This window comes from Chiloscyllium punctatum, chromosome 10 (genome assembly GCF_047496795.1).
Source record: "Chiloscyllium punctatum isolate Juve2018m chromosome 10, sChiPun1.3, whole genome shotgun sequence".
Taxonomy (NCBI): Eukaryota; Metazoa; Chordata; class Chondrichthyes; order Orectolobiformes; family Hemiscylliidae; genus Chiloscyllium; species Chiloscyllium punctatum.
The window spans coordinates 53,378,919-53,451,007 of record NC_092748.1 but is presented as its reverse complement, the minus strand read 5'-3'; the positions used below and the strand labels follow the sequence as shown (position 1 = coordinate 53,451,007).

Sequence of the window (72,089 nt, the reverse complement as noted above, 5' to 3'; positions counted from 1 at the left end):
GATTTGTACAAGCCAATAAACTCTGGGATTATGTTACCGCACTTTCTCCACCTAATCTGTTAATACGTGCAGTTTGAATTTTTATTTTTAAGCAGCATGAAATTCTATACTATCTTGGGGCCTTTGTCTTTCTCTGCATTGATATCATTATACTGCAGCTATTATGACAATTAAAAGGAAGTACATGAATTCGATGTTCAATGTATAATTAGAAAACATCTGAAACAATTCTATACGAGAGTCTGCATTCCCAATGTCAACCTGAAGTATAAATATTGAAAGCCAATGCAATACAGGAAGCTATGCAACCAGGTTCTCTCAGCTTGAGGCTCAGGACCATTGTAAATCCTAGACATCATGTTCCTTCCTCCACACTGACTTGCAGCTGATGCATGCAGTGATGATAGCTGCAGGAAACTGTTGGGACAGAATCGGAAATCATGGAGAACAAAAAACAATGAATGCGAGGACCAGCAAGTTGGACCTAATCACATTCTAGAGGAGAGGCTGCTGTCAGAGGGGTCTCAGAAGAACCTATTGACACAGTCTTGCTTTATATCAGAGTTTACTACCAACTGCAGGAGTATGCTGATTCACAGTTCTCAATGTTATATTGATACTGTGCCTTGAAAGACAGAATTGAAACTCAACATTTAACTATTTAAGAGGACCTTTGCTACCAGCGGAATGCAACCCATGATATGGATGTTTCTTTCCACTTATCAGCCCAATCCTGGATGTTATCCCAAATTTGTCACATGTGAACACGGACTGCTTTAGAACCTGGGGTAAGCTCTGTAGGAATACATTGGAAAGTGTCCAGCATCCATTTTAAACATTCACATCTGAAAGAAGTATTAAAATTGAGGCTTCCTTTGCCAGTTCCTAGGGGTAGCCTGTGGTGTGGTGGTACTTTTGGAATTTTTTTTAAATTCTGGACTTATAAGCCTAATTATGACCATAAAACCATTATTGATTGTCATAAAAATGCATTTGTTTCACTAAGTTGTCTGAAAAAGTTAAGAAAGAACGACAGACCACCTGATATTAACCCAGGCATTGGAAGCAACAGCAAACTCAACCCTGTACATTTTCAGGGCTATGACCAAAACTGAAAGAGCTTTTTCACAGATTAGCCAAACACAGTCATGCTCTTAGAATAGTACCTTACAGAAAATGCACCAGGAAATATCATTACCACCTCAGGTACGTCCTGTCCCAATGGCAGCCCACACTCAGCAGAGGTGTGAGAGGCAATTCTCAAGAGGGAGTTGCTCTGTAAGCAGTCAATATAGACTCTGGGCCCCATGATATCTCACAGCATCAGGTCAAATATGGGCAAGGAAACTTACCACCTCTCTTCCCACATTTCCTCCCCCACCCCCCAAACCAGCAGTGATGAATCAGTGCTCCTCCATGTTGAACAAAACTGAGGGTAGCAAGAGTGCAGAACATACTCGGGTGGGGAACTTCAATGTCCATCGTCAAGACTGGCTCAACAGCAGCAGCTCTACTGACTAAATTGGTCAAGTCCTACAGGCTATAGCTGCTGGATTAGGTCAGAGGGAGGTGGTAAGAGAAGAGGGAAAAACATACTTAACCTCATCGTCTTCAATCTGCCTACTACAGATGCATCTGTCCATGACAGTATTGGTAGGAGTGACCAACCTCACAGTCCTTGTGAGAATGAAATTCCATCATCAACTTGAGCATACCCTTCATCTTGTATAGCACAACCACTGTACTAAATGGTATAGGTTTGATATAGATCCAGCAACTCAAGGTGTCCATACAAGAGGCACTGAGGGCCATCAGCCGCTGAACTGCAAACACAATTTGTAACCTTGTCTCTGATTATCATCAAGCCTCATTCAATGGACAGTGCAGACGGGATTGCCAGAAGTAGCACCAGGCATGCCAAAAAATGAGACATGAACCTGTGAAGCTACCAAACAAAACTACTTGCATGCCAAACAACATAAACAGCAAGTGATAGACAGAAATAAGTGATCCCACAACCAATGGATCAGATCTAAGCTCTGCAGTCCTGTCTCATTCAGTCATGAATGGTGGTGGATGATTGAACAACTCAGTGTAAGAGCCTCCACAAGTATCCCCATCCTGAATGATGGAAGAGCTCAACACATCAGTGTAAAAGATAAGGCTGAAGCATTCCCAATAATCTTCAGCCAGATGTTCAGAGTGGATGATGTATCTTACTCTCCTCCAGGTTCCCAGCATCACAGATGCCAGTTGTCAGCCAAACTGATTCATTCTACATGATGTGAAGAACTGGCTGGAGGTACTGGTTACCACAAAGGCTTTGGGCCCTGACAACATTCTGGCAATACTTTGAAAATACGTGTTTCAGAACTTGTCATGACACTTGCCTAACTGTTCCGGTGGAGTGACCATATTGGCATTTTCTCACAATTATTGAAAAATGACCACGTATGTCTTATACACAAAACACAGGAGAAATCCAACCTGACCAATTCCTGCCCCACCAATCTATACTCGGTAATCAGTAAAGTGATAGAAGGGCTCATCAAGTAGCATTTGCTTAACAACAACCTGCTCACTGACACTCAATTGCGTTCCACCAAGGCCACTCAGCTAATGAGCTCATTACAGATTTTGTTTGCATGTCTAGATCTTTAATCAATAAAGGAATGAAGGGTTATGGGGAAAAATCAGGAGAGTGGTGTTGAGGGCTATCAGTTCAACCATGATCTCATTGAATGGCATAGCAGGCTCAATGGGCTGATTGGCTTGCTCCTGCTTCTATGTTTTCTCACCTTTAGCAGGGACATTAGCTGATGATTCCACAATGCTCAGGCCCAGGTGCAATCCCTCAAGTACTGAATTGGTCCAATTCCAAATGCAGCAAGACCTGGACGATATCTAGGCATGGGCTGACAAGTGGCACAGAATATTATCCCCTGGAAATTCAATAGCTATACTTTACTGGATTTCCCACTATCATGTCCTGGAGGTTAGCACTGACCAGAAACTGAACTGGATGAGCCATACAAATACTGTCACTACAAGAGCAGATCAGAGGCTAGAAATCCTACAGAAAGTAACTCATCTCCTGTCCACCATCTGCAGAGCAGAAGTGAAGACTGTGATGGAATACTCTGCACATGCCTGGATAAGTTCAGCTCCAACCACACTCTAGAACCTTGACTCTTTTTAGGACATAGCGGCCAGCTTGACTGGCACCAATTTGACAAATGTTCACTCCCCCTTCCACTGTGCTCAGTAGCATCCATGTATGCCATCTACAAGATACATTGTAGTAATTCACCAAGGCTCCTTTGGCAGCAGCTTCCAAAACCACAACCACCATCATCTCGAAGGACAAGAGCAGGAGCTCCATGGAAACAGCACTCCTTACAGGTTCTGTTCCAAGAAATGAAGCACATAAAGGCATTTAACATCTCAGAGCTTTGGGGAAACATATTAAAGCCTGAGACTGGGTAAGAAGTCAGTTGGATGGTAAAAAAATAGCAGAAGGTATTTAAAGAGGCAATAATGAATTGGCATAAAGTATTAAAATTGACACCCCAATGCTCAGTGACAGGGTCATTCGGTCTAATTAATAACAATTACTTGGCTGCAAATTGGTCAATTTTTTAGGTCGGATCAAACTAGAAAAAAATAATGGATTAAAATGGAGCAACCCTCGAATTTATCGAAGGTGTCATAGATGACACGCTAAAACATTGTCAAATGTTTCATAATTCAAAATATAAGGTTTGGTCAAAAAAATAGGCAATGTGAGTGATGATGAAATAGTTCACTAAAAGGTTTACAGATACTCAGCACTGCCTCATACCCACCTTTCATAGCTTGTAAACATTGCTAATCATATTAGATTGCATGGCATTCACTGAAACATAACCATCTTGCAGGATCAGGTGGCATATGTTTGGCAGAATTCTTAATGCACCAAGCATTTTGTTTTGCATTTCTAACAACATTGTTCTATAGGGACGGCCTTTCCCAAGGCTAAAACCAGCAGTAAAGCTGAAAGCAACAATCTGAACAACTAATTGTCTTTTTCACATCCCACTTCCCTCTCAATCCATTCCAACCTTTAACAAGTCAAGACCCAAAAATTGCATTTGCCAGGATTATTTTCACAGCCATTGTCAATATAGTCCTTGCCTGGGTTTGCAGCTACAGTTCTGGTAGAAGGTGGTAAAATTTTGTTAGGATGTCCATGTTGAAGCACAGATATCTCATGCATTGTTCTTCATTGAGATTCAGCTTATTTTCATGAAAATCCTGGAAAGACACAGATTCCTCTTGAATTCCCTTTTCCCCTTCTGACACATTGCTTTTTCAGCAACTTGACCTTCTCCAAACTCCCCCTGTTCATTCTCCAGATCTTGTCTATTCCAAGAGGAGCATCTAATAGTGCAGCCATATCTGTGAGGAAACTGATATGTACCAAAAAGGTTTGAACTCAACAAAAATATGTTTAATACTTGTCACAGTACTCCCTGTCAAATATAGCACTAAAAACAATTATAGGAAACCTCAGCTGTTTGTAGAATCATAACCACAGCCAGAAGAAGTCAACAACTAATATATAAGCAATTGAGGATCCCTTTCAATAGTTATGCTGGGATGGTCTAACCGTCTGTGGGAGGTTAACATAACTGTAGCAACAGAGTGTCAGAACTGTGATCAGGTCAGTACTGCACAGTTTGATGTTATTGCATTGTTAACTTGTGGTAAACACGCACTGCATGCTTGAATGCTTCCACCAAAATGGCATCCAGTGTAATTCTGCCCAAGGTGTGCTCACAAGCACTAGGGACCCTGGTGGCACCCAGAAAAGATGCTGATGAACTCAATTTCTCTACCTCAATACATCCAGCCAGATCAACATAAATGATAAACTTCATAGTCAAAAATGTTATTTATATATAGTATTGAAAATAATTTGGTGCCAGTTACAGTTTCACATTTGATGGGAACCTTTGTACATGCAAGATTCTCTTGGTGTTCATGTCACATTACATCAAATTTAAATTCATAACTTCACACCACAGTCTCACAGTAGTTGGTGCACCTTGAAAGTTATGTTGATTGATAAAATAACTGAAGTATAACTGATCATTAAAGTATTGTACAATGCAGAATAATCTATTCATTACTGATGCAAGGGGTCATAACTTTTCATCCCTGCTTATTCATTTTCAGTTTCATTGCACAATGCAATAGTTTGCTTTCACAGGCTTTTGTTGACTTCATTCTCATCATTCGTCTCCTTGCCTTTTCTGTCATATAATTGTTCTGTGGAGGGTAGTAGAGAGACCAAATAGATCAGATTATTAAGATGAACTGCCAGTGAGAATCTGTACACTTGGCAATAAACCAGAGCTCGAAATGGAAAGGAAAAAAACAGATGGATTCCAAGGAAGTCGATAGAGGGAGAAATCCAATGTCATTTTCCTCAGATGATCCTGATTTTAAAGATAGTTTGGTGCAATCCTTTGGGGTTAGGAGACGTGCTATGTTATGTGAGGGAATAGGGAGAAATTCTGTCTTTTGTGCAGGGTTTATCACTGGTTAATTATCCCCCTCAGTAATATGTTGTTGAAAATTGTCGATAAGAAGGAGACAGTTCATTGTTTCAAATGAGCCTCAGCTCATTTGGTGCATTTTATGTTATTAGCTTCATATGCCTTAAATGCGTACTCCCTGCTGTTCTATCTCCACATCCAAGTACTCATTGAATGAGGAACTGCTTGACTACTGTTATATAATTACTGCTCAGCAAACCAAGTTTCCCTTTCCAATATACAGGCGTTTGGAAGAGAATTAGTTATGTTGGTGATTTGACTTTCTTTTGTTGTACTGTAGGTTTCTGCAATATCACAATCAACTCTGTAGAATCAGTTTTCACAATTATTCAAGTTTATGCAATTCTGTCATGCCAATACATGTGTAAGTAGTAAGGTTTATGTCACTTGCACAATTTTGACTCTCACAATTGGCACTGATATAGCATCATTAATGCAGGAGGAAAACAAGGGCAGCACGGTGGCTCAGTGGTTAGCACTGCTGCCTCACAGCGCCAGGGACTCAGGCTCGATTCCAGCCTTGGGCAACTGTCTGTGTGGAGTTTGCACGCTTTCCTTGTGTCTGCGTGGGTTTCCTCCAGGTGCTCCGGTTTCCTCCCACAATCCAAAGATGTACAGGTCAGGTGAATTGGCCATGCTAAATTGCCCATAGTGTTCAGAGGTATGTAGGTTGGGTGCATTAGTCAGGGGTAAATGTTGAGTTATGGAGTAAGAAAACGGGTTTGGGTGGGATACTCTTCAGAGGGTCGGTGTGGACTTGTTGGCCCGAAGGGCCTGTTTCCACATTGAAGGAATCCTATGATTCTATGAAAATCCCAGGCAATACCACAGCTGAGCCAGAATTGGAAGAATCAGACAGTGTGGCTAATAGCTCCTAAACAGGTGGGCTTTAAGGAAAATTCAAATAGAGAAGAAATAAGTAGGAAGGAAGAGTGTTTCACAGTGAGTAGGAGACTGGATGACTAAAGAATACTGAAGACAAAGGGAGGGAATGGCTAATGTGCAGGTAATCAGAATTAGGAGAGAAGATAATGTTGCTATGGCCAAAGGGTTGAAAGGAAAAGAAAAGAACAGGATGATGGCTTGATAGGATTTAAAAATGAAGCAGAGAACTCTCAATCAATGCCGTGAAAAAAACAGCAAGGATCTGTAGATAGGTTGAGTAAAATGTTGTGCATGTATCAGAATTTTGGATTTTGTATTGGATTTAGCATGAGAAGACAGGGACAGCTGGATCTAAAGGTGACAAAGAAATTAATAATGATTTCAACACTGTGAGCATGAGATGGGGCAGAGATGAGCAATGTTTCACAAGTGAAAGTGAATAATATTAGTTAGTTCAATATAGAGTCTTAAAGCTCAGCTCTGGATCAAGCGGGATACTGAACCTATCCATCATTGATAAAGCTTGAGTGCGATCCCATGAGCAGCAAGTGCTTGGCGGGTTATTGACTTGCCCTGAGGCAAGTATGGACTTAACAGTATGGTTTTAGACTAATCATTATTGAACTGCAAGACATTCTGACTCATCAATAACATCTTAAGTACTATCCAACAAAAACATGGATGGGAGGCTGTGAATACCACAACCGAGGTCAATTTCTTTTTTTGAAACTTATTTTCTTAATCAATTTGTTCAAAGACATTATGACACATACATGGAACATGAACCTGGCTCTATTGGTTAAGGGAGAGGATCACTACCACTGCGCCACAAGTAGGCCCTCAGTTTCTTTAATATTATGCTGACTAAACACTGACACTGTGGTTAATTGAGCATTAGTAATAATGCTTTGTGACATCCTGACACATATTTCCCCAGTAAATTGCTGGATTGAACTGCCTCTGAGAGCTTAACGGTGGAATGGCAAGTCGACCACTGTCTTTTCTAATGAGGCTTCACTTTTTTTAACTGTCTTCATTGATTCTTTATTTCACAGAGTTTGGTAATGTCTGCAAATGTGGTGCTTCTTCCTCCTGTGCCATGATACGGTTAAGGGATAAATCCACTGGACAGCCCATATTTGCGACTCAGTAGGTCTGAGTGTTTCGGGGTGGAGTGAAGTCAGGGAGCTATGGAAATGAAGGTGGTTGTAGCAGCCAATAAGAGTACATGAACTGGTATGTAACCATATTCATGGTGAAAAAAATAAGAGGAAATTCCAGGCTTAGGTGTTTATAGATTGCCAAGACAGATTAATGAATTGTTTATTGTTTACAGTCTTTAGGGAAAGCAATTTCCTTTAGCATATTAATCATCTTTTGTCTACACACTTTTTTATGGTAGACTTGTGTAAGTACATTTTGTAAAATATCCAACATGTAACTTTTTTTCAAACCTTTCCGCAAAAGAACAGTCAAGATGCCAAACGTGAGAGCTTGTCTTTAATCCAGATATAATAAAAGGGGAAGGAAAGATTGAAGGAAGTGTTGTGATTTTTTTTCCAGGGTTGGGCTGGATTGGCCGCAGGCCCGTCGAAAGCGTCAGTTCCATAAATGCTGACTGAAGACACTATGGGACACATGCAGGTCTCCACCTTAATAATATCAGTAGGGTGGCTCAGGATATGAGCAAAGTCTCAGAATGTCGGGTTTCCATGAGACCCATAAAAAAAATTTCCTCACACATATGAAACCTTTATTAGTTGGTGTTTTTAAAATGGAAGAGTGACGGAGTTCATAAAGCATTCCCCATAACTTTTCGTAAACATTAGAAATACTAGTTTGGATAAAGCTGCAGAAACTTCTTTGCTTTCTCAACCATGTTAGGTCTTGCTAACATTTTATAAAAATGTACAGCATCAGGGTCATTTATCAATAAACACACCATTCTAAAGTAGTTCAGCAATTTAGCTTATGGCTGCCTGCCACTGCAATGGAATCTATTACCTTGTTTATAGCTACTTTTATGCTCTGCCTAGTGGGGTGCAAGAGCAGTCAGCTGCTGGTGGGCCTCTTATAGCCGTTGGCAACCCCAAACTCAATTTTCTAGATTTGTTGAAGCAAACTGCTGGTGTATGGTTTATGTGAATCGAGTAAGTTTACTCTGGGGATGCTACTAGCTGTGTGAGATCCACTTATTTGGAACCAGCTCCTCGGGAACGCACTAAGCAGCTCGTTATGCAGGGTGCATCCCACAGGAGCCAAACCACAATAAAATATTGCTGCTTGTCAAGCTTGTGTGCACAATGTTGTTTTTACGTCATCACTCAGAACTTCATTTGTGGCAAATATTGTGTTTGGGTCAGCAACAATAGGTTCATTGCTGAGGAAAAGTAAATGTTGATTTTAAAGCTAGAACCAGTGCTGTTTCCAAAGTTAGACACAGCCTATCACTGTAATTTGAGTCTTGGAATTTGCTGTGGTAACAGAGATACCTAATCCAGTAGAGTGTTAACAAAGTCAGGTACAAGGTGGTAATTTCACCTAACTTAATGTGGTCTATATCTAGTCAGAGGATTAAGAAAAATTAAATGTATGCACTTGCTTTGATCTTTCTTGAGATCAAGTTACTGATTGTGAGCTTTTTCATTTCAACAAAACAGTAACAAAATAGTTACTTTCATGTTGAACATTGATGCACACAAATGTTTGATGTTAACTTCATTATTCATAGCTAAATGTGTTAATGTTACAATTCAGTGATACATCCTGCGCCAGAGGCTTATTTTAATGGAGTGCACTCACTCAATTAATGGCAATGCTAAGGAGACAATCAAATATCAAAGATATTCCAGACTTTTTTTTTGCTAACCTTTTAATACAGCTGGTTACAAAATGTTATACATTCCCAATGGACATCCCAGAATAGGATTCCTTACACCAGTAAAATACAGTGAAACAAATTCATTAGACTCTTGAAAATAAAAAGGACGAATGTAACTCAATATGATGTGAATGCTTTGACATTTTGCCCAGAAAGATCATGAAAGCACGCTCAGGTTATTTTGCCTCATTTGAGAAATTATACAACTGTTGTATTAAAATGTAACTGAACATGACTACAGCTTTGCCTGCAGCACCATTTGGGTCCCTGGTACTTTTCTTTTGCAGTAGATTGAAATATTTACTTACATTTTTGTACATAAGAGAAACTATCCTGACAGATAGTGGCTGATTAAAATACTTCTGAATTAACAATATTGTTTTAACGGGGAATAGAATATTCTGAAAGTGCTGAAAACTTTTTTCCAACCACAATCTTGCCAATTACACATAATTTTCAGGAGTTTTTGCCTAAAATTGTTGGGGGTCGTGCAGGGCATTATTGCCAGGGGTACCATGGGACAGGGTCTGACCCATGCAGAGTGAGGAGTGGGAAGAATGGCAAAATGCAGGCTGGGGCAGGGTATCAACACATCCTTCTCAAATCACTGTAGCTATTGTTTCCACTGCTGTGTCAAGAGAAGTGACTGATCAATGAAAATGGTATCTGAAAATCGCCATAGTGGCTGCCTTGCAGGTCTTGAAAGAGACCAATAGAAGATAAATACTGGGTCTTCCAGAAGGAAAGGAAGCCAATTGGGAGGTCATGTTACGGCTGTACAGGACATTGGTTAGGCTACTGTTGGAATATTCCGTGCAATTCTGGTCTCCTTCCCATCGGAAAGATGTTTTAAAACTTGAAAGGGTTCAGAAAAGATTTGCAAGGATGTTGCCAGAGTTGGAGGATTTTAGCTATAGGGAGAGATTGAATAGGCTAGGGCTGTTTTCCCTGGAGCATCGGAGGCTGAGGGGTGGCCTTATAGAGGCTTATAAAATCATGAGGGGCATAGATAGGATAAATAGAAAAAGTTTGTTTCCTGGGCGGGGAGTCCAGAACTAGAAGGCATAGGTTCAGGATAAGAGAGGAAAGATATAAAAGAGACCTAAGAGGCAACCTTTTCACTGAGAGGGTGGTACGTGTATGGAATGAGCTGCCAGAGGAAGAGGTGGAGACTATTACAATTGCAACATTTAAAAAGCATCTGGATGGGTATATGAATAGTAAGAGTTCGGAGGGATATTGGCCAGGTGCTGACAGGTGAGACGGGATTGGGTTGGAATATCTGGTCGGTATGGATGAGTTCGACCGAAGTGTCTGTTTCTGTGCTGTACATCTCTATGACTCTATGACTCTATATCCTTGAGTATTACTGTTGTTCCTAGGACCAACCACGTTCAGTACTATACAGATATAAAAGAGTCAGTGTCTGACATTTTATTTGTTTAAAGGAATGTCAGCGTTGATTGAAGGGCCAGCATTTATTGCCTTCACTAATAGCCTTGAAGAAGGTGATAGTGATCTTCCTTCCTGAATCACTGCAGTCCTTGGGATATACGAACACTCACTGTCAGAAAGAGCGGTCCAGGATTTTGACCCAGTGACAGTGAAGGAATGGTGACTTAGTTGCAAGTCAGGATGATGTGTGACATGAAGGGAGTGTTCCCATGTACCTGCTGTCCTTGTTCTTCTGGGTGCAACACTCTGCACCATGATCCAACCTAATTATAGAAGGTATTGTGAAGGACAGAACCATCACCAACCACACACACACAGAAGTTGACCTCACAATGTCTACAAACATATTATTGTCATTTAATGTTAATAAGCTACTATAATTAACTGTTAAAAGAATTAAGGTTGAATTGGAAGAAAAGGGAAGATTAAATGATGACTTACAATAAATAGAATTTTAAATCATGTTAAAAATTTTACAACTGTGCACATTTCTTGTCTGGGAAACCTTACTTCCTGTTGATATATTTTTGTTAAATTTTGTGTCACCTATTATAAATGCTATGAACCTGAATTTCCTTCATTGTTCTCATACTTGCACAATTTGTTTTAACCAAACCCTATGCACGGTTATTGTGCCACATGAAAATTTAATCTATATCTTAAATACAAAAATTTTACATATAATAAATCCTTTAGGACTGATTTGTGTAATGCATGAATGTTTCTTCAGTTTTTGCTACTTCTCACTTAGTGTAATTTAGACATACAAAAATGTAGCCTAATAGCTCCCCCTAGCCTTTCCAACAAGTAGAAGTGATCGTGACATTGGTATTGAATTGAAGAAGATAACAGTTCATTTACTGATTACAGGCTTCTAAGGAACTTTTCTTTTAAACCAATTCCTTCATATTTTTTAGTCACTGACACTTGAACTTTATTTTACAAGAAACAATTTTCAAATCAACATAATCTCCCCCATATCAAAACTCTTACACTGGACAAGGGAGGCCATTCCTTGTGAGCATAGGCTGAGTCAGAATGCATAGCAGATCATACAAGTCACCCAGTACCATTTTTCTTGACATTCAATCAACAATGTCTTTCTTAGGAGGTGTATATTCAACAGCTGTATAACACCTGAATGCCAGTTGGGAATTATACCAATGTTGACCCAAAAAGGTGGAAACTCACACCAGTATCACTACTGCACTGTCTGTGGCAGCTAAGTGGCAATAGCCCCCAACATTTGTGTCTCCAGATCTTTCCAGCTACTATAGGACCAGTTTTCTGAAGATTTATCTGCCCCAGTGATCATCCAAAAGAAACAGACCATGAGAGATTGCAAGATTAACCATCAAATCAGAAGATCTATAAGTGTGCAAATAGGACCAGCCATTTGCTTGAGCAAGGTGACTTTTGGTTGAATTTTTTTTTAAGTGGCAGGGTTATAGTGGAGCAGTGAAAACTATTTGACCAATAACAAAGTGCTGACGTTTCATTCTGCATCAAGTCTAAACTGCCTGCAGTTGAGATCAAGTTGAAAATTTGTGAATAATTTTGGACAGTGATATTCATTTAGTTCAAATTTCTGAAAGAGTGATCATAAAGATAAATCTCGACAAAGTGACAGAAAAAATGCCTCTGTGCTGACTGCAGAATGCAATGAATGATTTCAACAATTGTTGTTGATGTAGAAGGTCTATATTAAAACTGTTGTGATGCAGTTAATAGAAATTTTACAATAATTAGTCATAGAAACATAACTATTGAAATAACTGATTTTAACAAAGACTAAAGGGAAACCTGTATGTTTTAATAGTTTCAAAACTCATTCAAAGGCTAATGATATTTCAGAAAGATAACATTCTGAAACTTCAAAGCCTAAAGTGGACTCAAGCAGAACAAGAGTATAATATTTATCAGAAATTCAGCTGACATACGTTCGGAACTAGTGGCATATGTAATAACAACAGGAGTTGTTTTACCATTAGCAGTCTATCCATTGTATTAACTGATACGTTGACAATGCATGGGTTCTCTTTAACCCCATTTAAGGGGGCCAAATTAAGCTGAACACTCCATCAGCTTCAAATCAATTCTTCTGACAGTTCACTGGAGAGCATGGCCTCCTTAAATCAATTCTTATCTGCATAGAAAAGCTCCTCACCCGTGGAATTTAACCTTAAAAGATCTATCAGAGCATTAATTCTAATAAATGAAAATGAAGAAAAGGTTAGCACAGACCTTTCATTTCATAATCATAATGAAATTCATAGTCTTGTCATCTTAGATGGAACCTATTGAGCCTATCTGGTTGGACTTATATATTAAAGTTATTTAATCTCATTTCTCTTCCTATTGTCTTTAATATTTTTCATCTCTATATATCCCAATATCATAGTTGACTCAGTTCTAATATTCACTTGTGCTATGACATTCCATATTCCAATAACTCTGCATAAAAAGATTATTCTAACCTCCCCTTTGTGCTTATCCTAAGTTTATATTTGCTTGTCACTGATTCACTGGAGAATGGATGTAATCTTTCAGTATTTGCCATATCAAATCTTTTCAAGATATATATATTTATCAGATCTCCCTCAATACAGTTTGTGCTGCCTGTCATGTTCAATCAAATGAATAACAGCCGTTTACCTAAAGACATTCTACATGGAGAACTGACCACTATCTGGAGGGCATGTAGACCTCCAATACAAAGACATCTGCAAGTAATTTATGGAATTAGCAGCCATTGACATTGACATCAGGGAGACAGACACTGATGGCTGTGACTTTTGGAGGCTGACTACTTGGAAGGACATTTCAAGAGATGAGCAGAGCTGAAAAACTCAGCTGACTGAGAAGAGCACTTAGAGGAAACTTGGGCTAGTGAATTGTGCAACTTCTCAAATGGCTGTCTTCCTTTGCAGCAAATGCAGCAAACACTTGCATTCTACGATGGATTCCTGAGCCAAATCAGACAATCCTTAACAGGGTTAACCACCATGGCACAAACCAACTTCTTGCAAGACAGAAGGCTCTCACTAGCATTCATTAAATATTTCCCTACATTTTTAGAATCTCTCAGGATAATTGCATTCCCTGATGTTGACTTATTAAATTGAAAATGCTCTTTAAATGTGATTCCAATCTATTTTGAGGGTGCATTCACCCAACATATCATCAGTGCAAAAGACATCAATGCTTCAAAAAATGCATATATTGACATTCATGCCCTTATTTCAACGTTTAGTGCTGCTCACCCACTAACATTATTGAGAATGGGGCAAGAGAAACCCTCAGGAATTTCAATTCCTTTTTGGATAATGAAGTATTGCAAATGGTATCCTAACCAAAATCTTCATGCTCATTTCCTTTATTTTCTATCCAATGCCATATCTATTTATAGATTTCCATGTCCTTTTGTCCAGTTCATAATACTATAAATTAGGGTACATTGCCATCCATGTCCTTATTGCAAATTTCACTGTTACACATTTTAACTACGTTGAACATCATTTGCCATACATCTGTATATGTCAATAATTTTTTAATATTCTCCTTCAATCTTTGTATTTTTCCCCACAGTCGACTTTGCCTCTAATTTGGTACTGTTGATGAACTTTGATATTCTGTCATAAAGCAAATCGGAATCATTTATTAGTATAGAGCAAGAGAGGTTGCAACATTGATGCTGAGATATAAAGAAGTCTTAGTTATTACAACCACGTTAATAGAACAGAAAAGTGCACAGATCTGCTACAACCCAGTAGCATTTTAAATTCATAATCATAATTACTTTATTCAAGCAAGTCACTGTATTGAACTTTAATTTCTGATCATGAGTCTCAGTTGATTTAGCGAATTTGTTAATATCTTTGTATTTCTCAGTTGGTTTCAACATAGGCAGAACAATTAATTATATCAAGTGTATACTTGATTTTTGTGGATGAGTTTATTGTCAACAAAAGGACAATTAGGGTATGGAACTTTGCATTTTCTGTTTTAATCATCAGCCAATAAAACTCAACAACTAAAGTCTGCCAAAAAGCATTTGATGATTAGGTTAATGGCATAATTCCATGATTTGTAACACACTTGAACCTCTCAGTCATTTCCTATCAGAAATGTCATTAACTAGTTTATGGATTAATTTTCAGAATTCATGGACAAGTAGTGAATAATCTCCTGTATTGTCATGTTGGAGCACAGGAAGAGGAGTAGACCACTAACCCCTCCCACCTGTTTACAATATTCAGTTAGATCTTGGCTCAGATAGAGTTTAACACCATCAATCCATATAATTCCATAAAACTTAGTACCATTGCCGAATAAAAATCCATCAATAGTAGTTGCAAAATTTTGAATTGATGTTGCTACAATAATGTTTTAGGGATAGAGAGTTCCAGATTTCTGCTACACTTTACGTGAAACTGATATCATTTGTTCAAATGTTAAAAGCTGAGTGACAGCACATATGGATTAGGATGAGGAAAGCTGATGACCATAGACTGGATTTTCTGCTCTATCATCTGTGATTTGCAGTTATTTGTTACATGTTTGCTTCCACATCTATCCACTTATTTCTTGTCACTAAAGGTGTCAAAGGGTATGGGGAGAGATCAGAAGCATGGTGTTGAGATGGAGGACCAAACATAATCATGTTAAATAACAGAGCTGGCTCAATGGGTCAAATGGCCTAATCCTGCACTGATTATTTGAAATTTACAATGCAATTTTCTGCTCAGCAGCAGAGGGGACTGAATCATCCAATTAGCCTCAGAAATTACACTTTAGCTGTTTAGTAAACTGAAACTGAGCCCCCTGACCTGGATAGGTAAGCGAGGTAGTAATCCAGACTTTGTCATTAGAAAGTACAAAACACGTAGAGTGATTGCAATGAGATTAGAATATGAGTTCCCTGATTGGGGCTGTTAACCTAGTTTAATCAGGGATCCTGACTGACAGGTAAGAACAGGAGTGTCAGACATCTTGTTCACCGTGAGAGCTGGGTCTAAGGGAGCTGGATCAGTGTCAAGGACTCTCTATATGTAATGGGATACTGGCCTCTGTGAAGTTATTTCAATAGGTATCTTTTTATCAAGTGGGAGATGGCCTTAATAAATCATAAAGGAAATTCTTTTGAGGTTGGTTGGTGCAGGACTTACTTTTACTCATACCCCTGGGAATGGCAAATGTTGAAGACTGAAGTGTTTCAATTCTGATGTAGTTAAATACCACTTCAACCAGAAGCTTAATTTAGATAGTACTGTGCTCGTGCAGATTTCATGTTATGGCTTCTTGATACTTCACAAGCACAAGAAATTTGAAACTTTCATAAACTCCTCAAATCTCAAAGTTCTTGGAGATTAACAACAAATCTTTATTCCTGTCATATCCTAGTCAAGTTAGTATCAAAACGCGCAGAACTAATAAAAAGCCAACATTTATTTAGCCTTTGACTAACACAACTATGATAGATGATTTAGACCACCACATTGCTGTTTGTGGTACTTACTGTGTGCATTTTAGCTGTTTACTGTTCTCACACTACCATGCCACTGTATCACAAACTTAGTGCCATTGGCTGTGAAGTGTTTGAGGTTGACCTTAGATTATTAAAGGTGTTCTGTAAATGTAAGTTTCTTCTGTCTTTCAAGTAATGGGAAAACAGTTTTCTGATGGTATATTTAAAGAAAAATTCATTGGGAGGGATTTAGAAAAAAGATTTCTGAAGTTTTTTGTAGCTTAAAGAACAACATAATGACTGAAGACTTTTCCACCAACAACAGCAGAAAAAGAGGCAGAAGTAGCTAGCAAAAAATAATTCACAAAGCATCGAGTGAGGCACAGATTGGAAGAAGTTGAAGAGTTGTAAATAGTGAAATCCGTAAAATAACTTGTAAGTTATAACAATAGTTTGGAATTAATAACTGGGGAACATGCACAAATGAAAGTGAGTGAGGGCAGGAGTGGGAGGTGATCAGAAATTAGCACAGAAGGGAGTAGAGGTTTGGACATGTTGTATAGGATGATAGTTAGGATACCACCGAGAAGATCTACGAAAAAGGCAAAGGTGGTGCCAGCAGATTAGTAATATTGTCACTGGATGGCTAATTCATACCTGGGGACCTGGAAGGTGAGTTCAATAAATCTTCACATTAAAAACTGGTCAATATAACCATTGTAGAGTCATTAAAAAAAAATCTCATTCAGTAATGCCCTTTGTGGAAGGAAATCTATCATCCTAACTTAGTCTCACAAATACCAGATTACAACAATGTAGCTCACTCTTAATGCCTTCTGAAATGGTCCAGCAAGACAGCCAGTTATATTAAACCACCACAAAACCTAAAGAAAGGAATGAAATTTGATGGACCACCTGGCATCAACCTAGGAACCAGAATTGGCAGTGGCAATCCCAACTCTGTTGACCCTGCAAAGTGCTTCTTACTAACGCGGGGGGGAGTTTGTGCCAAAACTGAGAGAATTGTTCCAGAGACTAGACAAGCAAATGCCTGGCATGAACCATGAAATCATACCCTAGAGACACTAGATTTACAGAGCTGTATTATTCCTGTTCTTGCTGACAGGACAGACTTACCAGTGACATAGAGTCAGGAGTGAGTTGTCTTGGGAGTCTTCAGCCTTGACTCCAGACCCCAAAATGGCTTGGTATCCCCCTGCTGAGGTGAGTTTACCTTCAGAGAAGTATTTTATCTGATGCAGCAACTTTTGTGCTATCCCCAATAACAAATTAAACTAGATGCGGATATCATGATATTGAAGAATCCAACTGAAGTTTAATACAGCAACCTGTTATGCATAAACAGTAGATTACAAATGAGCAGCATGTTTCCCATAGCATGTAACGCCTCAAGTAATCCTGGGGTAAAATGGAATCAAAGATCTTTAAGTCCTCAGGTCACATAATATCATATATTTATGATATCATGAGCATGTCTCTTAAACATATTGACATATTGACCGTGAGACATAACACGACAATTACCACCCACTGTGTAATACCACCACCCCCCACCCACCCACCCAACCATAGCCTCTCAGCTAATGAAATACTCCTCCATGTTGAACACCACTAAGCGTGGCAAGAACACATAATCTACTCTTGGTAAGGGAATGTCACCAATGTGTTTACCCGTGGAACCTACAGTGACCACTACACAACCATTGTGAAACTGAGGTTCAATTTTCATATTGAAGGTACCCTCCGTCCTGTTCTGTGACATGCCCACTGTGCTGAATGTAACAGACTTTGAACAGATCTAGCAACTTAAGACTGAACATTCATGAGATGTAGTGGACCATCGGCAGGACAGAATTGCATTCCACTACAACCTGTAATCTCAGGGTCTGGCAATTCCCCACTCTGCAATCACCATCCAAATAGGAGATCAGTCCTGATTCAGAGAGCATGCCAGGAGCAGCTCCAGGCCTTCCTAAAAATGATATGCCAAGCTGTTGAAGCTAAACACACGGAGACTTACATGCCAAAGAGCAGCTGTGGTATGCAATAGACTTTGGTAAACAGATTAGATCTAAGCTTTGATGTGCAGCTATATTGAGTCATGAATGGTGGTGGAAAATTAAACAATTAGCTGGGGGAGGTAGCTCCAGAAGTATTCAGAACCTCAATGGTAGAGAAGGCCTATCCGGGCAAAATGCAGGGCTGAAACATTTGCATCCATTGTCATTCAGAAGTACAAAGTGGATAATCCATCTCGGCCTCCTCCAGAGGTCTCCAACATCATAGATACCAGTCTTCAACCAATTTGATGACTCCATGTGATGTCAAGAAGAGCTGGAAGTACTGGAGTCAGCAAAGGCTATGGACCCTATCAGTCTATTCTCAATTATTTGCAAAGTAATAGAAGGGGTCATTGACAGTGCCATCAAGTAGCACATGGAAAAGAGTGACCTGCTCATTGATCCTCAGTTTAGGTTCTGCCAGGGCCACACTGCCCCTGACCTCATTACAGACTTGGTCCAAACATAGACAAAAGAACTGAACTTTGGTTCAGTGGTGAAGTGAGAGTGACTGCTCTTGACATCAAGGCAGCAATCGACTGAATGTGGCATCTGGGGGTCCTAGCAAGACTAATGCAAATATGAATCAGGAAAAACATCATCAAATTGGAGTTACACCTAGCACAAAGGAAGATGGTTACAATTGTCAGATTAAAAGGTCAGATGTGCAATCATCAACAAATATTCCCACAATGGTCAGTATCATTTGTGACTCCTCAGATACTGAAGCAGTCCATGTGCAAATGAACAACGTTAAGGCTTGGACTGATAATTCATAAGTAATATTAATGCCACACATCGGACAATGATGATTTCCAGCAAGAAAGAATCTATCATTACCCCTTGACGTTCAAAGGCAGCAGAACTACTGAATGCCCAACTATCAACATTCTGGAGGTTACCATTGACCAGAAACTGAACTGAAGTAGGCATTAAAAAGGCTACAATGTCAGAGGCTATGGATAATTCACCTCCTGCCTCCCCAGTGTCTGTCTGAAACCTACAAGGCATAATTCAATGGTATAGTGGAATCATCTCCATTTGCCCAGATGGGGAGAGCTCCAACAAGCTCAAGAAACTCAAAACTATCCAGGACAAAGCACCCTGCTTGATTGGTATTGCATCCAGTACTGCAACATTACTCCCTTCCTGACAGATGTATTATGGCAACAGTGTAGGTCATCTACAAGATCCACCACAGTTACTCACCAAGGCTACTTGCACAGCACCATGCAAACCCATTACCACCTAGAAGAAGGAGGATAGAAAATACATGGGAACACCACGAGCAGCAAGTTCCCTTTCAAGGCGTACATCAAACAGGGTTGAAATTATATCGCCATCCTTTCACTGTCAACCACTCAAGACTTTGAAACTATCTGATACAAGGACTGTAGTGGTTTAAAGAAACAACCTAATCAGGGAAATTAGCAATGGGTAATAAATGTTGGCCCCAACCAGAGCACTCACATCTCAGGTTTTTTTTAAAATGTTGAGGCTGAAGGTACCAAAGACATGATGAAGAAATTCAGTATTCACAGGGGAGACAAATGCAGCAGCAAATGATGATAATAGGCTACCTTGTTGTTGGATAGGATATAAGATTTGATCCCTGACTGGGGGTCAAAAAGAACAGTAAACTTGCCTATCATTAAGATGGATTCTGGATCCACAAGATCAATATGTGAATTAGATTTAAAGGAGTACTTAAGGGTGGCACGATGGCTTAGTGGTTAGCACTGCTGCTTCATAGCGCCAGGGACCCAGGTTCAATTGCAGCCTTGGGCCACTGTCTGTATGGAGTTTGCACATTCTCCTTGTGTCTGTGTGGGTTTGCTCTGGTTTCCTCCCACAATCCAAAGATATGTAGGTCAGGTAAATTGGCCATGTTAAATCGCCCATAGTATTAGGTGCATTAGTCAGACGGAAATGGGTCTGGGTGGGTTGCTCTTTGGAGGGTCTTTTGGGCCAAAGGGCCTGTTTCCACACTGTAGGGGAACCTAATCTAATCTTAAGGTAGAATACAAAACTTTTACAATTTTTAAGAAACTATCTGCAGAGTGTATAACATATGAGGACACTGCAATTCTCTGAATTAGGTTAGAAGTCACACGACACCAGGATATAGTCTAAAATCACAAGCTTTCAACGTACTGCTTCCCTTCATCAGGTCACCTGAAAGCTTGTGATTTCAAATAAACCTGTTGGACTATAACTTGTCATCATAGAACATAGAACACAAAACATTACAGCACAGTACAGGCCCTTCAGCCCTCGATGTTGTACCGGCCTGTGAAACTGGTCTGGAGTCCATCTAACCTTCACTATTCCATTTTCATCTTTATCCAATGACCATTTAAATGTCCTTAAAGTTGGTGAGTCTACTACTGCTGCAGGCAGGGCATTCCACACCCCTACTACTCTCTGCCTAAAGAAACTACCTCTGACATCTGCCTCAATTTAAAGCTATGTCTCCTCATGCTAGCCATCAATATCAGAGGAAAAAGGCTCTCACTGTCCACCCTATCTAATCCTCAGAATATCTTATCTGTTTCAATTAAGTCACCTCTTAACCTTCTTCACTCTAACGAAAATAGCCTCAAGTTCCTCAGCCTTTCATCATAAGACCTACCCTCCATATCAGACAACATCCTCGTAAATCTCCTTTTCAAAGCTCCCACATTCTTCCTATGATGTGGTGACCAGAACTGTACACAATACTCCAAGTGCGGCCGCACCAGAGTTTTGTACAGGTGCAACATGACCTCATTGGCTCTGAAACTCAATCCCTCTACTAATAAAAGCTAACTCATCGTATGCCTTCTTAACAACCCTATCAACCTGGGTGGCAACTTTCCAGGATCTATGTACATGGACTGTGAGATCTCACTGCTTATCTACACTACCAAGAATCTTATAATTCACCCAGTACTCTGTATTCTTGTTGCTCCTTCCAAAGTGAATCATCTCACACTTTTCCACATTAAACTCCATTTGCCCCCTCTCAGCCAGCTCTGCAGGTTATCCCTCTGTAACCTGCAACATCCTTCAGCACTATTCACAACTCCACCAACCTTAGTTCTTCCGCAAATTTACTAACCAATTCTTCTATGCTTTCATCCAGGTTATTTATAAAAATGACAAACACCAGTGGCCCCAAAACAGATCTTTGCAGTACACCACTAGTAACTGAACACCAGGATAAACATTTCCCTTCGTGTGTCATGTGGCTTCTGACCTTGTCCACCCCAGTCCAATACTGGCACCTCCGCACCATGCTTCTCTGAATTGGCTTTGCAATAACTTGATATAAAGTCTTAAATTTCTTGCCACCATATGAGAAGCAGAGCATAAGAAAACTGTATGCCTATCTGCAGGACAAATATAGTGACTGTGCATGCTGGTCTGCTATGTGTCCAATTAACATGGGACTACACCATATCTACTCAGCATTGGTGTTATGCAAAGCAGCTTTTTCCAAGGTCTTGCTGCTATCATTCAAAATTGGACCACAGCACAATCTAATGATATGATCCAACAGACAAGGGTTAAACTTTTGCTCCTCTCATTTCACGCTTGTTGAAATAAAATGTACTTTATATTAAGATCAAAAATCAAACAACACCACATTATAGTCCAAGAGGTTTATTTGAAATTGCAAGCTTTCGGAGCTCCATCCGTTTCTCAGGGACACAGGTTTTCACTGTTTTTTTGGATGTTAGTTGCATATGGTTAAATGCACAAGGCCAAAATTTAAACACTGCTCTCCAAAATGAAGACACGTGGAATCCTGCCCTCCTTGACTTTCTCCAGAGCTACAGAATTAGGGAGTTATGATGCAGAGAAGAATGTAAACAGAGAAAATCTAACACTGGCTCAGATACTGAGGAGAGGGAAGTTGAGGGTGCTGTTGAGAAGCGGGATAGTTAGGCCCTATGAGAGAGCATGTGGAAATTGGAAAATTAAAAGATAGAATGTTAAAAGCACACAACACCAAACCTGCTGCTTAAAGGAGAAATGTCAACATCGATATCAGTGGTACTCAGAAAACTATCATTCGGAGTATTATCCTTTAGTTCCTCAAGCAATGAAAGCATTATTTGGTTCATAAACACATATTCTGCTCCTCACCAAATATTTTCTTTTCAATACTGCATTGGTTTTTAAAAGATCTTATACTAGAGCTAAGTATGCAACTAGCACAATTTACTTCCACTGGAATTTTGAAAATTAGATTTCTGGAAACAAAAGGAGTTAACATTAATTAATACTTTTAGCTGGGAAATAAAAGCAACAGAGAGGCAAATTTTACAGGACAATTAATCATGAGTCTTTGCTAATTACACATGGGATATTACAAATGATTTTTTGAGGCAGTAGGCTAAAAAATGATAATTCTCTACCCTATCAGATCATTGGCATCCCACCAACCTCCTCAACAAGAGCAATTAGAGAGAACATCAGAGCCTCGGTAATTGTGTGCCTTGAGAAGAGACTGCTGGAGGTTTAATTGCTGTAAATAAAGACCACTTGCACTAACACCTGATTGCATAAGGCAAATCTACAGGCCAGACAACATATTTAACCACTTCCAGGTGGCTTAATAATTTTTTTAATATAAAATTGCCCTTTGCCTGAGTAGGAATCTCCATGAGGCATTTCTTTTCAGGTCTCATCACAGCAGTCAACATTTGAAACTGTTGTGTCATCATTGGCATACTGTGTTCCGAAGATGGAAGGCTGAGACCAGCAGTATTGCAATAAGCTGTCTCCATAACATGTAATGGAGATAAAAGCTTCCACTTACTTCTTGGTAAAGACAAATTTTCCTGTCTGCTTTTATACCAGACTCTGTATTGCCAAAAGAACTAGAGGCAGCACATTATTCTCAATACAGTTATTTATAAAAGAGGTGCTTTCTGCGTTTTAATTTAGTTCACATCTCACAAAGCATCACTCTATAAAATGATCAGAAAATAAAATGGCTATATAGTCCACGTGGCAGCATTGTATACAAATTGTCAAGTATACATTCCCTTTCCAAGCCTATTTGAAGGTTAACAATTTATGTAACATCCTTCACAACTACTAGAAATCCCAAAGTGCTTCACAACAAATTACTTCTGAAGTACAATCACTTTTGTAATTGTTACAACCAGTTGAGGAGGAGTGAAATGACTCCCCTTTTCTTAACCCGGTTGGGTCGGCCAGATAATATATTTTATTTCTTTTTAGCATGTGTCTATCTCACACTTTAATTAAATCACAGTCCAAGTCAAAACTTAGAAGAATAAGGTTTTCTTCAATGCAAGAAATAAGAATTATTTACTAATCCCAAGAAAAATAAGAAAATGCAATGTTAGTATTTACAAAAACACAGAGATAAAGTTTAAAAGAGGTATGTACAATATACAGTTTGAAAATTTGAACCCACAATTTGAGGACATATTACAGGTGACCCCACTACACCATACACTTTCACACACACACAAGCACACATATACACACACGCTCTTTAATACTCACACACTCACACAGACCCTTGCTCATACATGCACTCTCTCTCCCACACACACACACACACACATACAGCCTCCACACTCACACCCACGCACACCCTCTCACAGGCTTATACTCCGTCACACTCACGCACACACTCTATCAAGCACACACACACAAACACACACTCTCTCATGCACACTCACTCAAATGCACACATTCACATGCATACACCCACGCTCTCTTTCTCATACGTGCACACACACGCGTGCGCACATATATAAGACGATGGGGTGAATTTGCATTTGCACAATTGTATTTGCAGATACAGTCTATTACTCAAAAAGCACACAATCTGCAGGCAGTCAATGCAGTCAGTCAATCCATATAATATTTTATAAATTCCTACTTCAGAAATAGAACCAGCCTGACTGTGGTTAGGATACAGACAGACTCTTACCTTACACCTTTAATGCAGTGTCTGAGCTGAGATGTCTTTTTTTTATATAAAACCTTAAGTTATCTTGAGAATGTGACTTAAAAGAAGTTCTGGTATTTACATATTAATGATCGGAAACCTGCAACCCACTCTAAAAGATGAAAGACTTAACAGCAATCTAGGTTTGTTCAATATATATGTAGGGTTTTTACAAATATATTAAGGACAAAAGGGTAACTTGGGAGATTATAGGGCCCCTCAAAGATCAGTAAGGCTGCCTTTGTGTGGAGCCACAGAAAATGGGGGAGATACAAAATGAATATTTTGCAAAAGTATTTACTGTGGAAAAGGATATGGAAGATATAGACTGTAGGGAAATAAATGGTGACATCTTGTAAAATGTCCAGATTACAGAGGAGGAAGTGCTGGATGTCTTGAAACGGTTAAAGGTGGATAAATCCCCAGGACCTGATCAGGTGTACCCGAGAACTCTGTGGGAAGCTAGAGATGTGATTGCTGGGCCTCTTACTGAGATATTTGTATCTTCGATAGTCACAGGTGAAGTGCCAGAAGACTGGAGGTTGGCAAACGTGGTGCCACTGTTTAAGAAGGGTGGTAAAGACAAGCCAGGGAACTATAGATCGGTGAGCCTGACCTCAGTGGTGGGCAAGTTGTTGGAGGGAATCCTGAGGGACAGGATGTACATGTATTTGGAAAGGCAAGGACTGATTAGGGATTGTCAACGTGGCTTTGTGCGTAGGAAATCATGTCTCACAAACTTGATTGAGTTTTTTGAAGAAGTAACAAGGAAGTTTGATGAGGGCAGGGCAGTAGATGTGATCTATATAGACTTCAGTAAGGCGTTCGACAAGGTTCCCCATGGGAGACTGATTAGCAAGGTTAGATCTCATGGAATACAAGGGGAACTAGCCATTTGGATACAGAACTGGCTCAAAGGTAGAAGAAGACAGAGGGTGATGGTGGAGGGTTGTTTTTCAGACTGGAGGCCTGTGACCAGTGGAGTGCCACAAGGATCGTTGCTGAGTCATCTACTTTTTGTCATTTACATAAATGATTTGGATGCGAGCATAAGAGGTACAGTTAGTAAGTTTGCAGATGACACCAAAATTAGGGGTGTAGTGGACAGCGAAGAGGGTTACCTCAGATTACAACAGGATCTTGACCAGGTGGGCTAATAGGCTGAGAAGTGACAGATGGAGTTTAATTCAGATAAATGTGAGGTGCTGCATTTTGGGAAAGCAAATCTTAACAGGACTTATACACTTAATGGTAGGATCCGAGGTAGTGTTGCTGAACAAAGAGACCTTGGAGTGCAGGTTCATAACTCCTTGAAAGTAGAGTCGAAGGTAGATAGGATAGTGAAGAAGGCATTTGGTATGTTTTCCTTTATTGGTCAGAGTATTGAGTACAGGAGTTAGGAGGTCATGTTGCAGGCTGTACAGGACCTTGGTTAGGCCACTGTTGGAATATTGTGTGCATATCTGGTCTCCTTCCTATCGGAAAGATGTTGTGAAACTTGAAAGGGTTCAGAAAAGATTTACAAGGATGTTGCCAGGTTTGGAGGATTTGAGCTATAGGGAGAGGCTGAACAGGCTGGGGCTGTTTTCCCTGGAGCGTTGGAGGCTGAGGGGAGACCTTATAGAAGTTTACAAAATTATGAGGACATGGATAGGATAAATAGACAAAGTCTTTTCCCTGAAGTCGGGGAGTCCAGAACGAGAGGGCATAGGTTTAGGGTGAGAGGGGAAAGATATAAAAGAGACCAAAGGGGCAACTTTTTCACGCAGAGGGTGGTGCATATATGGAATGAGCTGCCAGAGGATGTGGTGGAGGCTGGTACAATTGCAACATTTAAGAGGCATTTGGATAGGTATATGAATAGGAAGGGTTTGGAGGGATATGGGCCAGGTGAGGGCAGGTGGGACTAGATTGGGTTGGGATATCTGGTCGGTGTGGACAGGTTGGACCAAAGGGTCTGTTTCCATGCTGTACATCTCTATGACTCTATGACTCTATATCATTTCAGTTGCATGACACTGTAATCTTTTGCTATAAATTCTGTGTCTAATGATCCTGCTCCACAGTTACCTGATGAAAGAGCAATGCTCTGAAAGCCAATACTTCCAAATAAACATTTTGGACTATAACCTGGTGTTGTGTAATTTTTAACTTTGTCCACCCCAGTCCAACACCAGCATCTCCACATCATGGACTGTTATTTAAAATGGGGAATAGAAAATAATTTCAGAGAAGCCAAATGAATACATTGTGTCAGTATTCATTGAAGAAGATACAAGAGATCTCCCAAAATTAGAGGTCCAAAGTTCAGGGTGAATGTGGAATTAATGGAAATCAGTATTAGTAAGGTTGTGTTGGAAAAAATGAATGGGGTTTAAGTAAGTCCTGATAGTTCAGGTCTCATAGTACTGAAAGGGGTAATTTTGGAGATAGTGGAAGCATTGCTGATCATATTCCAAAATTCTAATTGGAATGATTCCTACATGATTGAAAGCTAACAAATGTCACCCCACTATTTAACAAGTGAGGGAAAGAAAAAATGGGGAACTACAAGCCTGTTTACCTTCCATCAGTTGTATAGAAAATGCTTCAATTTTAATATAAAAGATGTGATAAATGGACACTTGGATATCATGACCTAATCAGTATTTGTGAATGGAAAATTGTGTTTGATGAACCTATTGGTTTTTTTTTGAGAATGTCATTAACAGAATTTATAAAGGATAATTTATAAAGTTGGTGGATCTGGTACATGTGGCCTTTTGATAAAGACCCTCACAGGAGCTTGTTAAGGAAAATTAAAGCTCATGGGATAAGTGGTTTTTCCTGGCATGGATCAAGGATTTGTGAACAGGTAGAAAACAAAGATTAAAATTAAACAGGTCATTCTCAAATTTACAGACTTTTACTGGTCGGGGACTGCAAGGAACAATAGTTGGGCTCTAGCTGTATACATAGATTGTTTAGATGTGTGGATTAAATGTATTATTTCCAAGTTTACAAATGGCACAATGATAAATGGGAATGTGTTTTGCAAAGAAAATGCAATGTGATTTCAGGAGGATTTAGACAAACTTGATGAGTGAGAAATACCATGACACATGGAGCTTAACATGAAAAAATACTTTAGTAAGAGAAACAGGCAGCATTTATCGTTTCTTAATTCATAATTTAAGAAATCATAAAAGGTTAGAAAGTGTAGATATACAAAGGGACCTGGGTTTCCTTGTCAATAAGTCACTAAAGGTGCAAGCAAGCAACAAGGCTAATTACAGCGTATTAGTTATACTTGTTTTGCAAGAGGACTTAAAGGAAGGAGTATCAAAGTCTTGCTTCGATTGTAATGAATCTTTGGTTATACAGCATTTAGCTGTGTGAAGTTATGGTGCCTTTACCTCAGGAAGGATCTTATTGCACAGAGGTTAACCAGATTTCTGTGTTGGTTAGATCATTCAATAAAGAGAGGTTGGGAAAACTGGGTATGCATTCTCTAGGTTTTTGAAGAATGATAGGCAACCTCATTAAAACCTAACAAATTTTACAAATATTTTGTGGGTTTCACTGGACTTAGAGGGTTTTGAGTCTTTGGAATTCTCGATGCCAGAAGGCTGTGGAAGCTCAGTCATTGAGCAAGTTTAAAGGAGAGATTGACAGATGTCTAAATAACAATGGTGTAAAGTGATATGTGGATAATGTGGGAAAAACTCATTGGAATGGATGATAAACTGTGATTGTATTGATTGGTGAGGAAGCTCGATGGCTGAATGGTCTACCCCAGTAGTTATATTCCGGAGTTTCACTTAGTCTCAGAATGTCCATATGAAAGATGTCTCAATTAATTCCATAAATTTATGTTTAAAGTATCAGCCCACAGACACTTTCACCTGGTTCTTGATGCGGTAATAGCCTGTTTGATAGCTGCAGGCATGGTAAATTCTGTGATGACCTTAAGCACTTGCTTTCTTATATTTCAGTGCAGTGAAACTGTCAATTTAATATACAATGAGCTCTATATATATATCTTTCTCTTAGATAAACGGATAGAAAAAATGCATTCAGTTACTATTCTGTCGTTGTTGATAGAATCACTATTCATCCACATTTGTTCTGATGTGTATTCTCATTGCATTGTTATGACACAGGGTAAATCGTCCTGCTCAATTTAACCTAGCAACACAGAAAAGATTTATCCCGTGCAGTGATCTGTGAAAATTCAAGAGGCCAAGAACTATTTAAATTAAAAATTAACAATTTTATTTCTTAAAGTATAACAGAGAATAATTAACTCACAACTGCTTACAACTCCTTCCTTTAACCTGTCTTTTAACTTCCCCTTCCACAATACTAGTCTGGTAACCTCCCTCCCAACCCCCACCCCCATAACAAAATCCCCCACCCCAAAACAAAACTTCTTATCTCAAACCAGGCAGCTTTCCGTTCTTCTCTGTATTCCTGTGTTCTTCTTCTTGGGAATTCTGCTTCACAGGTTACTGGTTGATAAAAGTACCTTTAAGAGAGCTATTTTGTAGGCAGTCTTTACAGACAGGTAGCATGGCAGTTCTCCTCTCAACTGTTCAATTTTCCTCAGTCTTATACCCCCCCCCCCCCAAGCATCAGAGTGTGTTATTGACTTTTAAGATTGTCACTATACTAAATTCAAACTTGATTTGAATTTGGTATTTTTGTGGTATAATTTAAACTGAATGGCCAAATTTGAATTTGTTATTGTCTCATAGCGAATCAGCCAATGCTATCTGTTTTGAACCAAATGTTACGTTGCATTCAGTTACTAATCTGTCATTGTTGATAGAGTCACTATTCATCCACATTTGTTCTGATATGTCCTCTTGTTGCATTGAAATGTACTGTTTCTCCTCAAATAACTGAAGGAATTTCAATCTCGTAGTGATGGGAGAAGTCATTGGGAGAAACATGTGCTTAAAGATAGTGACCTCGTTTGGGTCATTGTTAGTCATGTAAGGAATGATGAAGAATAGTGATCTGATCCCTAATGATCTTGTGATAGAAATCTTTTTCACCTCCTTCTAATCTTCAGTTTCCTTTTTTTATCTCTAGAAAGTAGTATATTGTATTGGGTTGCTAATTCTACAAATGCTAGCATCCCTTTGACACCTCACTTAAGTGTCACCCAACATGGTAAACATAGGCAGGATATTCAACAATGGAGAACACAACACCCAAGCTCAAACCGTCATCAACACTAGATTAGATTACTTACAGTATGGAAACAGGCCCTTCAGCCCAACAAGTCCACACCAACCCGCCGAAGCATAACCCACCCAGACCCATTCCCCTACATTTACCCCTTCACGTAACACTACAGGCAATTTAGCATGGCCAATTCACCTAACCCAGGCATTTTTGGACTGTGGGAGGAAACCGGAGCACCCGGAGAAAACCCACGCAGACACGGGGAGAATGTGCAAACTCCACGCAGTGCAAACTCCTGAGGCGGGAATAGAACCCGGGTCTCTGGCACTGTGCTGCCCATGCTCGAACTGTATATTTAGTCAAGAATTATTTTTACAATCGATGTATTTTCAATATCTGAGGAGTTGCAAATGGTGCTGAACAAGTCAGGAGTGTGATGAAATACTCTCCACTTGCCTCGACGGGTGCAGCTCCAACAACACTCAAGAAGCTGCACACCATCCAGCTGAAAGCAGCCCACTTGACTGGCTCCACATCCACTTCCTCTACCACTGACACTCAGTAGCAGTAGTGCATACCATCTACAAGTTGCACCACAAGAATTTACCAAGGCTCTTCAGATAGCATTGTCTAAGTCCAAGAGTATATTGTTCTACAAGGACCAAGGCAGCTACGAAACACGAGTACCTGCAAATTCCCTCCAAGCCACTCACCATCCTTATTTGGAAAGTATCTTAACCATTCTTTCAGTGTCACTGTGTCAAAATCCTGGAACTCACTCCCCAGTGGCATTGTGGGACTATCTACACTAAATGGCAAGCACCACAGTGGCTCACTGTTGGCTCAAAACGTCTGGGACTCGAGTTCAATTCCAGCCTCCAGTGACTGTCTGTGTGGAGTCTGCACATTCTCCCCATATTTGCATGGGTCTCCTTTGGGTGCCCTGGTTTCCTCCCACTGTCCAAAGATTAATGGATTGGCCATTTTAGATACAGGGTCACGGGGATAAGGTAGGGGTCTGGGTGGGATGCTCTTCAGAAGGTTGGTATGGATTTGATGGACTGAATGGCCTGTTTCCATACTGTAGGGATTCTAATCCAATCTAAAATTCATTGTACTGGTTCATGGAAGCCACTATCTCAAGAGCAACCAAGGATGAACAATAAAACATTGGCCCAGACAGGGACACTTGCATTCTATGATTGAATAAAATAATTCTGTCTAGAACACTGATATAACATTCAATGCAACATGTTTTGAATTGAATGAGTCATGCATTTCATGAGCCGCAAGCCTCACGAACAAACGTTTGCAGAGGTTTAGAGGGCCCCCACCTCAGGGAAGTTGCCATGAACAGATATGGGCAGCACAGTGGCACAGTGGTTAGCACTGCTGCCTCACAGCACCAGAGACCCGGGTTCAATTCCTGTCTCAGGCAACTGTCTGTGCGGAGCTTGCACATTCTCCCCGTGTCTGCGTGGGTTTCCTCCGGGTGCTCTGGTTTCCTCCCACAATCCAAAAATGTGTAGGTTAGGTGAATTGGCCATGCTATATTGCCTGTTGTGTTTGGTGTAGGGGTCTGGGTGGATTGCTGGTCGGTGTGGACCTGAAGGGCCTGCCTCCACGCTGTAAGTAATCTAATCTAATTTATTTAGCAACTTTTACTATGCAATTTCTGAGGATCTGCCAATTCCCCACCAGTTACAATGGAAATCCCATCCTTCACTGTCCCTCTGACACTCACTCTCTATGCTATATCTGTAATAAATTATAAATCTGCACTCACTTCCTATCAATTTTTTCCATTATGAATTACTGTGTTGCAACTAAGTGGAAATGTTCCATATAAATATTACTGTAACTACATTCTAGATATCCCAAGAGAGTAGTTGCAACTTTTACAGAGGCAGTTTCTGTTATAATTGTAAATTTAAGAGCAAGAACAGATTATATAACTTAATATATACCCATTGAGCTAAGTGTGCATACCCTGGTCCAAATAACCCCTCCTCTTGGTTCCTCTCTAAGCTGTGATCGATTTTGATTAGCACTTGTCTGCTGTATTTAATACTCCAATTCCAGCACTGTGTGAAACAATGTTTTCTACAGTTGTAGGAGCCCTTGCTGAGTTATTTTCCTTTCCATTATCAAGGCACACTGCATTACCCCTGTTGTATGAGCGTTCCTTATCACACTCCACCGTGTTGTTTGTGGCTATCTGTGCTATTGTTCATCTAGGGGTAGGATTTCTACCACTATCCTCTTTTATGTAAGGATCTTGAGGGTCTGCTTGGTATGGTGCAGTACAGGAATACCATTCACTAGCCTAATGAGAAGAAACTCTTGCTTTGAAGAAGTTACATGTTAGCAACAAAGTATAAGTTACACTGATATGGTTGACATTATGACAGAAACGGTGAGGAGGACTGGTCTTACTTCTTTGAGATCCTAACCTGTTCTCCATGTGACTTCACCATAGTGGTACAGCTTAAGGCGCTACTTGGTATTAACATCTCCCTGACCATTACATGCTTAAAAAAACTTTCTTTTCTCATTACTGTTGTTATAATTATTCATGCATATAATTACTTTTACCACAATTCCTTCTTTTGCCGAGTCTTTGACTTTAGGGCAGCATTGTGGCTCAGGAGTTCGCACTGCTGCCTGACAATGCTAGGGATCCAGTTTCAATCCCACCTTTGGGCAATTGTCTGTGTGCAGTTTGCACACTCTGCCTGGGTCTGAGTGGGCTTGCTCTGGTTTCCTCCCACAGTCACAAAGCTGTGCAGCTTAGGTGAGTTGGCCATGCTACATTGTCCATAGTATCCAGGGATGTGCAAGCTAGGTGGATTAACCATGGAAATTGCAGGGGTTACAGGGATAGGATGGGGTTGGGTCTGCGTGAATGCTCTTCAGAGGGTCAGTGTGGACTCAATGGGCCAAATGGCCTGCTTCCACACTGTAGGGATTCACAAATTCAGGTAGTCTGGGCGTTTCACTCTTCTGCCAAAATACATTCTCATGGGACTTGGAAAATTGATGCTTGCTGGATTAAAGACTTCTGGCTTTTATTCTGTTCCTGACAGAATGAGGTCTTAAAGTCTCTTTAAACTAGAAGACCTTTAATCTCATGTATTTCCTTCATGGCTGATGCCTTTCCTGTTGAGAAAGGCAATTGTTCCATTGTAACATCTGGAGGACTTTTCATTTCATGTATTTCCTTTGCAGAGAACAGCTGCCTGTTGAAACATGCAATTTCTTTTCTGCAGCATTAAGGATACCTGAACCAGCAATTTCTTCTTGCATGTATCGTAGACATAGGTCATCCCTTCTCAGAGGTGGCTTCCATGGGGTTATATGCACCATGCCTTCAACCTGTGACACCAGATTTATAACCTCAGTTTGTTAGTAAATCTATGCTGAGAGTGTGACACTTTATTTTAACTATTTGAATGGCTTGGACTTTCATTCAGCCTCATTGGTTATTGTATTGGTGAAACCACCATGTTCACTTCTTCAGTTCTGCATTTTGAAGATTTCTTCTTGTTTGGTATGACTGTTGTCACTGACACTAACGATTCTTCAGTGCTGAGAGCAATGGAAAACATTCTGTCAGTCCAGTATAGTAGTACATTTCCATCTTGCAAAGAGAATAAAACAAATTTCCTATGTCAACATAGCTAAGCTCAATAGATTTTGTCTTGTGTTCAGGTTCTGCCAAGAATCTAGGAGACCAGTGAAATCTTTGATCAGTTGTCCCACCATCTCAAACAGGTTTTCCTTGACATGTTGTTCCAGGGCTGGCCATTTCAAAACTAGACTCTTCTTGACTTTAACTAGTGCAACATTTTTCACCATTTGAAGAAGATTGAGGTTAAGAATTGCATGCATATTCAAGTGAGAATTCTTGATTGTGAAGTATGGATACTTTTTCCAGTTTGATGGCCTTTGCGTTGGAGCATTGTTGGTAGTACATCTTCAATCTTATGTGGTACACCACCTGGATCATGATGCTGTACTGATGTCAGTTGTAGACAGTGTTTTCAACAATGATTCACAATCTTGATACTATAGTGAAACACACCCCTGTATCAAGCTTGAAGTTAGTGCAGATTTAAATATTCCCCTTTAGAAAGCTAGGTCTGGGCCACCTGTTTTCCCTAGGAACACTTTAGGCTGCTCTTGTGTTGCTTCCTGTTCTACCACATTGACCTCTTTGTGGATTGCTATTTGGCTTCTTGCTTTTCTGAGACTGTGTCCTAGTTTAGCACATTTTCTTAAAGTGAACTATTATTTCTTCTAATAGGTGGGCACTGCCTGTGCCTTGAAAGTTTTCTTCTCAAGAGCGCTGAGAAGGACCCTTATTATCTGGTGTTTGTATTATTCACTGTACAGGTTTCTTACATGTATCTTTAATGGTTTTGTACCTTAAAACTAAATGAATTCTGACCTCCTGTGATAAATTTGATTGAATCCCTTTAGAATTAATCTGTGCTGTTTAGTTCATCTAGTTAACCACTGTGAGTGAAAAATCAAACCTGGGATTTTTCTGGTGTATATGGCACATTAATAGCCATATAACCACAGTTCATTCTTCCATAAAATCATCAATCAAGACCAATGCCAACTCATATAGTCCAATTCTTTTACATGCTTGGGCAACTGCTTTAAATTTGTGAATTAAGTTTTTGGAATGTATAATTAAATTTGTCGTCATATATGTTTTAAGTTTTATTGAATTCAAAAGTACATTCCCTTGAAGTGTTTGTGAAAGTACCATTAAAGTCTGTTACTACTAAAAAATGAAATTAATCAGGATAAAGTTGAGTATTTCATCGTTAAAATGACACAACACCAGGTTATAGTCCAACAGGTTTATTTGGAAGCACTAGTTTTGGAAGCACTGCTCCGTCATCAGGTGGTTGTGGAGTATAAGATCATAGGACGCAGAATTTATTGCAAAAGTTTGCAGTGTGATGCAACTGAAATCATATATTGAAAAGGGCCTGGACTGTTTGTTAAGTCTCTCATCTTTTAGAATGGGCATGTTGGTTTCAGTTCTACCATATGTAAATTTCCAAACTTTCTTAACGTTACATTCTCAAGTGAATTTTAACAATAGGTGCCATGTTGACCCAGATAATGCATTGAAAGTGTGAGCCCTGTGTGAGGCTGTCTGTGCCCCAATGTTCAGATTGATTCTAATCTAAAAAAGAGATTTATAGAATCTTACATGGATTCATGCAGTTTTTGAGCAAAATAAAATATAATTCTGCAAGTACAAATTCACCCCACAAACTTAAATGTGTGTGTGTGTGCATGCAGGAGGGTATGAGAGTCTGTGAGAGAGTGTGAGTATGTGTATATGTCTGAGTTTGAGTGTAAAAGTGTATAAGTCTATGAGAGGGTGTGTGTGTGAGTCTGGGAGTGTATGTGAGCGTATGCGAGAGAGCTTGTATATGAGACAGGGTCTGTGTGAGTGTATGAGTCTGTAGGTGTGTGTGTGTGTGTGTGTGTGTGTGTGTGTGTGTGTGTGTGTGTGTGTAAAACCCGTAGTGTAACATGAACCCAAGGTCCCAGTTGAGGCCATCCCCATGGATCCCGAACTTGGCTATCAGCCTCTGCTCGGCCACTTTGCGTTGTTGCCTGTCCCGAAGTCCGCCTTGGAGGATGGTCACCTGAAGGTCCGAGGTCGAATGTCCTAGACCACTGAAGCGTTCTCCGACTGGGAGGGAACACTCCTGTCTGTTGATTGTTGTGTGGTGCCCATTCATATGTTGCCATAGCTTCTACTCAGTCTCTCCAATGTACCATGCCTCAGGACATTCTTGCCTGCAGTATATGAGATAGTCCACATTGGCCAAGTCACATGAGTACTTGTCACATATATGGTGGGAGGTGTCCCCACGTGTAATGGTGGTATCCATGTCAACATTCTGATATATCTTGCAGCAGCACCTGCCATGACAAGGTTGTTGGTGTTGTCCTGAAACTGGGCACTTTGCTGTGAATATTGATCTGTTTGAGGTTTGGCAGTTGTTTAAAGGTGAGAATGGAAGGTCTTGATAAGGTGCTCATCCTCATCGATAATGTGTTGCAGGCTGCGAAGATCATGGCGTAGTTTCTCGGCTCCCAGGAAGTACTGGACAACAAAGGGTACCCTGTCGGTTGTGGCTCATGGCTGTCTCCTGAGGAGGTCATTACAGTTTCTCACTGTGGCACGCAGAACTGGCAGTTGATGAGTTCAGCATTGTACCCCGTTCTTATGAGGGCATCCTTGAGTACTTCCAGGTGCCCATCACATTCCTCCTCATCTGAACAGATCCTGTATATGCGTAAGGCTTGTCCGTAGGGGACTGCTGTTTTAATATGCTTCGGGTGGAAGCTGGAAAAGAGCAGCATCGTGAAGTTATCAGTGGGTTTGCGGTAGAGTGAGATGCTGAGGTGCCCATCCTTGATGGAATGAGACAAATACTAGAGAGTTGTCCGTAGTGAGTTTGATTGTGGGATGAAACTTCTTGATATCACTGTGTAGTTGTTTCAGTGACTCCTCACCATGGGTCCAGAGGAAGAAAATGGCATCAATATACCTGGAGCATAGTGGAGGTCCTGTGTAGAGAAGAAGTTTTGTGCATGAAAATGTTGGCATATTGAGGTGCAAATATGGACCCCATGGCTGTTCTGTGTGTCTGGATGATGAACTGGTTTCTAAGATGAAAATGTTGTGATTGGGGATAAAGCAGATGAGTTGTAGGATGGTGATTGGAGATTAGCAGTTGTTGGTGTTGAGTACTGAGGTTGTTACCACAATGCCGTCATTGTGGAGGATGCTGGTGTAGAGTGCTGAAACGTCCATTGTGACGAGGAATGTTCCCAGTTCAGCTGGTCTGTGAGTGCTGAGTTTCTCTAAGATATCTGTACTGTCGTGACAGAGACTGGGGTGTCCCCTGTACAGTGGGTTTCAAGATGCCTTCGACATAGCCAGAGAGGTTCTCACACTTCCATCAGAACTGTCTGACCTCAGAAATACAAAACTATGTAACTTCTGTAAGGGCTGACAAAGATGTAGTCTCAGAAAGGACTCAGAGTCTGGTTGATAGTACATGATTTTATTAAATGATTGATGTTTCAGGCATTTTCTCTAACAATACTAACTGTATCCATGAGACTTCTCTCTATTCTGTAAAGAGTCGATTTAAGTGGCTCCTGTTCAGTTTAGGCTTTTTAAGTAGTACTAATAAATTGCAGTCTAATGTTTCCTCAGAAAATGATTTTTGTTAAGTTACGTGATTTTATTGATCATTTGTCTCAAGCTGAATTGAAATAAATTATCTGAAACCTAAGTGTTGTTTGGTTTCCTGGTGACTCCTGCTCATTTACAAACACATTATACAGCATCTCAGTATGGTGCCAACTGAGCACTTCCTGTCATTACAACATTTCTCTTTCTCTGTCACGTTCTGAAGACTGTTGTCAATGGATTTAATCAGACAATGCACAGACTCCCAATGTACTATGAATGATCAAAGTGTAACATTAAAGGTTAAGCTGCATTTTTTTCCTCAATCCTGAATGGATTGTTGTTCTCTTATCAGCATAGAGGTGGTTCTGGTGAAATTATAATTGAATTCTTTGCACAGTTCAGGTTAATCTGTTCTCTTCTCCATGATTTCACAGCATCTTGTTCAGCAATACTTAAAACTTTTACTATAGTCACACATTTATTCAGTTCAAATATTTATTTTGAATCGGTAGTTCCTATTAGAACAATGTCACAATCAATAGTTACAATGAGATATTAATCCCTGGTGTGGGGTTTAGACAGTGAATGGTGGCAGAGTATTGAGAACATTCAAGTAAGCTCATCCCTGACCTAAAATGCTGTGTAGACATACATACTTTCCACCAGAGGTCATTGGCTCAAAATCAGACACAAGAAATTTCACTGTTCTCTCTTTGAAGCCAAATGTTCACTGAACTGACAGAGAACAGTCATACTGAACTTGAAATATTAACTCTGTTTCTCTTTCCATGTGATGCCAGATCTGCAGAGTTTCTCCAGCACCTCATGTTTTTATTATTAATGGAATTTCATGCCCTTCGATATAATGCCTATGATGGCACAAGGTTGTTTAATTGGGCAGGAGGGCAATGGATGGGGAGCACATCAACTTCCCAACTCTATAATATTCTTGAACTTGTCATGCTGTTAAAGAATATTTACAGGACTGAGTAGGTGAGGAAAACATTAACTTTATTTCAGCACCATCTTAATGTGGCTTCAACTTTCCATAATGCTACAAGAAATGGCAAGACCACGTGACTTTGCATCACTTCCTGTGATTTTACATATATGCTGTCTCACATTTGCATATCACAGAATCAGACTGTGGGTTAGCTCGGTTGGCTGGATGGCTGGCTTGCAGTGCAGAATAAGCCAACAATGTGGATTCAATTCCTTACTCTTCTGCTCAACCTCTCATGCTGAACCTCTCCCCTCAATTAAGGTGTGAACACCCTCAGATAAACTCATCACCAGTCATCTCTTTCTAATGAGAAAGCAGCCCTATGTTTGGAAAGGCTATGGTGAAATTACCTTTCCTTACGTCTCTCCAAAGTCTCTAATTCTGCCAAGTCTCTGACTTCAGTTTTTCTTTCCCAGGGAAAACTGGTGTGGTGGTTGCCCTAATTTAACTGAATATATTTTTAGTTCTGTGTGGTCACTCAGACCCTGCTGGGCAGAATGAGATTTGACAGATGACAACAGTTCAGCAACCAAGCCATCGTCTGGATTTCCCGATGTACCACAACATCTCTGGTTTGGTTGACAATCCTGATGAGTAGTTTGTATACATAGTAGGTTGCTTTATGTAGTAACTACATCTGTTCTGTTGAACTGTACTATTTCAGGTTTGAGGTAGATTGTGGATGTGCTGCCTATTCCACCACACATTCCTAATGAGCTTGGTCTCAAATCTAAGCTGGCTGTCCTGATAGGTCTGGTAGGTTGTGTGCTTTGTGTGTTGGTTCCATATCTGATTGGAACAGTATTAAGTTTCTTTCTCTGTTCTTTCTCCCTTTTTTCAAGTCATAATCCTTGTACATATGGCATGATTATGTGGGAGAGTAGGAAGTTGAATTTTCAGCCTTCTTCCTGTGAGAAGTTCATATGGACGTAAGACGTTTTGGAACAGAGTGGAAAAATAGTTCAGAAATACATGTTGAATGTCATTACTTTACTGCTGCCATGCATTCACTATACATATGTCTGTTTCAGCTTCACCATTGGTTTGAGGGTATCTTGCTGAGCTGGTAGTATGGCTAAATACATATAATGTCATAAAATCTTTTAATTATTCATTACCAATCTATATTCCATTTTCTGAGATTTTAAGGACTGGGATTCAAGGATGTCCTTCAGTGATTAGATTACCTACAGTATGGAAACAGACCTTTCAGCCCAACAAGTCCATACCCAGACTCCACTGCCTAATGCACCCAACACTACGGGTAATTTAGCATGGTCAATTCACCTGGTCTGCAGGAGGAAACTGGAGCACCCAGAGGAAACCCATACAGTGAGAAGTGCAAACTCCACACAGACAGTTGCCCGAGGCTAGAATCGAACCTGGGTCCCAGGTGCTTTGAGGCAGCAATGCTAACCACTGAGCCACCGTGCCACCCTGGTTTAATCACTAGTACAAATATGTAACCTCTATCCATCTGGAATAGTAATCCATCACAATTATATACATTTTGTGAGATACAAGACATTTCCCTATTCTTGATAGCAAGAAAGCATCCACAGTTTTCTTGAATCCTGATAATGAATATCAGATGTAAGACTGCTTGATATAATCTCTTCCAACATTTTTAAGAGATCTGGTCACCAAATAGAATGTCTTGCCATGGCTCAACATTTTGTGATACACAGAAGTCCTTGGCACAATCTTTGCAGTCTGTTGAGTCTCGGGACTCTCAGAATGACCAAACACTTGTCACGAATGAGTAAATCATCAACTACATTGAGATGTCTTCTCTGTTCATAGTGCTGTCTGAGAATGAGATTTCGTGGTATGTGATGGACATTCTTTCTTATGCTGCACTTTCTGACCTAAGCATGTTCCTCCTTAAATTTCTATGTACCGATGATTTATTTCAGGCATTGGCTTGTTGTCGGTATGATTATAGTTTTCATTAATGTCAAGGTTTCTACCTCTTCAGTGAAAAGCAAATGTATGTGTACCAATTTCCTAATGCCTTAGTCATTATGCCTGACCTAATATCGTGGTACATACGACTATCATGCAATATCTAATAATCGTGCCTCTTCTGTGGATACTCTACAGTGGTGTACCCTCTACCAGTAATCACTAGATAACACCAAGATTAAACATAGATAAAGACAGATTTGTAGCAGTGAACTACCTCAAGCAACCTTTACTAAGTACCTCATATGGCAAATAGCACAAGGTGTTAACAGTGGGAATCTGGGAGGATACCTCACAAATGCAATACAACTCCATCCCTGTCTTTTAATGTTTGACATTGTCCTTTGGAAAATTTCTGGTCCCCATTTAATGCTGAAGAGTAATCTTTGGGGACCAGGAGAGCATCAGCTCCATGCCATGGGACAGAATGACCTCAGTTTAGAATGACCTGCGAGTCTCAAAATAGTTTCCACTGGGTCCCACAAGACAGCTGATTCCACACCACAGGACAGGGCAACCTCCAGCCTCTGAGGCACAAATATTCTGGAAGAAAGCAACCGCTGGAACACCAAATCCTCTAAACATTGTGCGACAGAATCACCTCCAGGCCTCTATAGCGAATGGTCACAGAGTCTAGTCCAGAGTAGAGGCCTCCAGGCCTTGGAACAGATTTGTGACCTGGTCCTATGAATTTTTAAGATCAGAAGCCCAAACTGTAGTTCATCTACACCTGCTGGCTCTTCATTTCTATCCAAATAACCTCCAATAATGTGTCCTCTGCTGACTAATCCATTGAGTTCACTTTGGACTCACTCATTAAATAACCCTTAGCCATTAAACAGCCTCGCTATGCCGGTACGGAAAGGCAAAATATAATCTCTCACATTAAGTTCTGCCAAACAGCCATTGTTGAAAGGACCAGAGCAAAAGCATTTTGATCAAACTGCAAAGCCAAGAAACCTAAAATTGGCTATTGAACGACCAATGTTAATGCAAACAGCAGCAACTACGATGGCAGCCACAAATTTCTTCCATCTATTCTTCACAAACCATTCAGAGACTGACCTTTTTATCTTTCAAACTGTTTTTGGGCTCACTTCTCATTCCTAATCTGTTTATGTGTACAGCATAATTATTTCTTCACACACTTATTAACTAATAAATTAATTCCTTTGTTAACTCAAGACAGTCTGGTTAATTTGACTTATTTTAGAACATAAATTCATTTGGGAGAGAGGTAGCAACAAGGGATTTGTACATTGACCTTGTTGTAACCAACAGAGGGGTGGCTGAATAAAGAAGGGAGCTAGTTGATTTCTCCTCACCATGGAGCTTGACAATTTGCAGTATCCCTTCTGAAAACATAACAACATGGGGAACCTCGCCAGCATCATGTCATTACAATTACTTTCTTCCCTCAGTCTCTACTCTGAACAACTTCTCATTTTCGATTATTTCAACCTCCATCATGTCGTTGTGTAGTGGCATTACTCAAAAATCTAAATATGCAAGTAATTTGTTAATTTGTTTTAGTACTGTTTATGGGATCTTGATGTGTACAAATTGACTATCAAATTTTCTACATCATAATAGTGACTGCACTTCAAAACAATAACATTTCATTAGCTATAAACAGTACTTCTTGAAACACTAGAGAAACAAGTTCACTCTTTGGTCTTGTGTTTGGTGTGGTATTTTTGTTCAATTAGTAATATTCGGTAACACAAGTTGTGCTTACTTAGTGTTCTTTGGTAAGTGATTGTTTACTGAAGTAGTGAAAAGAAACCTTGTTTGCTGGAGATATTTGCAGAGCTTAGAGATGAAACTAATTTTATTTTCAAGAGAAGTATCAAGAACAGAAAGAAAATTATTAAATTGGAGGGGGTGCAGAAAAGATTTACAAGGATGGTACCAGGACTGGAGAGTGCGAGTTATAGGGGGCGGCTTGACTTTTTTTCACTGAAGCGTAGGAGGCTGAGGGATAACCTTATTGTGGTTTATAAAATCATGAGAGGCATTGATAGAATGAACAGCAAAAGTCTTTTCCCTAGGCTAGGGGAGTTCAAAACAAGAGACCATAATTTTAAAGTAAAAGGAGAAAGATCTAAAAGGAACCCGAGGGGCAACCTTTTCACACAGAGAGAGGTTCATATGTAGATAGCTACAGCATTTAAAAGACATTTGGGCAGGAACTTGAATAGGAAAGGTTTAGAGGAATATGGTCAAAACACAGGCAAATGAGACCAGTTTAGATTGGGAAATTTGGTCAGCAAGGAAAAGTTGGACTGAAGAGTCTGTTTCAGTGCTGTATGACTATGACTCTATGTAATCCCTTACCTGTATTTACTGCCGCTATTCCTCCCTTTCTCTCTCCATCCATTTAACCATTCTCTCTCCATATAACCTTATTCACAGTGTGACGATACAGTGGCTTTAAGAGTTGTATTTTGTACTGATTGTTATGAAGAGAGGTTGAGACAGAGACACTGGGTGGTCTGTTCCAAGCCAGTAAAGTAAACAGATTGTGAGGCCTTAGGATCTTTTTTAAGTTGGAACAACAGAAGCAGCCAGAATGAATGGAGTCAACCTCCCACAAATCCAGGATTTTAGTTTAATTTTCAGTAGCTGTTGGTAGCTGCTATACAACATTCCCTGCTACAGCAAAATGCTAGAATTCTGTCTCTCTTAGAGTTTTCTTTTGATGCTCTTTCCTCCTGGATTGAAGAATTGTATATGAGACAATATATTTTAGTGAGTTTGCCTTTGCCAAGGGGTGTGTTTATAGGATGTTACTATAGAGGAACAGTTACTGTTCAGCAGTTAAATAATATTATTCTGTTAATTTTTCCAATAGAGTTAAGTTATTCCAATATTTAAGTTGTTTGTATTTTAACTGTAGTGAAAGAATAAAGTGTATTTTGCTTCCAACCTGGTAGATTGACTAATCGTATTGCATCTGGACACAAGGACTTATACTTGCTTTTAAAAATTGGAAAAAGTTGGGGTCTAGGCTGTCTTGTTAATATGTTTGAGGGGACTTGATTGGTCCATAAAACAGCTATTCACAGTCACCCCCTTAACATTGCCATCTCACATGGCCTTGCTACATCCTTTGTGTAAATCGCAGGGAAGACCACCTCTAATCATTTCCTTGTGACACTCACCACCTATGTCCCCTTTTCACTTTCTTTGTGTCCACATCAGAAAAGTGCAATTCTTCAAGTTACTTATAACTGCACATGCAAATTCCCAACTGTTTTGTCTTTGACTCTCTATTCACCATTGTATTTCTGCAACAAAAAACTGTTCAATCACAATTCACCCATCTTTTGCGGTTTCTGTCCTCTTTAAAATCTTTAGTTACTCATATTGTGGCTGTTCCTGTGATATTTTCTCCACTTCTTTTCGATTTATTCCAAGGATGTGAGTTTGAACATCTATTGTGAATACTGATTTAACCATTCAGTGCCCTATCCTGTGCATGAAGTCTCAAGGCATCCAGTCAAATGTGGACAAGGAAACCTCATGCTGATTAACACATAAACCACACCTCTACCCTCCACCCCTGTCAGCTGTTGAATAACGTGAACACCCTTTAGAACAAGTATTGAGAGTGGCAAAAAGACATAGTGTTCTGGGGGGGGTGGCATCAATGTCCATTACATATAGTGGCTCAGTCCGAAAGGAAATAGTGGCAGCCTGGGTCTGCAGCAGCTGGTGACATAAAAAGGAAAAACCCAACAGACGCATCTGTCCATAACAGTATTAGTATGATTGACCACTGCACAGTCATTTGGGGGTGAAGCCAAGTATTCATATTGAAGATACACTCTGTCATGTTGTGTGGCACCATCGCTGTGTTAAATAGAATGGACTTCAAACAGATCTAACAATTTAATAATGGGCATTCCTGAGGAACTATGGGGCAAGTGTACTGAGGTAAGGAGAAAAGTATTCACCCAGAGGGTAGTGAGTCTGGGCAATTTTCTGCTGCAGAAAGCAGGTGAGGCCCCAACATTCAATGTTTTCAAGAAGGCGTTAAATTTAGTTCTTAGGGCTGAAGTGCTTGAAGAGTATGGGGAGAAAGCGGGAGCAGGGTACTCCTTTGGTAAAGAGCCTTGGGGAGCTTCTTCAGTGTGTCTTATACATGGTACACACTATTGCTCCTGAGCATCAGTGGTGGAAGCAATGAGTATTTGTGGCTGTGGTGTCAATCAAGCCAGCTGCTTTGTCTTGGATGATGTCAAGTTTCTAGAGTGTTGTTGGAGCTGCACCCGTCCAGGCAAGTGGGGATATTCCATCACACTCTTGACTTATTCTTTGTAGATGATCGACAGTCTTTGGGGAATCAGGAAGTGAATTACTGTCTGCAGGATTCCTAGTCCCTGACCTGCTCTTGTAGTCACAATACTTGTGTGATTAGTACAGTTCAGTTTCAGGTCAATGGTAACATCCAGGATGTTGATTGTGGAAGATTCAGAGATGGTAATGCTATTGAATGTCAAGGGACAACAAATTCTCTGTTCTTGAAGGTACTTGTTGCTTTGAATCTTTGTGGCACAAACATTACTTTCCATTTGTCAGCTCTAACCTGGATATTGTCGACGTCTTGCTGTATTTGGACATAGACTGCTTCAGAATCTGGGGACTTAAGAATGGTGCTGAACATTGTGCAATCATCAGTGAACATTTCCAATCCTGACCTTATGATGGAGGGAAGTTCATTGATGAAGCAGCTGAAGATAGTTGGACCTAGGACATTTCCCTGAGGAACTTGTGCAGGGATGTCCAGCAGCTGAGATGAATGATCTCCAATCACCAGAACCAACTTGCTACGTGCCAACAAGCAGGGAGATTTCCCCTAATTCCCACTATTTCCAGTTTTGTTAGTGTTCCTTGATGCCACACACAGTCAAATGCAGCATTGATGTCAAGGGTTCTCACCTTGTCTCTGCAATTTAGTTCTATTGTCCAGTTTTGAACCATGGCTGTAATGAGGTCCAGAGCTGTGTGGCTCTGGCTAAATTTAGACTGTGCTTCAGTGAGCAGGTTATTACTCAGAAAGTGCCACTTGATAGCATTGTTGATGACTCCTTCCATCACTCTACTGATGGTGAAGAGTAGACTGATAGGCAATAATTGGTTGGGCTAGATTTATTTTGCTTTTTGTGTACAGGTTATACTTGGGCAATTTTCCATATTGTGGAATGGATCCCAGTGTTGTAGCTATACTGGAATAGCTGGGCTAGGGGCACGATAAGTTCTGAAGGCCATGTCCATAAGACCATAAGACATAGGAGTGGAAGTAAGGCCATTCGGCCCATCAAGTCCACTCCGCCATTCAATCATGGCTGATGCGCATTTCAGCTCCACTTACCAGCGTTCTCCCCGTAGCCCTTAATTCCTCTGGACAACAAGAATCTATCAATCTCGGCCTTGAAGACATTTAGCGTCCCGGCTTCCACTGCACTCCGTGGCAATGAATTCCACAGACCCACCACTCTCTGGCTGAAGAAATGTCTCCGCATTTCTGTTCTGAAATGACCCCCTCTAATTCTAAGGCTGTGTCCACGGGTCCTAGTCTCCTCGTCTAACGGAAACAATTTCCTAGCATCCACCTTTTCCAAGCCATGTATTATTTTGTACGTCTCTATTAAGTCTCCCCTTAATCTTCTAAACTCCAACGAATACAATCCCAGTATCCTCAGCCGTTCCTCATATGCTAGACCTGTCATTCCAGGGATCATCCGTGTGAATCTCCGCTGGACACGTTCCAGTGCCAGTATGTCCTTCCTGAGGTGTGGGGACCAAAACTGGACACAATATTATTGTTGTAATGGAGTCAGGGGTCACAAGAGAGAATTGAATTGATTGTAGTCTGCCTATGATGCTGCAGATCACCAGAGGAGGCTAAGATGGATCATCCAATTAGTATGTCTCAGAATCACAGAATTGTTGTGGCACAGCAGGAGGCTATTCTGCCCACCATGACTGCACTACTCTCGAAATGAACATATCACTACCCAGTGCCAATCCCTGCCTATTCCCCATACCTTACACACTATTACTATCCAAATAATCATCCTGTACCCTTTGAATGCTTGGTTCATTACATTTCGAGGCAGTACATTTCACATCCTGACTACTCAATGTTTTTTCTTACATCACCCTTGCTTCTTTTGCATATAATTTTAAATCTATTCTCTCTTGTTCTTATTTCTTCTACAAACTGGAGCAGCTTCTCCCTGTCCATTCTATTTAACAGACTCATGGTTTTGAAAACCTCTATCAATTATCCTCTCAGACTTCTTCTCTCTAAGGAGAATAGTCCCAACTTCTTCAATTTATCCTCATAATTAAAGTCTGTCTTTCCTGGAGCCATTCTTGTAAATTGTTTCTAACAAATTGTTTCTAAAGCTGAGGACACTGTATTCTTTGTTAACTGCTCTCTCAACTTGTCCTTCCACCTTTAATGATCTGTGCACATCTGCACCCCATTTAAATTGTGACCACTATTTTATATTGTCTTTCAATATTCTTCTCATCAAAGTACATCCCTCACACTTCTTTGATTGAACCTCATCTGCCAACTCTCCACCCACTCCATGAATTAATCAGTTTTCTTTGGAGTTCCACACAGTTCATAATTCTTCTAGTTTTAGTGTCTTCTGCAAACTTTGAAATTGTCCTCTGAATATCAAGATCCAGATCATTAGAATATATCAAGAAATGCAAGGGTCCCAATACCAACCCCTGAGGAACTCCACTACAAATATTCCTCCATTGACCATTAGACTTTGCTTCCTATCAAACAATTCTGTATCCGCATTGCTACTGTCCATTTTATATGAACAACCTGTAACTTTCCTCACAAGTCTGTTGTGAGACACTGAATTAACCACTTCTGAAAATCCATGTATACCATGTTATAAGCATCACCCTTGTCAATCCTTTCCACTACCTCTTCAAAAACTCTTGAGTTTGTTAAACATGATTTCCCCTTTAGAAATGCTGACTGAAGATTGTTTCAAATGCAGCAGCACTTCAAGAAGACAGATTATCATCACTTTCTGAAGAGTATTTAGGCACAAGCAATAATGTTGGTCTTGGCAGCAACACTCACATCCCATGAACAAATGTATAAAAACTCACTCCTTCTAGCATGTTTACCCACCACTGCACTGAAAGGACTTATCCAAGTGGCAAATTACATCCTCTGTGACTTCTCTCTCCTCACTCTCCTTACGTGGCTGTAACCTTTGATACAGTTGACCACACCATCCTCTCTCCTCAGTTGATCAGCTGGTCCCCTTGTTGTCTCATCTATCAAATCATAGCCAAAGAATCACTCAATGGCTTTATCTCCCCGTCTCACAGTTACATCTGAAAACAACCAAGGATGAAAACAACCAAACAAACAACTTTGTCTATTCCTATTTCTCATCTACATCTTAATCCTCAATGCCATCATCAAGAAACAGTGCTGGATTCCACAATGCCCTGCTCTCCCTCAGCACTGTGTCTCCCAGCCTCCCCATTAGTTCAAACTGCTCAGGCAATTGCCTGAAATCCAGTTTTGGTCAAATAGAAATTTCCTTAAGCTAAATCATGAGAAGACTGAAGCCAAAGATTGAGACATTTTTGTTTTTTAAATTCAAAACTGAACTCAACAACAATATTTCAGTAACAAAAATAGAAAATAATGGAGAAACTCTTAAGAAGTCATCTCAGGCTGCAAATGTTAACTTTGTTTCTGTCTCCACAGATACAGCCAGATGTGACTTTCTGTGAGTTTTCATTTGGTTTTATTTCCAGATTTCCAACATCTGTGGTATTCTGTTCTTATTTAATTATAATTCCAGGTCTAATAGACATGTGGCAAGGTGGGCAGCCAAACCACCTCCAGGAGATGGGATATCCAGTTAAATACTAGCCTCAATTAACCTTTATTGTATAGAGTTAACAATGTTTCCCATAAGTTGGGAAACCCATCGGTTAAAAAGCAGATTTGCACAGCTTCAATGTGAAAGTAAGTGACTTTTCAGCAAAGCTTGTGCGCCAACAGCCGAAGAGCTTTCCCCAGTCATCCCAGGCCAGCCTTCCTGCCTCAGAAAGAAAGACCTCCAATGATCCCTCATCAGGGATCAGAGCTTCTCTCAGGAATATAACTATGTGCCCACGATGAAGTATCTGACCTTTCCTCCCCTCCTCTCCAGAATCAGATCAACTTCCCACCTTAGATGGGGATCAAAACCACCCACACCCAATTCTCTCATTAGCAGCTGCTGCCTCTTCATTGCGTGCTCACCCTCTAACTGGAAACAACAAATTAATTCCTAGGCAGCGGTACTGTAATAGATAGCTTCCAAATCTCCACTACACTCAACAACTCCATCCCCAACCTTTGATTTACCAAACTATTGTAGTAAACATTGGGATCATTGCCTCAAGACTTCACCACAAACTTCATTCCATAGCCATTGGCTCCATCTGTCTCCTTGGTAACTGATTGAAATAGAACCAGACCATTTGCAACCACAAGTACACAAAGATGAGTTTTCATCTAACTATCTCCCCCATCATCAAGACTGCCCATTTTTACCTCGGTGAAGTCTCTGATTCTGTCTTGCCTCAGCCCATTAGCTGGTGAAACACTCATAAACCTTTGTTAGTTCTGGTCTTTGCTCTCTGTCTTGGATCACAGGGTATATCCAAGTGGTTCTTTTTGTATTTGGTTAAATGTGGTTAAGAGAAGACTCAACAATAGCAATTTGCTTAAATATGAACATTTATTGAGTAATAGAAAAATGGAAAAGGAAGGAAAAGAAAGCAGACCTTTACGCCCTCCAGCACATCGGGGAACCCTCAATCAATGGCTGGTCTGGAGGCTTGGGTTTGCGCCTGGCACCATTTGTGGTCCTGGTCTGAAGTGAAGTCCCAGAACTTGGAACAAAACTCTCTCTCTTATACGGTGTAACAAAGAGCCAGAACAGAAAAGCTATTTTAACTGTGCCGTTTGCGGCACGTACAGGAATGTTCACAGCCCTCATTCAAGGGCATGTAGCTGTCAAATATCATCAATGTTAGCCCTTCAGCTCATCGTGTACAATCCACCCTTGATGATATTTGATACTGCACGTTACAGTTGCAAATGCAGACGCAAATCAGTGACAGTGACAATCACGTGAGAAAGTATAATAAGAATAAAATTAAATTAAAATGACAATGAAAATAACTAACCTCAATACAAATAATGTAACAATAGGGTGTATCATTAAATTAATGGTCGCAGTGGCCTTTGGGGACCAACCCTTAAATAAATCCCACCCCCGATGTGCAGTCAAGACCCTGATGGAACCAGCATGTCGTGCCACATGCCAGTCTCTCTCCGATGGAATCAAAACTGAGATAAGCTCACAGAGGATCAGCGTTTCCATGCTTATGCTAATGGCAGTAATATCCTTAATTACAGTCACCGCATAACTCACAGTTCACATATATACATGTAACTTAATCTATTCTGGCTCCTATCTTGGAGTCAACGATCCTGTTCCTGTTGAGGGTCCTCAAGACCTGCGAAAGAGAGAGAGAGAGAGAGCGCAACAAAGGAACATTCCCCAGACTAGGTGACTGTTATTCAATTCCTTTCTGTTCTGGCATTTGGATCTTTCTATATGCTTTAATGTTAATACCATCATGTAGTCATAGATAGACCATACCAAAGGCATTTTTACTGTCTGTGTAGATGTTAACTCCTTGTCCTTTTCCAAGCTGGAGGGCAGCAGTAAGTGCTTTTAGTTTGGCCACCGGGGCAGAGTGACATCCTTCCATCCCCTCTCCTGCCAAAGGTTCCCCTTTCAAACTAACCAATCCCGTCCGGGCCTCACCATCATAGTACTCCCGCATCCCATCTACAAAAATGCATTTCACATCTGGCCCCTCTAAATGGCTCTTCCTCAACTTGACCCTGTCTCTCTTCTTCCTGCTCCATGAGGGTGATACAATCATGTGTCTCTCCTTCCTGATTTATATAGCTCGCTGGGTTCTCTCCAGTACCTTTAACCACTTCCATGTGCTTGTCTCCTGGCAACAATGCAGCTTCCCATTTGGCTTGCCAACCGTCCATAACACTTGTCAGTCTGCCAGCTTCCAATAGACTATAGCATGTGGGAGAGTAATATCATCTTCCCCAATTGTGTCAAGGGAGGGGATGTCGTTAGTGCCCAGGTAGTACATTGGATAGCTCAAACACAAGTGTTGACCCATCAAGACTGGATCCATTTTGCCTGAGTAATCAGAGCTTGTCCCCATGTCTCTGTAGCACTACTGCAGACTGCTTTCACTGAAGAAGAGGTGAAAGGACTTTTTCAGGTCAGTGAGTCCTAGTGTTGGTGCAGAGGCCTGTATCTATTTCATTTTGACAAGAGCCATCACTTGCTCAGATCCCGAAAGTTCTCTGAGCTAGCCCGCCCACTTTCATAAGGTCTTGCAGAAGTCCAGCTAGTTTGCTGTAATTTCCTCCAAAGTTCCTACAATAGTTAAATTGTTAAATGGATAGTCTTAAAACTATAACTTTTTTCACATTTCCAATAATGTCACCTGACTGAGGCAACCAGAATATCATCTACATTTTTTTTCAGTTAATCTATTTGCATAATTTCCTCTAAAATTCAGTATATTCCAGATTCAGGTTCCTTAACTTGTGTTTATTTTTAATCCTCCTATTCCCTATCTACTTCAATTAAGTGAATATATCTACAAAGTAACATCATACATGGAGTCAACATTTCTCCAGTTCTCTTCATCTGTATCAGTTTTGAGGATCCTTCTTCAGCATATTTCCTGCCTTGCCAATTTTGTGAATGATTGTATCATTGAGTGGTAATTATCTCCATGTGCAAGTAACCCCCTTTGAGCTACAATACACATGGTATCAAACAATATATTTCTAACGTTCATCAGGCCTTACCTTCAACTTGTGCTTTCAGCCTTTTATTTTTCCTGGGGTCCCCTTCCCACAGACTCCTACACCACCTGAGTTTCAGCTCAGCCTCTTTCACATAAACTTCATCCTCATACATTACAATTTCACCTACTGGTTTAATCATATAAACACTCAAGATGGGGGATCTGTATGTTATCTGATGGGCCCTTTCACTCAGTCCACTGTTACTCCTCCCAGATTTGGAGATGCCGGTGTTGGACTGGGGTGTACAAAGTTAAAAATCACACAACACCAGGTTTTGGTCCAACAGGTTTACTTGGAAGCACTAGCTTTCGGAGCACTGCTCCTTTATCAGGTGATTGTGGAGAGTAAGATTGTAAGGCACAGAATTTATAGCAAAAAAGTTTACAGTGTGATGTAACTGAAATTAGATATTGAAAAAGACCTGGATTGTTTATTAAGTCTCTCATCTTTTAGAATGACCATGTTGGTTTCAGTTCTTTCATATATAAATCACATAATTTTTAAAAGGTTACATTCTCAAGTGAACTATAACAATGGTGTCATGTTGGCTCAGATATTACCTTATCTGGGCCAATATGACACCAATTGTTAAAGTGCACGTGAGAATATAACTTTTTAAAAATGTTTTCCGATTTATCATTGAAATTGTTTTTGTGCTCTTCCAAATCACACTAAACCTATTTTTGTCAAGTAGGTGTACATGTCTGAGATCTGGTCTTAAGCGCATTTTTTTGTACCAACTCATGTTTGTTACCTCCGCGGTAATATCCACTTTCGCACACTTACATCAGTGACCCAAGACCATGTCACTCATTCTTGACTTCCACATGATCTTATCAAATGATCTATGAGATTTTATTTTTCTCTTAAGATATGGTCCGGATGCCTTGGCTAGTAGCTTGATAAACAATTCAAATCTTCCTTAAAAAGAAAGACAAGAACACAAACATCATCAAGAGAAAGCTATCAGTTTGGTGCTCTCATCTAAACTTCCTTTTCACTAAAGTGCATTTTAACCTTAATTGCCTTTTCAACCCTTTTTTTTGTCTTCTGCCACTAATCTCCACACCTTAATTACTTCATCTCATTCATTTTTTAAACTTAACGATTACTACCATATCTAATTCCAGAGATCTGTAGAAATTTGCAGTCCATGGAACATCATCTTACAATATTTTAAAACAGATGTCAATCATTTCTATTTGATTCAGGCACAACTTTGTTCTTTCTCTAAGATGACCCACACATTTTTAAAGTTACTTAATAATTAACTCTAGATATTTGATATATCTCTATGTAAATTTGTCCAAATTCAATGTTTTGTTTACTCCCTCAAAGTCACTAATCATTTTTGTATACATTGAAACCACTGAGACTGTGTGCATGCACTTTATCATTTCCCAGAGTCCCTTTAAATTTTCAGGTGACTTTTACATTTAAAAGCTTTAGGATACCAGGGCATGTGTGTCTTAATATAGTTTTTGTCATGACGTGCTTATGTGCACCCAGGCTCAGTAGTTTCGAGATTCCTGACACTCATTATAATTAATATTTCCACAGTATTTCCCCAACACTGAAATGTGTTATTGATGAATGGCTTGATGGGTTGAGGGTCCCTCATCCATCACTGTTGTGACATTGAATGTCTACAAACGGGTTCAGCCTTCAGTGTCTCCAATTTCTGAAAAAAAATTAAACAAGCTCCATCCCTTCCATGTCAAGCAGAATGAGTTAATTAGTATTAATCTGGTACGATTCAAAAAAGGGCGTTGGTACATAAACTCTTGCATGTAACGCTGCACCCATCTCTCCTCCTCAAAGGAAGGAAAAGCCCCCCCTCTGTTAAATTTGTCTTTCCTAAATTCCTTGCACACAAGGAGTTGCATTTTCAACTTTCCAATGTCCCTATCACTTGGATATCAACAGAGTCAATCTTATCATCCAGAATTAAAGGTTCACTTACGTTAAAACAATATTTGGAAGTTTAATCTGGCCAGAAAATGGCATTCCAAATATGGTAATTTTCTAATTAAGATTTACCCAAGTCCAAACACAACATGGAGCCAAGTAAATTCTTACCAAGCTTTATGAACCAAATTTGTGAATCAACATTTTACAGATTTTTGCTGTACACAACCACTGACTGTTTCTTAAAAGGATATTACATTAACCACACTTTAAAATCACCGTAAACTAACTTCAAAGCATCCCCAGATCTCAAGCTCCAGGGAGCAAAAACACACAAATTGTACAAAATTACATTTAGCAACCAAACAAAGGTGCATTCAAACCAGACCACAAAGATTTAACACTTCTACAAAGTTCTGTAAACCAGCACAGCACTGAAACCTGGTCTCCAATTCTCTCTTTTTCCAGTTATAACCATTCCCCATTCTTTCGGGGGTCCTAATTGTGCTAAATCCAGAGTGTGCTGCATTGCCCCCCTGGAATACAGAAGGTCTCCAGAGCTTGCCCCTTCTCTTACAGATTTTCCCGAATCCCTTCCTCGTCACCAAAAATGTCTTGGATCACACGGTGTATCCAAGCGGTTCTTTTCAGATTCGGTTAAATATAGTTAAGACTCAACAATAGTAATTGCTTAAATATGAACATTTATTAAGTAAAAGAACGAGATGGAAAAGGAGGGAAAAGAAATCAAAGAGCCTCATGCCCTCCTGCACGTCAGGGACCCCTCAATTGAGGGTTGATCCAGAGGCTTAGGTTTGTTCCTGGCACCATTTGCGACCCTGGTCTGAGGTGAAGTCCAACAACTTGGAATGAAACTCTTGCTCTTATACAGTGTAACAAAGAGCCAGCACAGGAAACAGTACAGAAAAGCTACTTTGATTGTGGCGTATGCGGTATGTACAGGAATGTTCACAGGACTCATTAGAGGGCGTGTAGCTGTCAAATATCATCAACAATGTTAACCCTTCAGCCCATTCCATACACTATTCCAATGCTATCTCCATTGGTGACTGACATTTTCATGATTGTGTGCTTGTGTGTATCCAAACCTTTGCTTCTCATATTATAACTCAGTCCCATTTGTTGTCACAGCTGTGTTGACTGACCTGCGTGATTTCGGGTACAGCAACAGCTAAATTTTAAAACTTTTACCATCGTTTTTAAATTTCTCCACAGCCTTCCCACTCCCTAGTTCTGTACTTAGAGTCATAGAGATGTATAGCATGGAAACAGACACTTCGGTCCAACTTGTCCATGCTGACCAGATATCCTAAATTAATCTAGTCCCATTTGTCAGCATTTGACCCAAATCTCACTAAAGCCTTCCTACTCATAAACTGATCCAGATGCCTTTTAAGTGTTGTAATTGTACCAGCCTCCACCACATCTTCTGGCAGCTTGCTCCATGCATCACTCTCTGTGTGAAAAAGTTACCCCTTAGAAACATTTAAATTTTTTCCCCTGTCACCTTAAACCTTTGCCCTCTAGTTTTTGACTCCCCTACCATGGGGAAAAGATAGTGTTATTCACCCTATCCATGCCCCTCATGATTTTATAAACTTCCATGTGGTCACCCATCACCCTTCGAAGCTCCAAGGAAAACAGTCCCAGTCTATTCAGCCTCTCTCTACAGCTCAAAACCTCCAACCCTGGCAACATGCTTGCAAATCTTTTCTGAGTCCTTTCAAGTTTCGCAACATCCTTCTACAGCAGGGAGACCAGAATTGAATGCAGTATTCCAAAAGTAGCCTAACCAATGTCCTGTACAGCTGCAACATGACCTTCCAACTCCTATACTCAATGCACTGACGAGTAAAGGCAAGCATACCAAACACCTTCACTATCCTGTCTACCTGGGATTCCGCTTTCAAGGAATAAGGCAGCAGCGCTGTTTCTGCCTGGTTTCGAACCAGGTAACTTTTCCCATGCAAGGCGAACATGATACCCACTACACTACAAAAACACAGCTTCTTCTACAAACCTATAAACTTCAGCACTCCTCCATTCCTTGCCTCATGTGCTTCCCCAATTTTAATTGTCCATCATTAACAGTCTTGCCCTCAGCTGCCTATCCCTTAAACTCTGGAACATTCTTCCTCACTTCTGACTTTTACCTCTTTCTTCACCTTTAAGAAACTTCTGAAAGCCCAAGACGTTTCCCAAATCTTTGGTCATCTATCTGAAAATCTCCTTATGTGGTTTGGTCTTAGATTGATAAACACTCTCATGAAATGTTGTGGGACATTTTATCATATTAAAAGCATGATATAAATTCAAGCTGTTGTTATCTGAGATGAAAAAATATTCTCCACAGAATTTATACTTTATATACTGTCAGCTTGAAATGCTTAAGTCCTCTACTAGTACCTCAGTGACCAAACACACCATCTTATTTACTGCTGTTATACAAATCAGATCAGCAAAGTCCCACATAGTTCATAGCCTGTGTTGAGTTAGCTTATCTCCTAACAGGACCATAATAGTGTAACCATTGCAATCACAATTCTGATTTAGTGAGGGGAAAAGTCAATCAGGATTTTATTTACCTTCCAGTGACCCCTGCTTGAAATTGTGCATTTGTGGGCTTCAACAATGTGAACAGCAGTGGCTAATATGATAGCATCAATTACATGTTACCATACATAAGGTTCCATTCTAACAATCCAGAGCACTGACTAAATTTACTCTTATTTAACACTCAACGCAAATGTTTGTGAGATATGTGCATTGTCACTGTAACAAGGCTCCCAATTCATAATATATTTTTCACCCTGGAGTTAATCTTGCATAAATTCACCTCTAGCACCAGTGATCTGATTTAGGTGCTGCCATTTGAGAAGTCCCAACCCAGCTAGATGAGGTTTTCTCTATGACATCATCACTCTGCTGTCTGATGCTATATATTCACTCCGTCATGCTGTACAGTCCAAGCTCTCCTGTCCTGTCAACATAGCAGAAGTGAATTGAATTCAAGTCAATTAGATCTATTCACTAAAACATTACATATTTGATTCTGGAAAGACAATTCATTCAGTGACTGAATCTGAGCACACACACACACACACACACACACACACATATATAAAAATATATCTACAAGTTTATTGAAGGAGCAACACAAAGCGTGAGAATGAACATTGAAATGCAGATGGCTTTGTAATAAAGTGAACTGTATAATAAAATTGTAATTTACATGCATTAAAATAAATATACTATTGATTGTTACCCGCTTTACTCTGGTGCTATTGTGGAAATTAATATTTCTTCACATGGTGGATTTTTGCACTGAGAATTTAAAACGCAATTAAATGCAACATGCAAGATAAATGTTACAATCTACCAGTAAATCACCAAGGCTATTTTCATGCTCATGACCAAAGCTTACACTTTATCTCTACACCCAATGGGGAGGGGTGTCTTGCTTGTACAATATTCGTGTATATAGTCAGGCAATAAATGTGTAAGCTCGCTTTTCACCTAAAGGTGGCCCACTACAGTTGGCTGTCCTTTTCACATTGCTTTTTCTGATATAGCCCTTGTTGCTATAGCGATACCCTCTGAAATGTTTGTAAGGTCACCGAAAGAAGAAGCAACCCTCAGAGACCTGGAATAACTAATGCTGCTCAGTTTAAAGTCTGATGTAAATAGTCTCAGGTGACAGCAAACCGTACAAATAGTCAATTACAATTGCTCAAAGGAAATGATTTGTTGTAATGGCCACTGTTCAACCTCCATGACATCAATGTTACTATGGAAACTGTTGCCTATTGCACTGCTTAGAATTAAGTATTGATCGCCACAGAGCCAGCCCCATTTAAGAAACTTGCTGCTTTCTAACCAGCAATTTACAATTGGAAGCCACAAGTACACTGGATATTTAAAGCCCTCAGGAACCAATTTAGAAGATAGTTACAGGGGAAAATTAGTGCAGTTCAATAATGGAATGCTGGTTCATGTCCTGTATAGAAAATCATTTCTTCCCTTTAGTTGATACAGGCGGTGTGACAGGAAAAAAAGTCAGTATCTGGCAAGTATGATCATAACTTCATGCAAATATAGATGGTTGCAATTTCGCTAACAATAATTCAATTCTTTATTATACAGATTTGATTTTACTAGAATTCCCATTGATCTGAATAAAGAGTTTATGTGCCAAGTATTGTCTAGTGGTTCAAATATTCCCAGATAAACTACAAGATTAAATTATGTCCCAGGACCATTGTCATGTATTGGATTTTGTAATATGATTGACTGCTGGTACTACAATATCAAAATATGAGAAATAATGAAACAGGCTTTTACTGTTTAATTAAAGGCAATATCTCTTCCTCAATTGTAAGGCTGCTATTTTGTTACCTTAATTATTTGAGAAGCTGTAAATTGACCTCGTTTTATGTGATGTTAGAAATAGCTGACATGATTTTATGATAGGTCAGAAAGTGCAAGGCTCCCAGTCAGGGTTCAGCTCATAAATAAATGAGATCGTCAGAAGGCTCAGTGAGCTGGTGCCTCAACACAGTAATGTAGTTTACCAGGTGGGTATCCACATTAGATATCTCCCAGGCCTCAAGGTGCATTTGGTGATCAGTGATCAAAGCACTCTCTCCATAGAAGGAAAAAACGCATTTCTTTTATTTCTAACTATTTTCAGACTGGAACCAACATCTAATCACACAAACAGGATAATGATCTATGGTTGGGGTTAATATAAAGAAGAATTATGACAGAGGAAGTGTGGAAGAAGTATTTTTACAAAGGAATGACTCAAAATGCTTTAATAGCTGAGGCTGCCCTGATCCAGGTACATTGATATTTCCTAGCACTGACAAATGAGTAGGCAACTGCAGCATGCAACAGCCTGAAAGGCTGGAGATACATTTCAAGCTGCTTCTCCTCAAACTACTGGCTACTCTTGAGATTAGACGAGTTTGGACTTTGGTTTGTCCAGGGTCTCCTTGGCATAGACACTATTTCAGCTTCACCACGTTCTCCTGCAGTTAAATGACAGAAACAAAGATGCAGAAGGCCAAGAAGACCCAGGAGACCTTCTGTCTTCATTTGAAAAAACTGCACCCCAGAATCCTCTCCATACACACTCCCTAAAGTCCTCCACATGAACCCTACCACACTTCCCAATGCCCACCCCACCACCCTCCTCTTGACGCTTCCCTTCTAACACATAACCCTCCTCACCACCCAGTCTGCCAAGTTCCCCGATACCCATTGACCCTTGCCACCCACCACCTTCCTCAACTACCAAAGTCACTTCACATCCAGACCGCCACCATTCCCCATTACACTCTTCACTCCCTGTCTTCCACATCTACCCTGTGACCTTCTCCATCCACCCTCTCCACCTACTGTTCACCACCCCCCCCCCCATTTTCCCCGCCCACATGGAACCCACTCCATCCAATTCACCACCCTCCCCCAACTACACGACCATTCCTGGAAAGACTCAGAATTGATAGGTAGAATTATATGTTTTTGCAGGTGGCGAGGAAGGGGGAGCCCATAACATTCTGTGGGTGCCAATCGTACTGCCCACCCACCTGCCCCCACTTGACTGTGATTTAATGGGCAGCAGGCAAGGACCCAGGGGCACATCACATCCCCCCAAATCCTTGCACCAGTTGAGACCCTCGAGTATCCAATTAATTGTCACTGAAATCCCACTTCCGGTCCAGCCACAATCTTTAGGCTGGTGGAGGGGAGTGCCACAAGCAAAGCTATTTGGTGCTTGGGCAGGAAAAGGGGGGAATGCCCCATTTAGTGGCCCTCTTTTCAAATTGGAGCCTCCCCTGCCTTACCACCACCAAAGTCAGTCTGTGCAGCCCCCACTTGACCTGTGCATCCTGACCCACATCCCATTTTGTCCTGCACCTCTTACGATCTCCTTACCTAGCACCACCAAAACCCCACCTGATCCCCAGCTTATCGTCATTCAGTCCTGACTCTTTGCGGACAGGGTGGAGTCCCAAAATTTGCCACCACTTTCAATGGTGCTGCTGGGAGCAGAGATGTGCCCACTCCGTCAAAATGACTGGCAGCTATCAAAGGCATGCCTTCCTCCCCACTCCTGAACTACAGTAAGACCTGGATGTGTGAGCCCAATACATATGAGCGCTAGAGAAATTAAACTAGCAATGGCGCCGCCATATTTTCTGGATTTAATGGGAAGAACTTTAACAAACTCAGAAAATCCACCTTGTTTCTGGATCACCAAGAAGCATTTCTCCCATTGAGTCCCATTTTATCATCTCTCACATGGCCTGTGTTCCAAAGGCAGACAAATAACACACTTAAAAGACACTCTGAAACTCTATGAAGTGTAGCAGAACTGACACTAATGACTGGGTGGAATTTGCAATCGATCATTCATTGGATACAACCTCCTCATTGATATGCATTGTGCTTTGAGTCCAATTGTTTTAATTATAGAGTCAGAGATGTACAGAATTGAAACAGACGCTTCCGTCCAACTCATCCCTGCTGACCAGATATCCTAAATTAATCTAGTCCCATTTGCCAGCACTTGGCCCATATCCCTCTAAACCCTTCCTATTTGTGTACAAATCCAGGAGCCTTTTAAATATTGTAATTCTACCATCCTCTACCACTTCCCCTGGCAGCTCATTCCATACATGCACCACCCACTGCATGAAAAAGTTGTCATTTAGGTCCTTTTAAATCTTTCCCCTCCCACCCTAAACCTATGCCCTCTAGTTCTGAACTCCTCCAACACAGGGAAAAGACCTTCTCTATTTACTCCTTCCATGCCCCTCAGGATTTTATAAGCTTCTATAAGGTCAACCCTCAGCCTGCAAAGTGATGGCACAGAAGGCAATGCAAGTAACCAAATCCTGTACTCTGGGTCCCACTTCTTGAACCATGCCCCACGTGTCGAAAGATCTATTTTAGAGCTTCCCAAAGTGAGGTACACGGCCCCAAGGGGGTGTTGTGAGTTGAAATGTTGAAGTTGAGAGCTCTGAAGCAGCAATGACTACTGTAGTGCTCTGACTAAGCAATAACAGCTGTGCTCCCATTCTAGCAGTGCTTGTTGAGGGATGCAACAATTTTCAAGTCTCAATGTAGGGTCACTGAAGGAAAATTCTTGGCAAGCACTGATCCAATAGATTAAAAATTGGCCTATTCAGTTACATGAAAGTGCACGACTGAAACCTGTGACACTGAGTAGATCCTGTCCTCAAATTGAGGGTCAGCCAGTGACAACACTGGAATAATGAAACATCAGCAAGTGATTATCTGGGGAATTGTGAAGGAGTCCACTCTTCCCAGCACTTCATTCCAAATAGGAAGGACCCATGCTCATAAAATTCAACACTGGAAAACTCTTTGCAGCTCGGACTGATCCTGATAATTATCAAGTGACCTAAGGGACAACTTTTTCACGCAGAGTGGTGCGTGTATGGAATGAGCTGCCAGAGGAAGTGGTGGAGGCCGGTACAATTGCAACATTTAAGAGGCATCTGGATGGTATATGAATAGGAAGGGTTTGGAGGGATATGGGCCGGGTGATGGTAGGTGGGACTAGATTAGGTTGGGATATCTGGTCGGTATGTATGTGTTGGACCGAAGGGCCGGTTTCCATGTTGTACATCTCTATGACTCTAAAGACCAAATACATATGACAAGTCGCTCAGTTAAAATTATATCTTGGTTTTCCATTGTGAGGTTGTGAAAGAAAAATGAAAGAGCATTGGACCAGTAGCACAAATTGAGAGAATATGAGCTGATGTAAGGCTGTGATCTTCCCCCTGATATCTGGAAATCTCTGACTGTGTTTGCACACAGTACCATTTCTCTTCATTCTTCACGTGCTGCCAAAGTCATTGCGATTAAATTTAGGAAACATTGATCCTCAAAGATGTCACTCTTCTCCTTGCTGCTAACTCCAACCAACTACATATTTCTAGCTGTTATCATATTAATATTTATATAGAACTATTGAAGAAATCAAATAGATTATCTATTTACCTAATCAAAGAACAATACGCCACATGAACAAACCTGCACCAACATATTTTGCCTTTCCATATTAAAACTGTCTTTGCTTGCAGAATCCATGTCTCTCTATTCCCTTCCTATTCATATATTCAGCCAGGTGTTTTTTTTTAATACTGCTATAGTGTCTGCTTTACCACCACTTCTGATAGTACATTCCACCCCTTGTGTGATAAACTTGCCTCTCACATCTCTTTTAAGCTTTCACCCCCACACCTTGGACCTGTGTCCCCTAATAATTGACCCTCACTGGTTTCATCTCATGCCTACATTTTCACTGTATTTAATGCTTAAGAAGGTTTTCTCGACCATGGGTTGTTAAAACAAACTATTTATTGCTGAAGAGGACCATAGCAACACGACGGTTGGAGGAAGAGCGTCTCATCTTCCGCCTAGGAACCCTCCAACCACAAGGGATGAACTCAGATTTCTCCAGTTTCCTCATTTCCCCTCCCCCCACCTTGTCTCAGTCAAATCCCTCGAACTCAGCACCGCCTTCCTAACCTGCAATCTTCTTCCTGACCTCTCCGCCCCCACCCCACTCCAGCCTAACACCCTCACCTTGACCTCCTTTCACCTATCGCATTTCCAACGCCCCTCCCCCAAGTCCCTCCTCCCTACCTTTTATCTTAGCCTGCTGGACACACTTTCCTCATTCCTGAAGAAGGGCTTATGCCCGAAACGTCGATTCTCCTGTTCCTTGGATGCTGCTGACCTGCTGCGCTTTTTCAGCAACACATTTTCAGTATTTATTGCTGAATGCAATCAACAGCACAGAGGCTTCTTGTTATAATCAAAACTTTTCCTTTGATGACTGTGCATTGCGACTGCCAGTTTCACTTGGTTAAAAATCACACAACACCAGGTTACAGTCCGACAGGTTTATTTGGAAGCACTAGCTTTCTTCACAACCACCTGATGAAGGAGCAACACTCCCAAAGCTAGTGCTTCCAAATAAACCTGTTGGATTATAACCTGGTGTTGTGTGATTTTTAACTTTGTACACCCCAGTCCAACACCAGCATCTCCAAATCATGAGTTTCACTTGGAGCAGAGTTTGTGGTTTGATTGGCTGAAAGTCACCTATAAAATGCTGAGGATTCTTAGAAGCTAAAGGCTCTGATCTTCCTGGCAGTCATCACGGGAGATCCAAGATTATCCATATTTGGTTTGCAGCTGGTTGCTTCATATCTGTAACTTTAGGAACCAATAAAATTAGCACTTGGCCAATATTTAAGATTTCCTTTATAATCACACCTTTAGCAGTAGAACTCAGTCTCAAAGTGGCACGACATCTTTCACAAATATAAGACAAAATGGGGATCAGGACAGTTCACTTCCCCATATGTCCTAAAGAATTTCACAAAGTTCATGCAAACAAGATATGAATTTGAAGGAGTAGATGATTTGGCCATTAAAGCGTGTTCCACTATTTGATAAGATTTTAGCTGATGTGATTGAGGCCTCAAGACTACTATCCTATCTACCCCAATCCCTGTGATTCTTATTAATCAAGAATGTATCTAACTTTGCATTAAGCACTCAATGAAACTGCCCCCTCTGCTTCATGTGGAAGAAAATTCCAAAAATTAGCGATCCTCTGAGAGAAAGAAATTCTTGTCTTTATCTTAATTATGACCCGCAGTTCCAGTCTCTCACATGTCCAGGCAAATATCCTCTCAGCATTCACCTGGACAAGTCACTCCTCTAAACTTCAATGTACACAGGCTGAACTTTCCTCATAAGATAATCCCATCACCTCAGCAATCACTGAAATGAACTTCCTCAGTTGTTTCGCAAGCTATTGTATTGCTTCTCAAGGACCCCCAAACTATACATGAATTCCAATACTGCATAATTCTTTACGCATTGGCCTGCTTTCCAAAAGCATAATCAAGATTTGCCTTTCAATGGATAGGAATTTTTCTTGCAGTAAATTTTGTTGCACTCAGGATATAGAATATTAGTTTGTAATATTAAGAACCATTAGCAAACTTGCTCGTGAATACCTCCAACTTGGGAAATGTCTGCAAATAAAGCAATGGTCCCATTTTAACTCTAGGATATTTTCAGTGGTGTAAAGGTTATACAAATATAGAAATGGGTAGGTCATTCAGCCCAAAGCTACTGTACCATTTGATAAGATCTTGACTGATGTGATTAACCCCTTAATTCCACTATCCTGCCAGACTGTCCCCTTAAGTCCCTTGTCAATCAAAAACCTGCACAATTCAGCTTTGACCCAGCCCCTACTGTTCTCTGTGGGTAAGAATCATTCCCTAAAAAAAAATTCCTTCTCATCTTGACACTATTTTTAAACTAAGCCCCAATTCTAGAACACTGCAAAGAGGAAACATACTCTGAACATCTACCTTGCCAATCGCCTCTTTTCCTGTACATTTTGATCAAATCTCATCTCATTCTTCTAAACACTAACGAGTATAGCCTCTCTTGCTCAATCTTACTGAAGACCTCAATCTCCTCAGCCCAGGAGTTAGCCTACTGAACATTTTATGAACTACTTCCTTAGAATATCCTTCCTTAGTATATCCTTCCTTAGAAAGGACCAAACTGTACATATTATTCGAAATGTGTTCTCACCAATGCCCCGTACAGTTATAGCAAAATTTCCCTGTTCCCCAACCCCTTGTGAGACCAACATTCTATTTATTTATTTACGAGTTATTTGCTGTACCTGCATGCTAACTGTTTCAAGGGCAACCCAGATCTTTCTGAAAGGCAGGGGCCTTCTGGGCCTCATTTCTATCCAGCTAGCTGACAGGTCCAGGTGGGATGTCAATGGGAAGAAGTAGAAAAATCTACATCCCAGACAACAACTTCAAAGATCAGGAAAATAGTCAGATTGGCTGGGGGGAGCCAGACATCTCTTTATTAAAGAAATGTTGGTCATGTTAGAAGCAGCCTAACACTACCTGGCTGGGTACCACTGTTCATTCAGGCGCAACAAACTACTGGAGTGTTTTTCTATCTAACCCAGTCTTAATTAGGTTAGCCTGGCAGGAAACATCCCACTCAGACCACAGAGTTAAAAATTTGGCTGTTTCCTGAAGTCCTTGTTGGGATGTGTTCTGCATTTTTTTTAAATGGACCTCACCATCTGTGAGCAGGTGCTCTGGCCATTTTCTCAGTTGAGCAGGGAAAAATTCCCAGGATTAGCGTCAGACATCTCCAGGGCAAGTAAGGAATCAAACCATTTTTGAGTACCATTTCCAGACTCTGGGCAAGTAGGATTAAATTTGCTTTAAAGTAAAATAAGCTTTACATATGATGAGACAGAATACTCAGGGGAGAGAATGTCAACACGTACATTTTCAACTTAAAACCTGCCAATGTAAACTTTCATAAAATTGGATGTGGACATGAAATAAACTGTAAATGGTCAACACAAGCATCATTCAGTTTTCAGTGTCACCATATGCTGGGTTACACTGAAACTAATTGAAAATAGTCACGCTAGGTAAACTGTTGGAAACCAGATTGAATGATGTATCACAATGATGATGGTAGTGGTACAGAAGCCCAGAAATTCAAACTGTATTGCGTTAAAACTGCATGAATTAGGTTTTCATTGGCCATTGAAAAATTGTTGCTTTGTGGTCAGTCTGAACAGTAGCAAAATAAAACTGTAAATACAACTGCTGTAAAAAAAATCTAATAAAAATGGACTGCAAAACTACAAGTACCATGGAGAAGCCTTTGTCTTTCCCTCACTGCTGTACAGTGTGCTTGCTGCAAAACATCACGTGTTAGGACTTGATGCATTTGTACTTGGTTGCCTAAACATTCAGTTGCAATAATAAGTTATAGATGGCACTGAATAAAGGACACAGAAGTCAGAAATTTGGCTAGTACTGTTACCTATAATATGAAGAAATGTTATAAAAAGATTGAAGCTTCTTTATATAAAGATAATATTAAGTACCTTCTCATTGAAAAGCTAATGAAGTAACAGGATTGCTTATGAAATTTGACAACTTGAAAGAAAATATTTCAAGTTTTTGTTCAATACAACTCGTATTTTCTTGAAAATATTACAACAGACAAACAGCTCACTACCTACACGTACACAGCTTAGGATTTTGCGAATACCCTGCAGACTCAGAAATGCAAGAACTATTTGTTGAAAATGTGCACTCTGTTCATGCGTTAACAGCACTCTGGAGATGTTCTCGTGACACCAGGTCATTTATCGGTCCACAATAACTCTCTGTCCATTTTCACAAATTCAAATTGTTTTCTCTAAACATGCATGGAAATTCACCAGGTCCACACGGGGGAAATTGCTGACATAGTTCTTAAGGCTTATCAAACCACTGAGATACTAAAACTGCTTCTTGGAACATAAAGTCATAATGCAAACAGATCAAGCAGTTACACTTTCAAACAATATATTTACGCAGCATTACAAATCCTCTTTTTAGGTCAGTAACTTCAGTCACACTCCCACATTAAAAGCAATCACTGACACCTCTCACCAGACATTCTGTCGGCAACAAGGCCATTACAGCTGCTCTGTTTATAATCCACTGCTCTCTAGACTTTAACCCCTCTGACCTCTGAACTGAAGAAACGTGAGCTTTTATTTCTAACAATCCAGATATTTTACCAGTTCCCGCTACACATCTCCGCCGCTCAACTTCGCCATCCGGAAACGGTCCAATTTTCTACGCACTAAGCAGTAGCATCATTACATTGTTGTGTGGATTTATTTAACTAACGCGTCCGGAAAAAGCTAACAAGCACAACAGTTCAAGCCAAAGACTGTCCTGTGCTCCCTATCCAGTTTCACTTCACAGTCAGATTTTAAAACATCCAGCAATGATTATTCCCTTATGTTCAAGAAATGGAATTCAGAGACATCAAAATAAATCTTTCAAAATTATTAGTATTGACCGTGCTCGCATTATATTCGATTCATTAGGCATCACAATTATTTAAAAACTAAAGTGACTTAGTGGCAATTCTTCTGTTAACTATGGCCGGCACAAGAGCATTCTTTATATGAAGATAAACAATGAATGTCGACATCCTGTTTAACCATACAACCAATTACAACGGATCCTATTCTGGCACTGCCTACATACAAACGCAACTGTTCAGCAAAAGTCGGGGATAGCGGGTCCTAAGAGAGAGGTATTGGTTAAAGTTGGCCCCACTAACTGAGGTCTGAGTTAAGTCGTGCCCTTAAAAAAGATGCTGCTTGTAATGAGCAGATTTTGGTGGACATAATTCGGCTTATCTTTACCGTGGGAGCAAGCCTACTTTCCTGTTTCCTTTCACACTCTGCCGGTTAGCCCATTGGACATCCCCAGAGGATAGACGGTTCTTTTGGGATTAATACGTCACAACGTTCGCAGATAGGAAAGCCTTTAAAGAAGACGAGCAAACCATGTAGTTAAAAAGGGGCATCATTAAATAGCTGGGAGAAAAATACTCTGCCAGAAGGTCAGAAATTAGGGTTGAGTTTCTGTCAGTTACCTTGATGCAATTTGTGACCATAAAAGCACTAGCTTTGAGCTTTGTCTTTCGTCGTGCGTTTTAACTCCAATTCATTTACATATCACTGGCTGTAAAATCCACCATGAACCAACCCAATCTGGATTTAACACAAAATTGAGCATGTTTCGCAATTTTGAAAACTGAAATTAAACAGCTATACAGAACGAATTGATAGCTATATTGGTGTACTATAGTCAGTTTCTTACAGAATTAGAAAAAAAAACGTTTGCAGCTTTTAATGCATGCTTAAAAGTGCCTGTTTACCTGTTTTAAAAAAAGCTTTATTTTTAAAAGCCTCCACAAAGCGTAAGTCACAAACAAGCACAGTTAGCAAGATCTTGCCATGGCAATTAATTTGCTTCGATGTGTCAGATTTGTAAGCAGGACCAGAAACCAACTTGACTGATTTTTTGACAATAGCACAAAATGACATCAATTTGTTAATGGAAAGTGATTGTCGTCAGCTCCACCAGCATTTAATGCCTAACCTTAATTGCCAGTAAGGAAGGAGCTGTCTTTTTTGTGGCTTTTTTTTGTCCATAGACAGACATTTGGGTACAAGAGAAATTAATCAAGGAGAAGGCAAGTGTTCAGGCTTGGGATACTTCATAGCACTGTTTATAACTTATTGAGACTAAACACTATAATGTGATAATCAGGGATATACCAGGCTCCAATCTTACTGTTAAATTTTTGTGAGACTCTTCCTTAAACGTACCACAAACTCTATGCTCGTCAGTCTCCTTCACATGCTTCTCTGCTTGTGTTTCTAGCATTTACATGCTTAGACTTCAGGTTTCTGCTTAGACCTTCATGTGCTTCCTCCTTCCTTTCATCATCAGAATGTCGCTCCAGGCTCCTTAAGCCTTTAGACAAAAACCTGCCCCCTTGAACTTCTACACTTGGGACGTAGGTGCAGAAAGACTTAGAGAGTTCCAGGATTTTGACCCAATCATATAGTGAAAGAATGGCAAAATAGTTCCAAATCAGGATGATGTCAAAAGGCTGCAGAAACTTCTTTTGCATTGAATATAACTTCTTTTCTGTGATTTTTTTGTACTGATTTCAGTCGAGCTGCATAATATAAAAATGCAACTGGAAGCAAACTCCAGGCTGGGACATTTATTTCTAAGATCCACAACCAAATGTTTGCAACTTCAGAGAATAGTTCTCAGGTAATTTCAGAAATAAACCCAATTTACATAGTCATCAGGTTTAATGTATGTAAGGAAACAGTAATGGCAGAGCTCGAGGCAGGAATCAGAGAACCAGGGCCAAGATAACTGCACCTAAGTTGCTTCTTGAATGGACTTTAAGATATTAAAAGAGTTAATTTGGTCAGGCAAGAAATCAGAAAACACTATTGAGGTTCAGTCAGTTGAAAAATTCAAAAATTAAATTCATATGTTTTGTTAGATAAGGATATTATTAAGGATAATGAAACCAAATTGTGAGTTGACATTCGGATTAGCCATACTCTAATTAAATGACAGAACAGGTTTGCATGGCTAAGTGGCCTATTTCTGTTCCTAGGAGATAAGTTAGGCATTTGAAACTATTGATTTTGAACAATGCTGAATGCCCCTGAGGATTTGTTGTGTTAATAACATTGTAAACCAGTTGCCTTGAATATTTCTATGACATTTCTGTAGTTCCCAAGTATGAAAAAAACATACTTTGAGTATAATTATTTTCTCTGTAATCCTGCATATCACCAAAACAAATGTACAGGGAGACCTAAATGAACACAATCAACATAAACTGGCTATAATGTGCATTGGGTAAAAAGTCTCATTTATCTCACCACCCTATATTCCTGATGAAGGGCTTTTGCCCGAAACGTCGATTTTACTGCTCCTCGGATGCTGCCTGAACTGCTGTGCTTTTCCAGCACCACTAATCCAGAATATAATGTGCATTGCAATGTTTCCAAATCTCTTAATATCTAATTAACAACTACTAATGCAAAGCGAATAGCAATGATTTACATTCAAGGTTTTTTCATCATCTTGGGAACATACTAGAAAAATGCTTCACATGCCTATTATAAAATCCAGTGAGATCTTTTTATCCCTGAACTTAGAGAGGAGTGAAGTAGTGATTATAATGAGGTCAGCCAGATGGACTTCACAGAATGAGTTCTCTGATTGGACCACATTAACAGCCCCAATCCAGGATCCCCGGCTGATAGATAAGGAGTGCCAGACATTCTGTCTGCTCTGAGGGAGTTAGATCAGTGTCAAAGACTATCCACATGGAAATAAAGAGTGACTTGGTAACAGAATACTCGCCTCTCAGGAGTTATTTCAGCCTTTATACACTCTGAAAGATTAACCATTGGACTTTCCTCACAGATACTATCTGACTTGCCGAGTATTTCCAGTGGTTTTCTATTTGTTTTCTCAGTTTATTCCATTTTGTTTGTGCCATCTGTAAAGTAACACAGACCCCGTCTGAACAGACTGGGGGCACAAACTGAGGGGTGTGACACTTCATTTTGTGACTGACTAGTTTGGTGTGTCTCCATTTTCCAGGGAGGTTGCTCAGTTTTGCTGTTGGCAACTGATTACGTGTGTGTGTGTGTGTGTGTGTGTGATTAACAGAAGTTCTAGATAGCTTACACCCATGATTAAAACTGAATAATTGATTTGTGTAGCTTACTTATGCTTTAATATGCAGTAGTCATGGTCATGATTTCTGTACCAATGGATTGAGAAGGATCAATGATTGGAGATGGATAGCCCAGCATTGCAGAGACTGGGTAGTGTGGGTAGAGTTGAAGTCTTAAAATCATAGCTGCTACAGTGCGTATAATCCGCATTGACATTACAGTGGCTGAGAAGTATCTTATTTAAGATGGAGGATGGGAAAAATTTCTGGTTGTAACAGGCTGCTCCTTTTTGAGGTATTTTAGGTATTGGAGGTGATTTCCTCAAATTCCATGAGCAGCGATTACTGTTTTATATGCTGTTGCATTGTTTTGGAACTTTGGAGAGGAAATAAAAGTCAAAACAACGGCACTTTTAAGAGGGAGAGGGACAGACAAAGGCAGCACATGGTCTGTGCAAGAAAGGAAGAGAAAAAAAACCACGCTGCTAACTGACACAGCAGTGAACCTGTGCAGTTACTATCTTTGCTGTTGAATTCATGTATCGCTGGACATCAGAGTGCATCCAGGAAAATTAACAAACAGTGAAATTCACAATTGATCTTGGAGGAACCTGTTTGGGAGCGGTCACAGCACAGAAACAGACAAGTAAATTTTTTTAAGTGTAGCTTTGCTGTAAGTCTGTAGTAGTGAATAGAGTCAGTTCTTTCTTAATTTTATGTTTTATTGCAATATGTCTCTTGATTAAATTTAAAAATATAAGCCATAAGTATTAAGTTAGCCTGGAGTAGTGTTTTTTAGAAGAATAAGACAGTGCTATTTTCTGGGTCTGCAGATTGGAAGAAGAAAAAATGGCCTTTAGTAGAGTGATATGCTCTTTTTGTTGGATGTGGGAGTTAAGGGGGAGTTTACATGTTACTGAGGATTATATCTGCAATAAATGTCATTGGTTACGAATCCTATCAGATTGAATGGATCAGTTGGAGTGACAGTTAGAGGCAATGAGGAATTTACAAGAGCAAGGGGGTGTGATGGAAGGCGGTTATAGGAAGGGGGAAAAGCCACAGATACAGTCAGATGGATGTGTTAACGCTAGGAAAGGTAAGAGAAGTAGGCAGATAGTGCAGGAGTTTTCCGTGGTTATCCCCATTTCAAACAAGTATGCTGTTGTTGAAAATACAGGGGGTGATGGATTCTCAGGGAATGTAGCATGAATAGCCAAGTTTCTGGTATTGAGACTGGCTCTAATGCAATGCGGGGTTCGTCAGGGGCCAAAAGATCGATTGTGTTTGGGGACTCTCTAGTCTGAGGAACAGACAGACATTTCTGTGGCCAGCAGTGAAATATCCGAATGGTGTGTTGCTTCCCTGGTGCCAGGATCAAGGTGTCTCAGAGACGGTGCAGAATGTTCTCAAGGGGGAGAGGGGCCAGCAAGAGGTCATTGTACACATTGGAACGAATGACATAGGAAGGGAAAAGGATGAGATTCTGAAGGGAGAACACAGGGTTAGACAGGAATTTAAAAAGGAGGTCCTCGAGAGTAGTAATATCTGGATTACTCCCAGTGCTACGAGCTAGTGAGGGCAGGAATAGGAGGATAGAGAAGATGAATACATGACTGAGGAGCTGGTGTATGGGAGAAGGATTCACATTTTTGGATCATTGGAATCTCTTCTGGGATAGAAGTGACCTGTATAAAAAGGATGGATTACACCTGAATTGGAAGGTCATTAATATACTGACAGGGAGACTTGCTAAAGCTGCTTGGGAGGACTTAAACTAGTAAGGTGGGGGACTGGCACCTGGGGAGATAGTGAGGAAAGAGATCAATCTGAGACTGGTACAGTTGAAAAAAGAACGAGTCAAACAGTCAGGGCAGGGAGCAACAAAGCAGTGAATAAGGTAGGACTGATAAATTGAACTGATAAATTTATTGCAATGCAAGAGGCCTAACAGGGAATGCAGATGAACTCAGGACATGGTTAAGAACATAGGATTTGGATATCATAGCGATTACAGAAACATGGCTCAGGGATAGACAGGACTGGCAGCTTAATGTTCCAGGATACAAATACTGCAGGAAGGACAGAGAGGGAGGCACGTGAGGTGGGGGAGTGGCATTTTTGATAAGGGAGAGCATTACAGATGTGCTGAGGGAGGATATTCCCAGGTATACATCCAGAATCCATCGCCCCCTATATTTGGGTGGAACTGAGAAATAGAATGGATTGATCGCCTTATTGGGATTGTATTATAGACCCTTAATAGTTGATGAGAAATTGAGAAATTTGTAAGGAGATCTCAGTTATCTGCAAGGATAATAGGTTGGTTATGGTAGGGGAGTTAAACTTTCTAAACATAGACTGGGACTGCTATAGTGTTAAGGGTTTAGATGGAGAGGAATTTGTTAAGTATGTACAAGAAAATTTTCTGATTCAGTATGTGGATGTATCAACTAGAGAAGGTGCAAAACTTGACCTAGTCTTGGGAAATAAGGCAGGGCTGGTGAATGAGGTGTCAGTGGGGGAGCACTTTGGGGCCAGCAACCAACATTAGTTTTAAAATAGTGTTGGTAAAGGATAGACCAGATCTAAAAGTCAAAGTTCTAAATTTGAAGAATTTTTTCTGTATTTTTCTGAATTTTTTCGTGTCGTTTCGTGGCTAGTTGGTGATACGACCAGCTATCCTTAGTAGCCACACATACAGATGACAAGCAACATGAATTCGACTGGGACAACACTACCATTATAGGGCAAGCCAAACAGAGAACAGCCAGGGAATTCCTAGAGGCATGGCACTCATCCACAGACTCTATCAACAAACACATCGACCTGGACCCAATATACCGGCCACTACAGTGGACAGCTCGAACTGACAACCGGAAGCGGCAGAGACAGGCCACTATAAATGCCGGAGAAAACAGCACAGAAGCGCTTCACAGGAGGCTCCCAAGCACTGAGGATGTCACCTAGACAGGGGACGAAACGTTTGCAAGACAAATTCCCAGCTCGACGAACAGAACCACAACAGATGGGAGAGATACTGAACAAGGATTCTGCATCAGTATTTACTGGAGAAAAGGACATGGAAGATATCGAAAGTAGGGAAATAGATGGCAATAATTACATAATTACAAAGGAGGATGTGCTGGGTGTCTTGAAACACATAGTGGTGGATAAATCGCCACGATCTGATCAGGTGTACCCTGGAACTCTGTGAGAATCTAGGGAAGTGATTGCTTGGCCTCTTGCTGAGATATTTGTATCATGG

At 40.3% G+C, this 72,089-nt stretch overlaps 1 long non-coding RNA gene across 1 annotated transcript; it reads right to left on the bottom strand.

The window, feature by feature from the left end:
* Positions 1 to 55,406: 55,406 nt before the first annotated feature.
* LOC140482135 (uncharacterized) lies at positions 55,407 to 67,034 on the bottom strand. Its single transcript, XR_011961665.1, has 3 exons — positions 66,930 to 67,034; positions 66,191 to 66,308; positions 55,407 to 55,607 (listed from the first exon to the last, which is right to left on the bottom strand). It is a non-coding gene; the product is annotated as an uncharacterized lncRNA (long non-coding RNA).
* Between the last annotated feature and the right edge of the window lie 5,055 nt (positions 67,035 to 72,089).